At 33.9% G+C, this 72,089-nt stretch overlaps 6 protein-coding genes across 9 annotated transcripts; 2 read left to right on the forward strand and 4 right to left on the reverse strand.

The window, feature by feature from the left end:
* The first annotated feature begins 7,932 nt into the window (after positions 1–7,932).
* On the forward strand, positions 7,933–11,340 carry LOC109010976 (ACT domain-containing protein ACR8-like). The gene is made up of 7 exons (XM_018991967.2): positions 7,933–8,390; positions 9,042–9,087; positions 9,192–9,306; positions 9,458–9,525; positions 9,622–10,188; positions 10,317–10,421; positions 10,541–11,340. Exons 1-7 carry the CDS (start codon positions 8,329–8,331, stop codon positions 10,901–10,903), a joined length of 1,326 nt encoding a protein of 441 aa, XP_018847512.1. The 5' UTR covers positions 7,933–8,328; the 3' UTR covers positions 10,904–11,340.
* A 7,856-nt stretch (positions 11,341–19,196) lies between these two features.
* On the forward strand, positions 19,197–25,560 carry LOC109010984 (AT-hook motif nuclear-localized protein 1-like). The gene is made up of 5 exons (XM_018991979.2): positions 19,197–20,020; positions 22,021–22,088; positions 24,103–24,234; positions 24,753–24,914; positions 25,076–25,560. Exons 1-5 carry the CDS (start codon positions 19,660–19,662, stop codon positions 25,262–25,264), a joined length of 912 nt encoding a protein of 303 aa, XP_018847524.1. The 5' UTR covers positions 19,197–19,659; the 3' UTR covers positions 25,265–25,560.
* Positions 25,561–31,852: 6,292 nt separating this feature from the next.
* LOC109010990 (general transcription and DNA repair factor IIH subunit TFB5) lies at positions 31,853–35,001 on the reverse strand. Of its 4 annotated transcripts, none has more exons than XM_018992014.2 (4): positions 34,858–35,001; positions 33,900–33,988; positions 32,688–32,750; positions 31,853–32,247 (listed from the first exon to the last, which is right to left on the reverse strand). In XM_018992014.2, exons 3-4 carry the CDS (start codon positions 32,720–32,722, stop codon positions 32,070–32,072), a joined length of 213 nt encoding a protein of 70 aa, XP_018847559.1. In that variant the 5' UTR covers positions 32,723–32,750; positions 33,900–33,988; positions 34,858–35,001; the 3' UTR covers positions 31,853–32,069. The 4 variants fall into 4 exon arrangements, with proteins under 4 accessions (XP_018847559.1, XP_018847553.1, XP_018847547.1 ...); XM_018992008.2 differs by having other exon boundaries at positions 32,688–32,753; XM_018992002.2 differs by lacking the exon at positions 33,900–33,988.
* Positions 35,002–37,524: 2,523 nt separating this feature from the next.
* LOC109011014 (protein cornichon homolog 4-like) lies at positions 37,525–39,967 on the reverse strand. The gene is made up of 4 exons (XM_018992024.2): positions 39,650–39,967; positions 38,337–38,518; positions 37,840–37,962; positions 37,525–37,736 (listed from the first exon to the last, which is right to left on the reverse strand). Exons 1-4 carry the CDS (start codon positions 39,719–39,721, stop codon positions 37,703–37,705), a joined length of 411 nt encoding a protein of 136 aa, XP_018847569.1. The 5' UTR covers positions 39,722–39,967; the 3' UTR covers positions 37,525–37,702.
* Positions 39,968–43,017: 3,050 nt separating this feature from the next.
* On the reverse strand, positions 43,018–44,182 carry LOC109010625 (uncharacterized protein At4g22758-like). The gene is made up of 2 exons (XM_018991509.2): positions 43,681–44,182; positions 43,018–43,320 (listed from the first exon to the last, which is right to left on the reverse strand). Exons 1-2 carry the CDS (start codon positions 44,063–44,065, stop codon positions 43,163–43,165), a joined length of 543 nt encoding a protein of 180 aa, XP_018847054.1. The 5' UTR covers positions 44,066–44,182; the 3' UTR covers positions 43,018–43,162.
* A 3,060-nt stretch (positions 44,183–47,242) lies between these two features.
* Positions 47,243–50,069, reverse strand: LOC109011022 (uncharacterized protein At4g22758-like). Its single transcript, XM_018992036.2, has 3 exons — positions 49,536–50,069; positions 48,356–48,563; positions 47,243–47,770 (listed from the first exon to the last, which is right to left on the reverse strand). Exons 1-3 carry the CDS (start codon positions 49,866–49,868, stop codon positions 47,526–47,528), a joined length of 786 nt encoding a protein of 261 aa, XP_018847581.1. The 5' UTR covers positions 49,869–50,069; the 3' UTR covers positions 47,243–47,525.
* Positions 50,070–72,089: the final 22,020 nt, after the last annotated feature.

Here is a 72,089-nt window from a genome sequence, read left to right on the forward strand (position 1 = left end):
AGCTAATTTTGACCAGATTGCTGCAAATTTGTAAATCGTTTTCTGAATGATCTCAGCCATTACGTAAAACACATCTGGGTGGCGAGTCGGTGAAAAGGAAATCTCAGTCCAGATTTTGTTGCTTAGAAAAGAGAGTAGCTTTTAATAATGCAAATTAGTTGTATCCGTCTACCTGCATGCAGGTATTTGGGGTTTGACAAAAAGAAAAAAACACAGCATCATTAGGTCACAGATTCCATTTGTGTCAATGTCTCATTAAGTATTCAATTACGGATCTTATGGTAATTGAAGTTGACTTCGAGAACATATATAACAGAGAGGCAGCTTAAAACCTAATTAGAAGGGTACTTCTCATTGTGTTCTAAAAAGGTTTAATTAATTCCTTAAATTATATATAAGATGACAAATCACTTTTATGTTTGGTCAGTGTCGGCAAATCAGTATCTGATCTAAAGAAGTCGCGTGTTGGCAATCCATGATCGAGAAAACGTAGAAAATTAAGTTCTGATTGTTCCTCTTTTGTTCATCATTTTCCTTTTTAATCAAACTTTTTATTGCATCTAGTTCTTGGGATGAAACAAGAATACTGGTCATTGACATGTCTCAGCTCAAAAACTATCATGATATATAACTTCTATGAATATATAGAGGATATATATATATATATATAGATGGCTCAACCTTAATTTCCTAGCTAGCTCCTTTTCTACTTTCCATCATGTTCCTTTTATTCTCTTGTTATTATTATTATTTTTTTTTTTTTATCATGAATATAAAATGAGTCACATATATATATATATATATAATATAGGTAATTCTTCATAGTCGACCAGCTAGCTAGCTAAAACATCCAAATTCTAAAGAAGATGGATGGAGAACTTACCACACCCATATCATCTCCATACCTAGTAGATGAGGGCATTAATAAGAGGTTATACCTAGCTAGCTTGATATTGCTTTCATCGAGCTAACAAATAGTTGGGGGAAATTAAATAAATATATCAAATAAACCCTATAATTTGCTAATTGGGCAAATTATTTTAATACTAAAGGCAATTTTAATAACAAATAAATCAAGACTTTTTCGGAAAAAAAAAAAGAAAAAAGAAAAGCAGTGATCTGCCGGCCCTGTGGATCACACACACACATATATGTATATGTATATGTGTATATATATATATATATATATATATATATTCATTTTGTTTTTCTTTTTTTATTTCTATTCTTAATTGGTGGGTGTCGGCAAATCCCGGGATGGGTAAATTTAGAAGAAAGGCGATTTGGTGGAATGGAGCAAATCTTTTTTCTCCATCTTTGGGGCTAGCTGCTTGAAGGGTGACCCCAGATAGATATATCATGTGTCCTTTGAAAGGGAGCCAAAAAGGTCCCCCGAATGGCCACCTCTCACCTGTCAAAAACATGCACCGCCAAAAATCTACTCATCATGATCATCACCATCATTATCTTCTAAGTCACTTCAATCTAATTAAAAATGAATGAATTTTTTAGTTTTTGAGAAGGTGTTATCCAGCTGGGCGGGCGGATGAAACTGCTAGCATCTTTGTGATGGTTATGTGGAACCGAAACCCTAAAAGGTGATGGGAAACTGCTACTTATAATTGTCCCCAAACAATATAATTATCAGTTTTTAGCCTTCAAAAACTTGGAATTATTATCGGCATGCATGCATGACATCATTGATATGTATATACTCGATCAGCTGGTAGATGATCAGCTAGCTATATCTAGTTCCTACTTGCTCTTCGACTTTAAAATAGATCAGCATATAATATATCTTTAATTGTGCCTCACGTACGTACATGATGTCAAATTAACAAGCAGCAAGCTGCATATACAATCAATCTTATTCCAGACAGGAAATCTTACCTGCATCATCATTTAATATCTCAATTGATTGGATTTACGTGAGACTCATCACTCATGTCATGTACAATGAAAGGCTCAAATTTCTAAAGATAAAGTGTAACACAACCGATATTGGAATATGTTCAATCAGCATTAATTCCTATTCCATGTTATATATATGTTTAGTATTGCTTTTGACAAAAAGACTAACATAAAAAACAATAATATGATCATCAAATTGACAATTCCGTATTTGAAGTCGAAATTTCTTCCCCTTTGCAAGACAATTAGTACATGATGATCAGAAAATTAAGTAGAAATATATGTAATTATATATGTACGTTCACATTTAGGTGATCAAGCTAGCTAGGCTTGTGATCAGTAGTTTGTTCACCTTTCGATTTCGACATTTCCACATCTTGGACAGGTTGAAAACCTTTAATTAAGGCCTATATGTCCACGTCTTAAGCATTCATTCATGACAACAAATTTAAAGCGAAATGTTTTGAGAAAGATCATATTCACCAGCTGGCAGACTTGATTAGTAACCTGTTAATTGCGATTATATATTAATTGGATATTGGTGCCGATCGACGGTACGTGCAACCTTCAAATTAAGGATCAGAATTTCCTATTTCTATGAAATTATATATAGTTTTGTTTTGATTTGTATACATATATTATATATATATATATATAAGTATACAGATATATGCTCTGCACGATATATAGTTACATAGAGTACTGAAGCAACATGCTACCCATGAAGTAGACACCCATGCATGCATGATCATCTTCCAATACCGAGTTCAAGATTAAAGTCAAATTCCATGTTGACAAAAGCAAAAAACAAAAAACAAAAAATTAAAAAATCCATGTTGATAATCTTCGATCATGTACTATATATAAACATCAATCCATTGAGTTTGAAACAAATTAAAAAATTAACGTTGTTTAGGTCTGACTTTAAAATGTCAAAAGTGCTTTAAGTTATAAGTAGTTTACTTTGCATTCAGGTTATCATGATGTACGCAAGTATTGGCCGGCATTCAAATAATTTATTTTGTTTTGTGTACGCAATTTGTCTCCAATCATTTACTTGTTTTTATTGTGCATGCAATATATATTTATATATATATATATATATATATATATTCTGCTCAAATATATAAGAACACCGGTCGTTTGATTAATTTTCATAAATAAGAGCTCGAGAAGATGACCACAGTCGAGTTCTAAGATGTATCTTCCAACAACTAAATCAGAATATAGAGAGCACAAGATTAATGAAATCTCTATCAAAAAGCTAAAAGATATTTTTCTAAAATTGACATCATCATCGTGTACATGATAATTATTGCTATTCATATAAGCCACATACACCACACATTATAATTTTTTTTAATTTTTTACTTTTTTTTTTAAATTCTTTTTGATTTTATTCTTCTTAAAATAATTGAATTCTTTTACTCATCATCCATATAACATATATTTGGTAAGAGAAAAAAATTAAAAAAAATCACAAAAAAGATTATGTGCGGTGTATGAGGGTTAAGAATATATTTTTTCTATATATATATATATCTATATATATATATATAGATATATGTATATATATATGTTACCCGCTTCTATCAACTGGTTGGAGGATTTTGAAGATAGTGACCATCTTGCTTTCTATCCACCTTTAACTTAGACATATTTACCAAAACGCCTTGATTCTATTAATTTCAAAATGTTATCCCTTGCATTATGGTTTGGAATGATATAATGTCTAATATTCTTAAATGTTGTTTGGATAATAAATTGAAATGAGATTGATTAAAATAAAAGTTGAATAAAATATTATTATAATATTATTTTTTAATATTATTATTATTTTAAAATTTGAAACTTTTAAATTATTTATGATATTTTGTTTGAAAATTTAAAAAAATTATAATTATTAGATAAGATAAATTGAGATCAATTCTAAATCTAAAGGAGACTTAGGCCTCGTTTGTTTTGGAAAAACATCTCATCTCATCTCATCTAATCATTATAATTTTATCAATTTCTAATACAAAATAAAATAAACAATTAAATTTTTTAAAATTTTAAAATAAAAATAATATTAAAAAATATATTTTAATAATATTTTATTCAATTTTTTAACTTTAATTTCATTTCATCTCATCTCATCTTTAAAAATAAACGAGGTCTTAATTTATTATATTATGAGTCGAGTTTGAGTTGGATTGATTGACCAGTAATTAGTTAGTATCCCGAAACCACTCCTAACCAACTTTTTTTCTTTTATCAACAAATATAAGAAAAACATTTCCCTTGAGCCACACATAGTCAGTCAATTGTCACATGCATCTACTTTGACCCTAAAGCTTGGTTTCGAAGGTGCAAAACCCGCCAATGAAGCGGACACCCATCAAACCAAAAAAGGCACAAACCGTAGTAAGAAGTAAGAACCGCAACATATCCGAAATTATGGGTTTTGAAAAAAAAAAAACAGATAACATGTTTGATCACGTTGCACAGAAAACATGCCCGGGGTGTCTCACGGAGAGATATGCGGCGCCGCTGTACGCAATCCCAACCTACTCCCCCGCCAACAAAATCCCCGAGCCATGTGTGAGTCCGGTTTTCGAATTCCGCGCCATTGCACTAACGGTCAAAAAAGCAAAGCGAAGGATAGAGACCCGAGAATAAGGCGGGATTTTCAAAAAGAAAAAATATCGGAATTTCTTTTAATTATTATTACATTGAGGGCCCTGTAACCGACATCCGAGCTGTCACCCACGTGTCGCCACTCCTTTAACTCTCTGGGCCTCTCCTCGTACGCTACAACCTTCTTCTCCAATGTCAAATGCCACTGTTTTTCCCGGTCTCGAATATTTTGCCCCACCACCGCAACAAACTTTCCACGTCGAGCACATGGGCCCGCACCTTGCTTTTTAATTTTCCCTCCAGCAATATCGATCTTAATCTAATCCGTGATGACATGGACCCACCACCGCCCTATTTGGCGGGAAACCGTGATCTTCCCGCCAACACCGCTTGAATGAAGAAAAAAAATTGCCTCCCGAACACAACGGCAGTTTGAGTTTTGTTAATTAGAGCAAAGCCACGTGGCCAAAACAACGTAACGGAGAGAATTTTTGTTGGGGTGAGGGGAGGGGACCGTTACGGTTGAGACGGCAACGCGGTCGGAGGCGGAGACATCGGCTAACCAGAGAACGTGTTTTCTGACGGGATGGCACGTGATAGTCAGACAGAGAGGTCAGTTCATGGGACCCACGCGTTGCTGGTTCATGACAGCAATTGAGGGTTGACATTACTCCTTGTCCAACACGTTTCGGAGAGTTTTTAATATCCGCAATTAAAAACTGAAAAAAAAAAACAATTTGCGGGAAGACATAATAAGTCCGGAAGCGTGCCTCCACGACTACGTTACGAATGGTGCGCCTGCTTTGCACAAATCCAATTTTACCCCCCACTCTGACAAAAGCGTTACGTTTGGCCTTTGGGTGCCCCTTTCACCTATTTTGTCAGGTACCCTTTATATCAACAACCATTAGTTATTTCATAATCATTTTTCTTTTTGCTTTGCATATGAAATTTTCAATTTTCAAATTTTCACGTGACTAATAGCTTAGTTCCTCTAACGCACACAGTTGAGATGTCAAATTCATTCATATCATCTCAGTAGCGTAGAAAATAAAAGAAGTCAAGTTATAAGTTTATATAATATTTTCATTCCGTTTATTCAGGTAAAAAATCTCAATTGTTGAGTTAAAATAGTATTGAAAATGAATTATTCAAATATAAGTTAAACGTTAAGTCTCGATTTAGATTGTAAATTTATTTTAATATATTATTATAAATTTTTATATAAAATATAATAAATAATTATAATATTAAAAAATAACATATTAATAATATTTTATTCCACTTATTTTGAAATCTAAACATATCTAAATTGATAGACATACATATAGTGAGAGATAAATCGAGAAAATAAAAAGGATATGTGACGTGAATTACATGCACTGTACCATGTTAAAAATAAATAATAATAAATAAATCAAAATATCTTAGAGGTTCATATCAAGGTGGATGAGATGACTAATTTGTCCTCTAGGCGAGTAAACGTAGGGGGAATATGCTTTATACTCTTATGCCACTCATTAAGACGACTTGATTTCAACGTATAGGATTCGAATCTTCTTCTATACAGGTGCTCGTGCTAAACGGAATCTAGTGGTAAATTACTCCATGGCCCTCCATGGCGGTTACTTCAGTAAAGAAACGTGAGGGTACTGCGATGGGAATAAAACGGTTATAACTTATAAGCAACTAAGCAAGAGCAAATATCAGGGAGACGACGAGAAGTACCAAAACAAAAACCGGCCGATACAATGACAGAGGAAAAGCCGATATGAACGGTGTTGTCACGTGCGGATCCATAATTAATGACCGTCGGTAAAATCACAGCGTGATTACAAAGTCATCTCGAGGGGCTACGTGGGGTCCAGGAACGGCCACGTGGGACGATCCTTTACGTCCATCGAAGGACGCCCTCTTTCCTAACACGTATTTTAGGAAGGATGGTCCCAGCGGGCCGCCAGTTTACTGTTAACGTATCACTAATTATAAATTTATTGTAAAAATTATTTGGATCAATTTAAAACATTTTTATTTTTTACTAAAACAATTAAGGATGGAATCTTCCTTTTCAAGTATAAAAATATATATATAATTTTTTTATTTTTTTCTATTATTAAGGAAAAAATATAAATATAAATATAAATAATTTTATTAATAATTACTTTCATAATTGTTAAATAAAATATTAAAATGCATGAACGAGACTCAACTAACATTTTCTTTTTAAAAAAAATGCTTTATCTCCCGCTAAAGCATGTGTTTCGAAAAAAACTTATTTTATTTTTATATTTTTATGAAAAAATTAAAAAATATTTTAAAATGATGTGGTAAATTTTCTATTTTTTATAAAATATTAAAAGTAATTTAAAAAAATATATAAAAAAATATTTTATTACTTATCGTCCTACATATCATATATTATATATATTTTTTATTTTTATTAAAATTTTTTATTTATTATCTATATATTATATATTTTATAAAAATAAAAAAAAATGATGTGAAATATATAAAAATAATAAATAAAATTTTTCAAAAGAGAAAAACAACATTGCACTTGTCGGAGTATCTCTAGTAGCTGGAGTATTGCTATTCATAAGCTCATACACCACACACAAAAAAATTTTTATTTTTTTAAATTTTTTTTAAAGTTTTTTTTTATTTTATTATTCTTAAAATAATTAAATTATTCTACTCATAATTCATATACTACACATTTAATAAGAGAATAAAATTAAAGAAATCATAAAAAAGATGGTGTGTGGTGTATGAGGCTTAAGAATAGAATTTTTTCAGTAGCTGTAGTGCAGTCTAGCGCACGCAAACCGACGCTTGATATGCTCGTCTGGCATCCGAGCTGGACTTACTAACCACCACCCTAGGCCATCGGTCGACACGTGCCCCTTGGTTGGTTGGACGGTTTGCGGAGGGAGTGCCAGTGTAGTAACGAAACTATGTGGTTTTAAGGCTGGCGAAAAAATTAAGGGCCCTGCTACGAAAAAGTGGTCCGAATAAATTTATCGAATAATATATTTTATTTATTTATTTATTTATTTTAATATATGTTTTAAATTGTCATAAATATTTAAAAAAAATAAAAAATTCATAATATTATACAAAAATATTTTTGTAATCATTAAATAAATAAAAAATTTATTCAAAAAATTATTTGAATCCCGAATTCTGTACCAAAACATTTCTAAAAAAATAAAGGACTTGGGTGAGCGCGTGCAGGCTTCGGGCAGCGCGCCTACTGTGAGGTTGTGAGCTCTGTTTTTTTTTTTTTTTTTGGTGAAATAGACCGACCTTTTTCCTTTGCTTAGAGGCGTGAAAAGGATATTATTAAATAATATAAATAAATAAATATATATATATACACACATATACACCCCCATAGGCAGTGTTAAGAACAAGGCGTGCTTTGCGCTTTGAGAGTGTTGAGAGAGAGAGAGAGAGAGAGAGCAGTGACTTCCACCGAGAGAAGTTTTGTAAGGGTTGTTAACGGCGATTTGGTCGAAGTTTTGCGGGCAATAAAGTGAGAGTTTGAGGAAATCTGGCACCTCTGGGCTTTGTTTCGTTAATAGCCAAAGAGAGCGTTATTTTTGGGGGTCGAAGTTTCTTTGCTGCTTCTTCGAATATCTCGTCGTTTTTACAGAGAGAAGCTTCTGGTGCGCTGATATAAAAGGGGAGAAAATACACTGTTCAAGAGAGGCGGTGCTTTAGGGGCTTTTCATCTTCCAGTGTTTTGTTTTTTTTTCCTCTGTTTTCCCTTTGTAATTGAAGGAAACAAGGATAGAGATGGAGTGGCCCGCTTGTGTGGACGAATACGAGAAGCTTGTCATCCGGATGAACACTCCCAGGTCAGTTCCTTTCCCTTCTTCGAATTCCAGCCTCTGGGTCTGGATCTCGACCTCTTGTTCCCTCACGGAGACATACGTCAACACCCCCCCACACATACCCACACACCCACACACAAACTAACTAACAGTGGGAACAGTGGGTACCTTTTCTATCTGGGTTTGTTTCTGGTTTTGGCATTTAAAAAACCGGTTTAATTGTGCCTGATTTTGCCTTTTTCTTCTCGGTTTGGCCTTGATATTGAGATTTCCTAAGAGACAAGTTCTTTTGTTCTCTGCATATGTTTCCTTCCGGCTATAGACTCCTGAGCTTGCTTTTGATTTGCTTTGAACTATTTCTTACCGTTTCAAGGTGAATGTCGTAGGAATTCAGGCGATTTTATATTTGATTTGAACTTTGGACTCTCTGGTTTCCCATCTGGAAAAACCTTTCTTAAGAAACACGCCCGAGAGTTTTCTCCTTATCAGTTTTCTACCGACATTTAATTCGTTGATTTGATTGTTTTAAATTTTTCTGACTTTTCCACCACTGTCTTTCTCTCCGAAAATTCTTTAGTCTTGCAAAGACTTTTCAAAGACCCCTGTTTATCTGCAGTTCCAAAATTTTGGAAAACAAAAAAATTTGCCTGACTTGACCTTTCCACCATTGCGCAGGGTCGTGATCGACAATGCCGTCTGCCCAACTGCGACTTTGGTCACGGTGAGCCTTCCACGAAACCCTCAAAAATCATCTTCCAAAAGAACAAAGAAGCTTCCCAATAGAGTGACTAAAATCATTGTTTTTCGCTCGTGCTTGATTTACAGGTTGACAGCGCTAGAAGACACGGGATTTTACTAGAGGCCGTGCAGGTTCTCACCGATCTGAACCTTTCCATAAAGAAAGCTTACATATCTTCGGATGGAAGGTGGTTCATGGATGGTAAGAAAAAACTTCTTCAATGGTGTCCTTGCCAACTTTCTGGCACGCTTTAGCGTCTTCTTTTTATTTTTTTCGAGTTAAAAACATGTTCATGCTATTTCCACGAAGTTTCTGACACATGAATTGACGTATTTTTCATCTTTGGCCGCAGTTTTCCATGTGACTGATCAAGACGGAAACAAACTGACGGACGAGAGCGTTATCAGCTTCATTGAGCAGGTACTTTCAAATTCATTCAACAGTTAATTCAATCCCCCTTTTGTTTTTCTTCAATTCATGTGAACTGAAATTGATCGGTATTTTTCTTTTCTACAGTCCATGGGCACCATTCACTACGGTCGAACCAACGACTATAACGGCCTAACCGCTCTGGAGTTAACCGGAACCGACCGGGTCGGTCTTCTTTCCGAGGTATTTGCAGTGCTTGCCGACCTTCAATGCAACGTAGTGGAGGCCAAGGTTTGGACCCACAATGGCCGAATCGCATCACTGATATACGCAAAGGACTGCGACTCGGGGTGCCCGATCGAGGACTCGCAAAAGATAGACCGAATCGAAGCACGTTTAAGGAACGTGCTCAAAGGCGACAACGACATTCGGAGCGCCAGGACTTCTGTCTCTATGGCAGTCACACACACAGAGAGGAGGCTACATCAGATGATGTTCGCGGACCGTGATTACGAGAGGAAGCCGATTTTGAATCAGGGTTCTGATTCCACGGTTGTAACAGTTCAGAATTGGGCCGAGAGGGGTTATTCCGTGGTGAATGTTCAGTGCAAGGACCGGTCCAAGCTGCTGTTCGATATTGTTTGTACGCTCACAGACATGGAGTACGTTGTTTTTCATGCCACTGTCAACGCTGCTGGAGACGCAGCGTATCTGGTACGTACATAGTTATGTTTAATAGTAGCATTGGGGTTTCCAATTAATATCAGTCCCTGTTCAAAACCGTGAAAAGCTCTCAAGTTTCCTGATGATACTGTTTTCGTTGTGTTAATTTTTTGTTTCAGGAATTTTATATTAGGCACACAGATGGGACCCCGATTAGTTCTGAACCAGAAAGGCAACGTGTAATCCAGTGTCTAAAAGCTGCCGTTGAAAGAAGAGGTTCTCAGGTATTGTGTTGTTGTTCTGTTTCATTTCTGGATTAGTCGAGTTTTGGGTGTGCTTTTATGAGCGTGCAGAAGCAGAATGGTAATGAATGAGTCTGATTATACTTTGTTTTCGTTTACAGGGTTTGAGGCTAGAATTGTTTGCGGCGGACAGGCGGGGGCTGTTGGCCGATGTAACTAGAACGTTCCGAGAGAATGGGCTTAATGTGACAAGAGCCGAGATATCAACGCAGAGCGACATGGCTCTCAACTTCTTTTATGTAACGGATGCTATTGGGAACACTGCAGACCCAAAACTCATCGAAGCTGTGAGGCATAGAATCGGATTGAGTAACTTGAAAATCAAGGAATTGCCATTACTTTGTCACGAAAAGTTGGAGAGGGAAGAGCAAGCTGTTGGGGTCGGTGGGGCCGTGTTGTTGTCACTTGGGAGCTTAGTGAGAAGGAATCTGTACAACTTGGGATTAATCAGATCATATTCTTAATCTGGGATTGTAGTTTAATATTCTTTGCTTCAGGTTTGGGCTTTGTGTACATAAAATAGGGAGAGATAGAGAAGGTGGGGAATTTGGTAATGGAAGTTGCTATAGTTGGTTGGGTTTGGTTGGTTTAATAGATAGGAAGACACTTGGGGTGGGGGGCGGAGAGGGAGGGGTCCTCTCCCCCATTTTCAAATGCTTTGCTTTATTTGGAGGAGGGTTTTGAATTAAATGTGTAGGGGGGGAAGAGGTGGCAAAGTAAAAAGGGGTGCTTGGTGGGTGTTGGTGGTACCGCAGAAGGGATCGGATTGAAACAAAAAAGATTAGGTAGAAGAAAATAGGGCATTTGTTTCGTTACAAGCAGCACAAAATATGTACATAATGACTTTGTTTAAGTTCCTAGTTATAATGGTTGACTTCATTTTTTGTACGATGCTTTTATTTAATTAAACTCTCCTGCCTATATATATCCTAAAGAATATTCTCTGATTGAGGGGATTTTTTTTTTTTTAAATTTTATTTTGGGATGCCCTTCTCACCCTTTGCCCCCACCCTTTCCTTAAATTAAATAAACTGAATAATTCCGGGTGTTTAAGATCTTGCACGCTTCGGTCTACGTCACAATATAAACAAGTTTATCTGTCGGAAACAACGCTTGGGTCCACCTGTCGGGCTGGAGAATTTATATCAAATTCATGAACATTCTGATCAAATTTATTTTTAAAATTTAGTTAATATCGTATTTTTTTATATTTATCTATTTCATTTAAATTCAATCTCTATATTAGATTAGCAATTCACTATCTATATAATAATAAAATATTATTAAATTAATAATTTTTTTATTTAATTTATTTTATTACATTTTATAATTCTATCAATTTAATATTAATAATAATTATATTTTAATTAAATTAATATTAAAAAAATAATATTTTCTAATGTCATTTAATGCTAATAAAAAAAATTGAGATTAAATTTAATGAGAGTGAAAATTTATTATTTTAATGTTTGGTGAACTAATTGTGATTCTCTATATTTGATTAATTATTGTAGCAGAAATTCAAATTATTTTGAAGATAGCCAATCTAACATAGAGTCTTTTTGATACAAATTATCTAAATTTTAACTAATCTCTTCGTTTGGCTAAGCCAATAAAGATGCTATTAAGGGAAATGTTTGGATAGGGAATGAGTTGAATAGTTTAAACTCCACGTCGATTTAATATGGTATCTACTATCTATTTCTCTATACATTAGGTAATCAAATTAGACTGCCTTCGGTGCTTTTTTCTTTTAGGCACAGTAGGAAACTTCTAGAAGTTCATAGTTAATTTGATAGATTATGTAAAAAGATAAATTGGATGGAAATTTACCTTTTCCTCTTATTTTTTGTCACATTAAAAGGGCTTTGGAAGAGTAGGTGACCCGATTCATGGAGTACAACTGATTTTCATGAATGTTGTGGAGTTACTACGAGTAGTGACTCTACATAAATTTGAATCGACTGGCAGTTTTATTTTTTTATATATATGCCGAAGTTATATGGTTGGCACTTATAAATACCACCCGATAACATGTTATAACTGCGCCTACCACCGTCAGGTCCCCTCATGGTAAATGTTCACATGCAAAGGTCCACTTGTGTTAATACCATCCAAAATGTAAATATTAACACAAGTGGATGCTTTGTAATTTGTATTTTAATAAGTTCTGACAAATTAAGATTCGTGGCTAAGGACATATATCCTCTCAATTTGTTTGGCATGATATATAGTTTCTAATATATTATAACTTACAACAAATTAACTCCAAGCCCAAATTATTATAGCCTATGATTGAATAGATTAATAAAGCTCTGAATCATGCCAGCTGATTATTTACTGAAAATGGGGACCAAACTGCAGATGAAAGTAGTAGTCAAAAAGAACAAAACTGGCAAAGGAAAAAAAAAATATTGAGTGTGGAAGGAAGAGAGACGGCTAGCTGTCTTTACCACATTACGGTTGCCGGGACGTGGATTTAGGGATAGAGCTTTTATTCAAGCCCAGTGCTACGCTGTAGGAATCCATGTTACAAAGTAGTGTTGGCAAAGTGGTGCTGGATTATTCAAGGAGCTTAGGTTTTTGACTTTAGAGAAATGGACCGTACGTGACAGGTGAACGTGGCGCTAAGCGCGCCGGTTTAAGTGGGATGGCCGAAATGGCCAATTATATATTTATGTACCGATACAGACTACATAGTGAGTGACAGCATGAAAAATCACGTGCATAGTCGTGCATTATGACACACTTTGACTTGAACACCTCTGTGTTTTTTGGTTTTTTGTTTTGGTTTACATTGGCTCTGCTTTTCATAGACTTGCCTTCTCTCTCTAGTCTCTCTGCCTCGCTTGAGACGTTGAAATTAGGCTACATATCACATGCTCGGTCGATATCTTGAATGGTTTTGGGGCTCGAAAACCAACAAGGAAGATTATGCTCGAAAAAAATCACGGGCATTTCACTTTAATTTGTTATTGTTGTACATTACATATAGAAAATTGTTCACATACGATATTAATGAATTTGTTGCAAATAGCAAATATAAAATAATGAGAGCATTTAAATCCAATCTAACAACCTCAAAGAGTCAATCAAAGCATTGCTATATAATGCAGCTGCAAGCAGCAACTTGAGGTGTCTGGGCAGGCAATTTGTAGCACCAGTCGGCTCAGTAATAGCGCTGGCTGCCTACGATAGCCTAGTGATTCAATGCCAAACACCATCTACATAAGTTAATGTGGCCGAGGCACTCCTTCCCGAACTTGTTCCAAAGCATTTTTTTCCCCTACAATTAGTTTCAGAAGATATTTCATAAAGTACACCATGAGTCAGCTTCTGCTGGAATATTCATTTCCACCCTTTATTAAGCAAACCTAAAAGAAGGTGCCCCACGTAACTTTAAAGAGGCAGAGAATACCCTTCTAACCCATTATTATTAGGTTGATTCTTTGAGTCATGTAAACGGAAAACTGGCAGCATTGGATCTTCAAATTTTAAAGGAAATAGGTTTAAAAAAAAATGTCATGGACCATCCCATCACATTTATGTTATACAGTTGAAAGTTAGGCTTTTGATGCTTTATATATGCTTCCAGCTTGAGGCATAATTTTAGTGCATATATATATATAGTGCAAGTAGCACTTTGGGGGTAAGAGGTATTTAATTCACTTAAAAGCATACAGCTAAAATTTAGTGCATGCAGTATCTAATGGATGTGTCGTGCGTGCCTTCTGACAAGCAATTAGTCTGCAAAATAATTGAGCATGCAAAAGCGTGTTAGAATCATGAATTCCTTTAGCTACTTACCAAGAAAAAGATTCATTGATTGAGCACAAAGTCTTAAGAGGATTAATTGATCACATTAAACTTGTACCTAGCTAGCTAGCTAGCTCGAGAGTTGAGACAAAATGCATGCACGCATGAGCATGCACATTATCCCTACCATGCATACCTATCAAGAAAGAAAAGGAAATAAGACAACACATAAATTAGCCTAATACATTGTCGTGAGACTTGTCTCTTCTATTTTTGTAATTAATTGGAATCTCTTTTTATGCTTTTGCTTGTCCATCCTATATATGGAGAGTACTATTAATGATCTCCCGATCTTCGATTTGTTTTGTGTTCACGTAGCTTTGAAGTTTCTGGCAATTAAAAAAAAAAACATGTGGGAATGGTATCTCATTAATCTCATTTATGGCCCTTTTACGTACCTAGTAGTGCTGTTCTTTAAAGGATCAGAATCTTAGCTGTCTTTGGCGAGTTGTCATAGGATACTACATTAATAGACGAAACATTAAATGATATATAGTCTATATCTTAAATATATTATTGGCGGTCCTAAAAATAATGAGCTTCAGCTACCCACCCAACTTTATAAATAGGTGCATGAGCATGCTGTATTTAATTTTACCAAACAAATTTATAACCAATTAGGAGCTGTACGTACTGGTGTTCCTTGAAAATGGCAAAGTACCTCCATCTCCTGCATATAAGACAGACAAGATTCATGCATGGAATTTTGTTTCGACTCAAGCACATGACACATTTGGCCGAGCAAGGTAGCCGCCTTGGCCGGGGGGTTTTCATGTCATGTTAAAAGTAAATTTTCGTTAAAATCAAGCTACAGTTTACCCTTGGGATACCCATATTATATGAACAAACAATGAAGCCAAATTAGACGCCAACAACTTATTTTTGTGGGAGAAAATTACAATGTCTTCACACTCTGAAAAGACCATGTTCATGATCCTCTTTCTCATCATCTCTATATTATACATATATATATATATATATATATATATATATGTGAAGTACTTCAAAAAAAAAAAAAAAAAGACTGCACAAATTAAACAACTTCATATAATAGCACCAAAAAGCCGGCCAAATAACTTGAAAACTTTTTCAGCTCTCGAATAGCCAACCTTTTCAGTTTGACCAAAGAATACAACAAAATCATCTGCTTCTTGCTAAGAATCTTTGGCTGCTATCTTAAACTTCTTTTCTCTTTGTATGTGGAATCTGTCCGATTCCTGTACTTGGCCATTTCTACGTGGATTTCGTGAACTACTGTTGTGGTGTCGAGCTGACGTGAACTGTAGTAGTGGACATGGAAGATATATTAATTATAGAAAGAAGAGTCCCTCCCATGCATACAACTTTGTGGAAATATATCCTTGTATGATGCTACACGTTGGACGGGCACCCCTAGCTAGTTGTCATATTCATTTAGATGTTATTTATATTGTTGATACCATGCGACCGTACCTTCCATGGTGATAATGATGTGACTAAGCAAAGCTTCATATATATTCTCCAACTTGCCCAAAATAATATTCACATTCATCCTCATTTATAAACCATACATGATTTATTCTTCATGAGTACTATATACAAAGACAAAAGTAAACTTTTGAGTTGACTTCGGCCATGAATAGGTTCTAATTTGGATCATATATATATCTCTCTATTTTTTCCTTTCGATTTTATACGAGAAAATCATGATCATGCCCTGTTTCATATCGAAAATTTTTGACAGTTGATCATGAACAATGATACTGATACAAATATTATTTTAAGACGGACCATTTTACAACTGGCTAATGCTAAAATTAAAATACTAAATCGTCTCAATTATTAAATTTTTTAAAATTTTATGTTAATAAAAAAAATTATAAAAAGGTTTTGTCTATATATGATGATTCCTCAAAAATTAAAATAAGCATAAAATCTTCCCCATATTCTTATGTAAGTGTGAAAGTTAAATATTTATTTGACGAATTTCAAATTACATGCCAATTGTACACACTTGATGAATCGAAACGGGCTAAGGTTATTGAGGCGATACAATGAAACAATCCCAATTAATATGGACTTGGGCTTTTATGAGGCTGCAGAACTCCAAAAACCCAAACACACGTAGATAAAATCATAAGTGAAAACCCTAAAAGCCCATCAATATCCGAGTCCTTAGGGTTTGCTTTACTGGCCCAACGTTACATAAATGCATAGGCTTTGAAATACTACTACTGTAGAAGAATGAAAACAAGCCATATTTTCAATTCTTTGGAATCGTTTAATCCTCAGCTTAGGTTGTTGGAATGCTTGCCCTGATTCAGAATGGGCCTACATATAAACTTTAACTAAGGGCCTTTTGACCGGCTTCGTGGGCCAGTAAACCTTGCCTTTTCCCTATGACACTTCAGCAGAAGGTAGCTCAATCTGGTAGTGCTAAAAAGAGAGAATAAAAATAATTTTGAAAATTTATTTCCCTCCTTGTACTTGGTTCTTCTACAAGCAAATTTGTTTCTTCACAGGCCAAGTCATTAGATTCAATTAAAAATTAAATTAAATATGTAAATACTCTCTCTCTCTCTCTCTCTCTCTCTCTCTCTCTCTCTCTCTCTCCCTCTCTATGGGATTCCGGTCTGTGTCTTTTTTGACATGGACCTGAAACACCTATATAATGTACATTGGAGTGGTAATTTCCTTTGTGAACATGCCCTTTCGCTTTCCATAAGTTAGGTTAGACAGACAGACAGACAAAAAGATGGGGAAAAAAATTAAAAAAAAAAAAAAAACAATTTTTTAATGTTTTAAAATGAAATTATGCATATATGCAGGCGTATATGCCATATAAAATAAACCAAAAAAAAAAGCTGTGTGATGGTAATGTACATCGAGTTCGTCACCATAATTATTAATTGCTCAAATAATTAAATAGTTAGCTTGTGATTATCTAAGCATTATTTCTTTATTAAAATCCCTTTGTTTTGTTTTTTTTTTGGTAACTTAACTAAAAACGTTGTTTAGAAAAAGATAACTCCAATCTTGGGGAATATTTATTATACAATATGTTCTCTCTCTCTCAACTTGCATTTACTTAGTCAATGCTTGTGGTCCCATTTGAAAATTAATATAGTTGTCTATTTGAAGGCAGAGATCACTTTCCTCTCTCCCATTTTCTATACCACTTTCATTAAACATCCTTAGAAAAATAAGATCAGATAATTCAAAAGCTTTATTATTATTATTATTATTTATTTTAGAAAAAAATTAACTTTGGCCAATCAAAATGTACAAGTCAGTATCCAACTTTATAACTATGGTTAAGATCAATTTCCTTCAGTTTTGGCTTGGCCATGACATCTCCTGCAAACGTAATTTTTATTTTATTTTATTTTATTTTTGCATGCACCATTCATAATTTCCGATGAGAGAAGAGGCATTTATATATATATATCCACTATGTTTTAAATAACCATTCTTTTTTTTATTTTTTATTGTTTTCTGCAGAGGATAAGAAGGGTGAGAATGGGTTTAGCAGCAGGTGTTGAAAAGCTCCAGCATGTGCAGCAGCCACTAACATCCAGTGGCCATCTAACCCACATGACATATATATTCTAAAGCTCCCCTTTGGCACTTGGAAATGATACAAAATTGAGGAAAAGGGCCATATCCAGATAGGTTAAGTTAAGATGCTTGTAATTTCTTACAAAGTTCATAACTTTGTGATAAGAGTAATTAATAAAGTATATTATTCTCATCAATTACTATTTATTATTCTACATCTTATGAAAAATACTTTCACATTTTATAAAAAATATTCTCATACCCTATAAAGAAAATTATAAGTATGAAGTGCGAGAGTGAATAATAATTGATATATAGCATTCCTAGTAATTAATAAGACATATTATCAAAGTAGTGTTTTAGGTGGGTGCAATGTTCACAAGCTATATATAATAATGGCCAACTGTTGAGCAGAACTATCGATGTAGATAACTGTGTAGGAGGATTGTTACTTATTTTTCTGGTCATTTGCTTGTGAAAAGTGGTTTACCAAGTCAAGATTTGGGCACTAAAGGTTTACACAAGATAATAAATACATTATGGTTAAGCAAAAGAATGAAACACTGCTGTTCTTTTGTTTGTTTCTGTTTTTGTTTTATTTTTCTCTTTATTTATTTATTTATTTATTGTTTTTGGTTCCCCCTTCACTTCTCTCAGCCAAGGGAAACGGAAATATATCCATTATTTTTATCAAATAAATAAAATAAAATAAAATAAAATAAAATAGAAGAATATACTGTTTAAAGGTGAAAAAAGCAAGAGTGTTGAATAAAAATAAGATTATGCTTTTAAAAATTTATGATTTTTGCTTATGCTTTTATCACTCTTTGCTTGCACAAAGGTAATGCTTATGTCACCTAGAAAAAAGGGATGCTTGGCTTGGACAACCCCTCTCTCTCGTTTCCTTATCTAAACAATTTCTTCAATTCTTGGCAACCAAATTTTACTTTCCATTCACCTAAAAGATATATATATATATATATATATATATATATATAAATATATATTATAATATTGCGTAGAAAATAAAAGATATGATATGTTACAGTACAAAAAGACATATGATATAATAAAAAAATAAATATGATAATGTTGATAATAATTACTTATTATTTCGGTTTGTCCACTTTTACAAAAGCAGAGAATAATAGAAAAAGGAAAAAAATAATACTCCCCTACCCACTTTCAAATTTATTTTATATTTTATCTTCAACAGATTCCAACCAAAACTCAAAAATCAATGTTTTTTATCATAAAATATTAAATCATCACAGCAATATTCATTACTGTCCATTATTCTATATTTTCTTTTCCCACTTTTTTTTTTTTTTTAATCTCAATTCGGACAGTCTTTGGAAAGTTGGGCACCAATTAGCTAAAACAACAAAAACAAGGTTTCTTATTATCTCTGCATTTTTCATTCAAATCACAAAAACAAAAATCAGTCTTTTTTTCCTCTCAATCTCACCCAATTTCCTAAAAATAAAAATAATTTTTACAGCAAAAAAAAATAAAAAAATTTTATCACTCTCCGAGCTCTGTTTCAGCTTAGCTTTGCAACAGTAGTTTTGCAGAAGAAATCTTACTGTTAGTTTTGCAATAATATTTTCTTCAAGCTCTTCTGCTAGTTTAACACTCCAAAGAAGCTTTATAAGCTCTAAAATTTGAAGCTTTTGTTTTTCTTTATTTTTTATTTCTGGGTTTGGTTTCAAAGTTTAGTTATTTCTTATTTTGGATTTTCATATCTTTCAAAATCTCTTAGATTTTTTTTTTTTTTTCTGGTGATTTTTTTTTTTCTGGTGATTTAGATTAAGAGAAAAATGGGGCTTTGAATAGAAGTTTTAGAAAAATCTGTGAGAGTTTAACTATGGAGGCAAGTAGTGGGGTTACAGTGGTGGGATCAGATGCTCCGTCGGACTACCATGTAGCTCCAAGGACGGAAAATCCGGCTCAGACTGCTGGATCAGCTCCGCCGCCGAGTGCGGCGGCGAAAGTGAGTGCGCCGCCTTCAACGGTTGCGACTGTGGTGGCTCCAGCTATGCCGGCAAAAAAGAAGAGAGGTCGGCCTAGGAAGTACGGGCTTGACGGTAGCGTCACGATGGCACTGTCTCCGAAGCCGATATCGTCCTCCGCGCCGCCACCGGTGATCGACTTCTCGGCCCAGAAGCGTGGAAAAGTGAAGCCAGCCAGCTCGGTGAGCAAGACCAAGTTTGAGGTGGAGAATATAGGTATGGGGAAAATGTGTATCGCTCTACATACTCTTGAAATCTGCTCTACTGTGTTTGTTTTATGGTTAAGAATCGGATTGCTGGTTGTTTTTGCTTGTAGTTTGTGTTGTCTTGATGCAGTCCGGGCCCCAGGGTGGTTTTGGTTTGGTTTAGCGGGGAAGTGATCCTATTGGGATTGAGTTTTAAGATGGTTGGTTTGGGTTTAGGGGATGCTTGGGGGTAGGTGTGGGACCTCTGATTGGATGCCCTTAGTGAGATCTCGAGAATTGATGTTTCTGGTAGTTCTGAAAAGATGGCGAGTTTTTTGCATTTAGTGTGAGAATGATGGAATCTTCTTAATATGGCTTTCATTTGGTACTTTCACCTTTTTAGGAACAAAATCGTGCAAGGTGCCAATTTCGGGTACCTGCTAAAAGTTTGCTAGTGATGTGAACATACGTTGGACTCGAAACTTAACTTCAACGGCCGTCACTGCGAAGGGGGAAGAGGGAAGCTGTTTCCACGTTCTCTAGATATTTAGTTCTGAGTTGGTGTTTTGTTGTTGGTTTCTTGGGATATGGTTAGAAGTATCTAAGGGTCTTTCAATATTCTGACCTCTTACTATATATTTTGATTCGGTCTACCAAGTCAGTTGGAAATCTGAATATGCATCAGGACCTTTTGTTTTGACTTCTCTTATCCTCCTCTTATCTATGTGGTCTAGAGTGCCTGACTGCCTGCACTCCTTCAAGATATCTTCCACCATATGTATGTGAGAATATCTTTCTGGACAGACATCATTGCTTCTAAAGCTGTTGTAAGCTACTTACTTATTCCGATATTCTAATGCTGCTGACTTCTGCGTGCTGCATGGAAATTTAGGTTTCAAGCCATCCATCACTAAAAGAAAATGTAGCTCTCTGGATTTTAATTACTCTTTCGCCACATTAGTAATCAGTTGTAGGAAAGTTGTATACTACAGTTTCTGCAACATCAGCCAGTATTAAGTTGTTATGCATGGTTGTAATGTGAACTTGGGAATGAAAACATAGCATCTACATTTACAGATTGGCACTGCATTGGAATTTATATTGTTAGGTATTTAATATTATGCTGATAAAAAAAAAAGGATTACAATTTAGCCTTCCCTTCTCAGAGTTAGATTTTTTTTTTTAATAATTTTCTTCCCATTGCAGAAATCAGAAAAAAATTTATCTAGTTTTTCAGTCTGTCAGCAAAATCTTGCATCGTGTTCGTGTGTGCTTATTGAGCTTTCTTCACTTCAGCGCCATGCGCTTTGCTTCGCTTTATAGAAGAGAGAGATCGTTGTCTTGAGAGTGAAAAGCAAGCACAAGCGATAGGACTATCTGGTGTTTGGAAGTGAATAGGACAATGAAGAGGGAATGGAAGTATGGTGTGTTAAAATTACATTAATGAGGAAAAACTTGACTGACTCAATAATGTCCTATTCATTCATAAGTTTATCTGGAATATGTGAATTACTGGTATTCAACTCTCTGACATAAGTACTGTGGAATTGGATTGAGCCTTGGTGTGGAAACCTATTATGTGATAACTTTTAAATTCTGAGAAACCCTATTATGTAAAATGGGCATGTTGCCAGTACCAATATAAGATCTTCCTCTGGTGAGATGCAATATTCACAAATAATGGCTATTTTGTGGTTTTAATTTCTTTTATTGTGGTGCATATGTCATGAGTACTCATTGAGAAAGCCAATTTATTCATTTTTATACGATCGGTGATGAATTCATTTATTTTAAAGAATGATAGAGCCCTTAGTTGAACAAAGTCTCAGTATGTTCCAATAGATATGATACCTATGAGATTTCTATTTTCTTTAAATCTTCTGCTTTAAAGAAAACAAATTACGAGGCAATTTACATTGTTTATTCGGTGGTAAACATGCTATATGTTGGTATGGCTAGTGAATTTTTCAAATTTACTGCAGAGAGGAGGTTCCTTATTGTGTTTACTGATATATTAAGAATCTTCTGTAGGTGAATGGGTTGCATGCTCTGTTGGTGCCAATTTTACACCCCATATCATCACTGTTAATACCGGCGAGGTAATTGTTGAAAATAAAGGTGTCTTTTGAATTTATTGAAAGAAATTCTGCTGTGTTATGGTTGGGCTTATATGAAGATAATATCTGGACTTCATGGTCAGAGAAGAATGACAATCTTTGAATACAAGAAATTTGGCCCTTAACTGATTTCCCATAGATTTACTTGGTAAATGATCAGAGTACTTTAGCCTATGGATGAAGAAAGAACTGGACTAAAACCATTGCTTTGGTGATCCATTTTTCTGCATTGCATTGGGGTATCCTTTTTTCCCTAGGATAGTTGAATGTCTTACAAAAAGTGAACTACTAATGTAAATTGGTTTCAGTTTATTTTAATAGCGTATCTGTGGTTTCTTCTTCTGAGCAGATTGGAGGTTTTATATAGGAAATCTAACTAGTTATAATGACAGCATTAATTTATTTGTACCGCCAGTAGGGCTGTAAGCCGGTTGGTCCGGACCGGAGAAATCGACCGGCCCGAAGTTGGGACTGGTCAGTCTCGATCCAAAAAATTCTATTTTTTCGGTCCGGTCCCGGGGTGGGGTTTCCCGGACCGGACAGACCGAATAGGAAAATATATATTTTTAATTTTTAAATATATATTTTTATATAATAATTGTATAATTAATTATGTAATTTTCATTTAACCTATTACCATTAACAATATAAAATTTCAAATATGTAATTACAAATTAATATTCTATTAATTAACTAATGTATATTATCAATTAACCTATCACCAACTTACCATTAACTAATTACTAACATCTACATCTATGATCTAATTAAAGTTATTAGATAAATTTTTTGTAAAATACCTAGGTTGTAAGTAAATATAAAGCAATTACAAATATTATTGTAAATTGTAATTAACTAATGTATGATATCAATTAACTAACCTATTACCAATTCATCATTAACTAATTACTAACATCTACATCTATGATCTAATTAAAGTTATTAGATAAAATTTTTGTAAAATACCTAAGTTGCAAGAAAATATAAAGCATGTATTGACGGGGACCTATGGATAATTCAATTATTTATGCTTTATATACAAAATGTAAAAAGTTTAATATAGCTCATTATGTATTAACTATCATAATACATTGACATACTCTAAGTTAGTAAAAAATTAGCAATTAACATCATCAATATAATTATAATTAATTATTTTTTTAATCAGTTAGTTACATAATCAACATTAATAATTCATTTAATTTTAATTTGGCAATTTAAATATTTTTTTATTAATTTATTTGAAAAAAAAAAAGAATTGGGCTGGACCAAATAGACCAGACCGGACCAATAGCTACCGGTCTGGTCTGGGGAAAATGATGCCCCAAACCAGACCGGACTAACCGATTTACACCCCTAACCGCCAGTTCACATACCCATTGCATGTCTTGGCTATAAACATTACCTACTGCATAATTGATTGCAATGGCAAGAGTGGATGTTAGTACCCCTCAACCTCTTTGTTCATTCTCTATCATACAAGTTTACGGTACATTGACCTGTAATTGATTGAATAAGGACATCATCCCATGCAAATTCTTTTAAATTCTCACGTCAACAAATCAAAACCAAAAGCACATAAAAACAAGGTTTTTGTAATTGGGAAACTTCCTAATTCTGAAGGGTAAAAACCTATTTGCTTTCCTAATTTGGGCCTAATGTGGATACTGATTACTTGTGCCTATATATATATATATATATGTTGCTAACTTCTGAAACTCTAAAAATCAATGAGAATTAGATGGTCAATGTTGCATCAATGTTGATTTTTTTATTTGACCGCAATTTTTTTTGTATTGCCCCCGGGGCGGGGGAATGGTCACCAAACTTTGTAGTTATGCTTTAGACTCTGCACCCCTTGGGGTTGTAGGGGTAATGGCTCAAGGACATTCCGAGCTGATTTGGTAGTACTTCCTATCTGTATGCTTTTAATGTCTAATTCAAGCAATTAAATTGAATTTTATCATAAAGGTGATGTTCCTCTTGATTGTTGCAGGATGTTACAATGAAGGTCATATCATTTTCTCAGCAAGGGCCTCGAGCTATATGCATTCTCTCTGCAAATGGCGTGATATCAAGCGTTACACTTCGCCAGCCTGATTCTTCTGGGGGTACATTGACATATGAGGTGATGCAATTTATCCCCCTTTAAAAAGCTGGTGGACCTTTATATTGGAGGATCAAATTCAATAAATGAGTTTCATTCTAAGTTAGTAATTCCTGCCATGTTGGCCTTGCTGGAATCTGCATTGAGAAAGGTGATAGCTTTCTAGTTATAGTAATTGATTTATGTTCAGTCATGTGAACCACCATCTAGTCTGTTCATCCGTATTCATCATTGGGTCAGCTGGTCCTGTCTGGTAGCCAGTGCCATTGGTCCCAAACTTGGGAGTACAAGTTTTTGTATGTATTTATTTTGTCATTATTTTTTATAAAAGTGATGACTGCTACTATTAGTTGTCAAATTCCGATCCAATATCTGCCACTGTGCCAAACCTTCCGACCAAACCGTTAGCCATTTTCTCATCATTTCACCTTCTATTATATGTATGATTTTCTGATCCTATCAATTCTATCAAGTCATTAAATTATCTGCTGCTAAAAAGCTAGCATATACCCAATATCTTTATGCTGTTGTTCTCACAGGGTCGTTTTGAGATATTGTCGTTATCTGGATCATTCATGCCAAATGAAAGTGGCGGAACGAGGAGCAGATCTGGTGGGATGAGTGTTTCATTGGCAAGTCCAGATGGGCGTGTGGTAGGTGGTGGTGTTGCTGGTCTATTAGTAGCTGCAAGTCCCGTGCAGGCATGGCTCTTACTTTTACAAATTGGTGCAGAAGAGAAACGAGAAACTAGTCTCCAATCCAAATATTTTTTCCTCACCTTCTTAGAAATGATGATCTGTATAGACAGTTCCATAGCATGAGGGTCAAATTCTGATATTACCTTCTTGTTGGTATGTTACAGGTCGTAGTTGGGAGTTTTCTGACAGGGAATCAGCATGAACAAAAGCCCAAAAAACTGAAACACGAGTACGTATCAATTGCCACGCCGACTGCAGCTGTTCCTATATCTAGTGCAGATCCTTGGTCTTCGCTGCCACCAGATTCCAGGAATAAGCCTACTGACATTAACGTATCTCTGCCTGGAGGGTAATATAAAGGGCCTCACATTGTTGTGCAGTACGGGATTTGTTACTGACCACATTGGCAATGGAACTCGATTAGTTGAAGCTCACTTTCGCTGCGTTTGTTTGGTCTGTTGTTGTAGTGCAGGGGTTTCCCCTTCCCTTCATAGGTAGAATTTTATCTTAGTTTAGCCGAGTGTAGACCACCTATGTTGCTGCTGTTGTCGAGTAGAATAGTTTGATGTAACATCATCTACACTTGAACCTTCCTTCTTGAATTGATGTGATTGTGATTTGAAAGTTGTTTTGGACATTCTGAATTGAACTCAGTGTCCCCAGTGGCTTCTTTATGTTAAGTTATTCCGCAATGGTTCTCCAAAAATGGAGGAATCTGCAGCGTATATACAACAGTTTTCTGTTATCCATAATTCAAGGGGACCAAATCCTAGCACAAGGGCCAAGAGCCCATAAGTCATTTCTCTGCTGCCTGCAGTAATTATGTTCATCGAGTGATCTAATTATGAATATTGCCTAACACTGTCAAAGGAAATCGATCAGAAGGAAAAAACAAAAAAAAACAAAAAAAGCAATCTTGTTTCTCCGAATCCCTCCCTCTCCGATGCTTCAATGCTCTCTTTTCTTTTATTTTGACTAGGCTTGTGTTTTCTACCTGGGTATTTTTCTCACTCTCTCCTTCATCGATACACATTCGGTTCATGATTAATCCACCTCTTTTGGGAGTTCCGCGGTGAGGGAGTAGCCCTCCATCTCCCCTACCAAGGCCCGTTTCCTCATTGCCCTCCCTCTCGGCTCTTTTCCTCCATTTTTCCTTCTCTTTTCTTCTTGGTTTTTCTTATTGCTTTTACAAATTAGGACTTTCTCACTTACCAACACCAACCACGCATTCTGGATACATCGTGTCCATGGCCTGCTCGTCTTCAAGTAATGCTAAATACAATTATAAGTTATGCAAATGCTATACATTTATTTTTAAAAAATGTGAGGTCTACTATTAAAAAATTAATTTTTTTCTTGTGAATCTTTTATTTACTCATTTTTTTAAAAAGAGTGCACAACACTTACATAATCAATAACTGCAAATATCATTTCTACTCTATGATTTATTATCATTTTGTCCAATTTTTGTCTAGAATATATCATCAATATGAATTGATGCTTAAGAATCACTCTGTTTGTTCCTTAATCTATATATCGCCTCTTATACACATCATTCTTATTTATATATGAGAATCATTTGCATTGAGCATTTGGCTCATTTTGGATCATCCTAGATTATGACAATCTGTTGTATTGTTTGTATCTAACATTCACTCTCACCCCTTTTAACTAACTCTCTCTCTCTCTCTCTCTCTCTCTCTCTCTCTCTCAAGTAGAGAACGATACCTCAATTATTGATAGTCCTCACTTTTAGTGGAGGAAAAACTATGGTTACAGACGAATATCTAGGTGTTACATATACTAAAAAAACCCCAAAACCTAGACATTTAAAAAAAAAAAAAAAACAAACGAACAAACGAACGAACCCAACCACAATACAAAATGTCAATAATGTTCAAAGAAAATTACAAGACCAAGACAAAGGAAAATAAGATAAAACAATAATCACCTGCAAAAAGAACACGCGGGCAAAAAGATCAACTCAATTAAAGCAAATACAACTTATCAATTGAAACCTACGAGAGACGCAAATAGGGAAGACCAATTATGTATATACAAAGAAAACCTTTGAGATGATCGGTCAAGTTTTCACTATTAATAGACCAATCCATATTTAAACTCTCAGCTCCCTGCTTGGCTAGAAAATCAGCCACAATATTATCTTCACGAAAAATATGGGTCAAACGATACTCCATACAGCCCAAGAGACCCTATAATTCAATCCCAGAAATCCTCTAAATACCAAATATTACAATCTCCCTTTGTAATCTAGTTAACAAGAAGTTAAGAGTCAATCTCAATCTCAACCCTGCCAAAACCAAACTGATAGCAACTCTGAACCCCTTCCAACAAGTTTCTCAATTTAGCAAAATTATTAGACCCCTGGCCTAAGAACACAGAGTAAGCTATATGCAACCTACCACGATTGTCACGAATCACCCCAGCACTAGCCGGCCCAGGATTCTCTAAACTACTACCATCAGAGTTAAGGTTCATCCAACCCCGTGGAGGCTGAGTCCACCTAACCACGTGAACTTGCCTAGGTTTAGGAGATAAAACCGAAATTTTCAATCTATGTAAAATAGCAACATCATGAAAAGAGATCTTAGAAACTTTCATGAATAAAGAAATAATCTTGCGAATCCACAGCTTAATAACATGCCAAACCGATTGAGCTAAATCCACATTTTTCCTCAAACCGGGCTTTACAACGCATGTTCCAAAGCTTCTAAGAGACAATAGACGGGAGAAGACAAAAAATAATCTATAACTGAGAAGACTTATTAGCACGACTGAACAAGAAATTAATTTGTTCCTGCCACGTTTGGAAAACACCCATATGAATACCTAATTGAGTTGCAGCCAGACGTCAAATTTGTCTAGCAAAATCACTAATACAAAGCACATGGTTTAAATCCTCCCTATGGCCCCTGGCACAACAATTGCATTTAGAAACCATAGGGATGCCTATTTTCTTGATCTTATCATCAACATTCAAACAATTATGAGAAGCCTTGCATATCATGATAGAAATTTTCTTAGAAAGATTGGTATGCCAAATCCAATGGGCCTAAGGTAAAGAAAGCGCTTTAACACGGATAAAATCCTAAGCACTATTTTTAGTAAATTTTCCATTAGTATCCTTCATCCAAATAAGAACATCCATCCTTCCTCCTAGCAAAAAACTGATACAACTCGAAAGCTTTTTGTTGACCCACTAGCATTTCCAAGAGAGATATATCTCATCCATTTTCAAGCCGACACTCTTTGATTTTAACTAATTCTCTTGTAATGATATAATGTTTAGGGGTGGCAATTTGTTTTCGTATCGTATCAAGTCATTTATATTCGACTATATGGATCAACCCGAACACGATTGTTAAACTAAACTGGTCAAGACATTCAAATCCTAATACGACTCATTTAAATAACGGGTAACATAACACGACCTGTTTAATAATTAATTAGAAATTGATCGACACGACACGATCAATTTCAACCCGTTTAAATCTGTTTTATGTAAATGAATTGAACTCACCTGTATAACCCATTTGACTTGATTAACTTAATCCCACATAAAAAAATAAAACATATATTTATTAATAGCCACAATATTTAAAAAAAAAAAATACTATCTACTAATAAAAAATATTTTTTCATATTTTAACATATAATAAAACCAATATTACAAATCCAATAATCACAAATATGAGTATGGGTTCAAAATTAATATCCCAACAATAAAATATAAGCATATTGAGAAATATCGATATTACAATCCAACAATAATAAAATTGTGATTTTGAAGTAAATTTTAAATAAATTGATTCCAGGTTAAACGGGTAGACTTATTATTGACTCATTTATTAATCGCGTCTTAAGATCAATCTGTTTTGACCCGAACCTATTTATAAAAAATTAAAATCCGCTATTTTTGTATCATGTTCGTGTTGAGTTTACAGATTGTATCACGTATTATCACTTCTAATAATATTAGCATTAAGGAAAAAAAAAATGTTGGTCAAAGAGAAAATGTTCCGAGTGCCTTCAATAGTTATGATCATATTTCTTGAACTATTCGTTTTATTGATCTACAAGTTAAGCCACTCAAGTTCTTGCCATCACCAGTACCAGAATGCTTAAAAAGAAACAACTTTGGGACAGACTTGTTTCATCAATAAAACAAACAACAATAATAATAATAATAATAAAGTAGCTTGTTAATTTTCAGGATGGCCGAACGGAACGTAGTCCAGATGGTGAGAACACGGACTACAATACGGCCAGGTCAACAACATTAACACATGATACGCGTGTTTAAGGTATATACGCAACTTCATTCATCCTATCATCCACAAGTGACGGGTCTTATGTCATCAACTATATTTTTGGTACGAAAAGTTCTTGATGTGGAAAAGTAAACTAAGCTAGAAGCTCTGAATGAAGCTCGACTTTTTGAAGAAGCTGCCACTCCACTTCCAAGTTCCACGTTTTGCATTGAATTCTAAACTTAAAACTATCATGACGTCAACAATTTGTACCGTCAAATGTTTGGATAACCTATCTATCGCATTCAAACCTTTCCCAATTAATGAAAGCACTTTAATTTATGCTATAGAATTTTAAATATTCCGTCAGAAAGATCCCACTTTACAGATTCTAATTAAATGAGAATTTATGCACCAAATGGGGTGCGTGAGGAAATTTCCCAGGAAAAAAAAAATGGAACTCAGCCCCTTATAATAAGGTGTAATGAAAATGAAAAAAGTCATACCAATTAATTAGATGCATATATATATATATGCTACAAGTCTCGAGATCAGGAAATTGTTAGATATTTTACCTTCATGATCGAAGGTAAAAATATCAAAGGATCATGTCACTTAATTATATTTTCATTCTAAGAAAATAATAATTTATTAAACGGTTGATATGTATGCAGATATCATCTTGCGATATATTCTTTCGGAAAATCTTAAAAATTAAAAAAAAAAACATGCTTGGAATTCAAGAATTGAAATTTGTGTTGGCCATTGCCGACATATGGATACTTCCCACGAATCCACGACGATTAACATAAAAGACAATATATAGGAAGTTTCAGGGTTTATATCATTCATGCTTAGAAAGTTCTTATTCCTTGACGAGGTCATGTACTTCATGAATTTCCACGTAAAATAATAATGATATATTATTCCCACAATCTATTTCTCTTTCGAAGAAAACCACTTTTGAGTGCTCAGCCATATAAATTCTCTCTTCGACATTAGTACGATAGCACATTTTTTTTCACAAAGCAGCTCGTACGTACGTACAACACCTTTTACCCATTTTTTATTATATTGGTTTAGGGTATCATGAGATTTGTCGAGATAATGACACCTCTAGTACTTGATCTGTGTTTGGCTGCCATTCTATTCCTGAAGTTGTGGCCATCAAACCGTCAACAAGACAAGCTTCATGGATTCTCATCTAGCCCGCTTCTCCTGTTTTCAGTTTTTAACATGATAATCATAGCCATCCTTGTTGGAAACTACAGACCTTCACAAGAAGTTGATGGGGCTTGGCCTCCCTTCCTTCCTTTGAATGTAGGCCTACGGGAGGAAGATATGAAATACAAGACTTGGGATCGCATTCATGAGGAGGACAACGACAACGATGAAGAATGTTTTGGTGGTTCAGATGGTTATGTTGAAGATGATGACGACAATGATACTAGTGATGACGATATATTTTGGCAAGATGAAGAAGAAGATGACGATTGTCTGAATAGAAGAATCGAAAGCTTTATTGCCAAGGTCAATGAACAATGGAGGAAAGAGAGATCAAGGGACTTATGTACATATTAATTAACCAGCTCGATCGATCTGATTTAGCTAAATGGCTATGAAGCATAAATATAATACATCAAGTCATTGTATGTAAATATGTTCCAACATCATAACATATTTTTATTTCTAGATTCCTCCCAACTTCTTATTGTCAGGGATATTATTCCTTAGTTTGTCTATTTTTCTCATTTCCAGATGCATCCACTTTTAGGGACAAAAACAATACATTATAAATTCTAGCAATAGATATGATGTAACTTTCTTTATTAGTTATAATTTGTTGAGTATATATTATTATCTCAGCAAAGTTTGTTAAAAAATAAATCTAATGCAAGTCATTTTGGACTGAACCGAAATAGTACCCAGGTTGAAGTACTTCAACATGGTTCTCAATCCAGGCGGTGTTTGTAACACCTGATCTATGTATATGAAGGACAGTGTTGTTAATGTCAAAAATTGTACAATAGACCGAAAATGAAAAAAAAGTCATCGCCGACCCATGTTGGTGATTTAGATTTCGATACGGTGCTCTTCACGTTCATCTATAAAATAAATAACAAATAACAAATAAAAGTAAATAAAATGAGACACAAGAATTTACGTAGTTCGACATAAAAGCTTACGTACACAGGTTGTTGGGAGCAAAATCCACTATATCAAGTGATGATTTTACAATGTCTTATAGCCTCACATATTATTCAATACAATGAAAAAATTTAATTTCAGGAGAGTCGCTCTAAAGAATTGGTAGAGAGTGCATGGAATGAGTCTGCCAGATTTTGTGGGAGAGCTACTCCTTATATAGACGTTATTTTTTTAGAGTAATAAAATTCAACTTATTTGCCTTATCTCTTTAGGCCCAAGCTGCCCCAGACCACAACTTATGATTTTTTGTGCTTTCCTCCCCTCGGGCATTTAAAGAGCTTGGGCAGTACACCTGGCCACATCTTGCCAAGCCGAAACCCAACAAGGGATCATGCTCTGGTCATAAAATGGCTATGGGACTTGGAAAAGAGTAGTAGTTTTCCCCATCTTTTTCTTCTAGCTTTACTGCTAGTTCAAGAACTCTGCCAAAACATAGTTGAACTACAAATGAACTCCACCAAGTGGAATCCAACCAGATGTTTGGGGCTAGCATTATTAAGCAAAATGTACATCGAAATTCATTATCATCTACCATAAGGTAACAGAGATGAAGGAAGCAGTAACTCGTGTAATTCATACGCAACGGATAAAATTACGAAATGACTAGTACTTAAAAAAATTGCAAAATGACAAGTGAGACATATTAGTTATATGAACATCATTTAGGAATGGATTTGAATCAAGTAGGCTTCTCATAGGAATTCTGATCCCTAAAATCTGCCATGGCGCTTCGTATCATTTCAGCCACATGGGTTTGCACAAAAAGATGAGTGTTATCCAAGACATATATAATGAACTTCTGTGATGCAGGCAACGAGGCATTCAAATTGATGATGAATTGTGCCATAGGAATGTCACTGCAAGAGAGAAACTCGATGAGTCTTTCAGCAACAACGAAACTTTGCACGAGGGAAGAACAACATGAAGCAAAACACTTGAAGGGCTTGAAAACTCTGTCCTCTCTGGTCACCAATTAGATTAATGGATTAAGAAGAAAGGGATATCTTCAGACGATCACCAAAATGATGATCAGAACCCAATGCATAGATTAACAGAGATGATTGGATAGCTTAACAGTGATCAAATAAAAAATACATTGCACAAAACTCAAAGCTGAAAACATGTTTTGAGCAACATGACCTGTCACACACCTGATGTTTTACATTTCGGTCAAGGGTTTTTATGCCCTACCTAACTTCCCAATAAAAGAAGACTTGATATTTAAAAACAGACACACAGACAGTGCACACGCCCTCCACATAATTGGAAAGCTTCAGGCCAAAGAAACGTATCTCACCAGGAAATGAACAGTCCTTTAGTTGCATTAACCATTATGTATCAGCACCCTTAGGCCTCTTAACTGCTACAGAACAAATACCAAGAAATGAGAGCAACAAAATCATGATTGCAACAGCATAATATTCAAACGTGTGGCTGCATTATAAAATTCGAAAGAAAATCTTGAAGCAATGAAAAAGGTTCCATTGAACGCCCAGGAGCAGTCTACTTAGAATGAAATGAATTATAAACAAAGCATTGCTAGCTTTCAAAAGGATTTCAAGCATATGGAGCCTCATCATATAAGTAAAATTTTCCAAAATAGTATTTCTAAGTGGATAAATATACAATATGTAATTACATGCATATATGTATGGATATAACACGCACGCACATATATACAGGTCCAAGGTAGAACCGGTCTAATTATAACAAAATTTTCACCACTTATAACAAAAGAATTTCTCAACCATCACATCCTCCAAGTCAAGACGCAAGTAGGCAATGCGGGTTACTAGTTAGCACAACTAGGAAAATCGAAAGCAAAATGAGGTTGATAAAAGCTCGAGTTTCAAATATAGGGTTTCTGGAGAGTTTCGGAATCCAGAGATTGAGAAGACAACTCTAGTCCAAAAAAAATAAAAGAACAAGCAGCAGAAGAACTTTTGGGGATTTGAAATCAAATCACTGGGCGATGGAAATGAATCAAGTTTTCACTGATAAAAAAGAAAAAAATGTACAAGGATTTTCAGGAGGATTCAAAAGAACTTGATCAAAAAACACATACAGAAAGAGAGGAAGTGGGAAACACATGGGAAATAGGGTTTTAAGGGGTCACCGAAGAGAACGAAATCTCCCATCAGTGTGCAAGAGACAGCTATGAGGCGATTTGCACGAGGGGACTGGTTTCTGCTTGTGTTTTCTTACTTCCAAGTAACCCAGTGGTTGAATAGGTCATGAAAACCACACACGCAAAAACAGCAAAGCGGCCCGAGACGAGAGTGGATGGAAGATAAAGTCGTGGCATCATAAAAATCAACAATATATTCTCCCAGTTCGTAGAACTTAATCTGGAACAACTGGTATAAAAATCAACTCTCATACTCCAACTCCAACAATTACTACACGCATACACAAGAGAAAAAGAAGGCGATGGTGATGATAAAATTAAATCGAAAGGAATAAGCATATTACTTACCTACTTATAAAAAAAAATAAGCATATTACTTACCTGAGGAGAGGTGTTTCAAATGGGTCAAGAATGGAGAGATGAGTTTGCTTCTGGAATTCAAAACAGGGGATGATGCGAGTTCTACAAATCTGATCAGTAATATATTACCCAAATCAAATTAAGACCTTCGTCATCCTTCCCCTCCCCCTTTTGCTGGCTTTAGAGCATTGGCAATGTCCAAATTTTGACTAAAATTTCAAGTTTTGGTTATAGCCAAGACTTTTGGATGAGTTAATCCACATTGGACTAGCTATGTTAAAGTCAAAATAATAATATAATATTATATATTTTATATATATTTTATATATATTTTTTAATATTTTGCAAATACACTTCATATATTAATTAATTATATTAATTTTTTTTCAGTTTTATTTTATAGGAAACATTGAAGTTCATGAATAAATAATTTAAGAATATACGATAGCAAATCTGAGACAAGCCTAATGTCGAAACCTAAACCCTCAATTTATCGAAATCCCCACACTCCAAATAAACAGCCAGAATTTTCCCAACCACCGATTACAACAGCCCACACAAATCAACAATTTCAACCCAAAGTTCATATATTCCCAAAATCAAGACAAACATAACTATCTAGAACACATGAATTTGTTTTCTAAAAAAAAACACATGAATTTGTGGTGGTTTTGACTAACGAGAGCAACCGCCAGTTGCGATGAGACAGTGGCCAGTAGGGGGCTGGGTCCTCTGTGAGTGGTGGTGCACTGGCGCTTGGGAGCCAAAGGCGACGAGTTGGGCTATGGCAAATAACGCAGGAGAGAGAGAGAGGGAAACGGAAGGAATCGCGAAACGGAAGGAAGAGGGAAGAGAAATGCGAGGGAAAGAGAGAGCGGCGGTTGCACGGAAACAATAAAATAAACATTTGGTCGTACCTCTCCAAACATCGCTAGGACCCTAAATCACTGTAATGGGGCTTCGGGGATGCAGAGTTTACCTTCGGTCGGCTTTGAAGACGAGTGCAGGTGGGGCTTCGGTCGGCGTCGCGTCGAGTGGGCTTCCGTCGGGGAGAGGAAGGGAGAGGGAGAGAACGGAAGGGAGAGAGGGAATGGAAGAAAATAGATGAGAGGGGGATCGAGTGTTGCCGGTCAAGTTTCCATTTTTTGCCTACGTGTCACAATTTTATTAGTTGGTGCGAAAATGGTTTTAAACCCATGAGCACTGCAAGCTTTTTTCCTACAAACTATCATTAACTACTGGCCACGTTTATATTTAAAATCTACTTCAATTTATCTTATTATTATAATTTTTTACATAAAATATAATAAATAATTTAATTTTTTTAAATTTTAAATAACTTTTTAAATTCTTACATAAAATATAATAAATAATTTAACTTTTATTATATTATTCATAAATAAACTATCTCAACTCATCTCTAAATTCAAATAATTCTTTCACATGACATTTGGCTATGACTGTGATCTTGGGTAAGAAAACCTTACATCACATATTATATATATATATATATTTATTTATTTATTTATTTTCTCTTACTAAATATATGATGTATGAATGATGAGTATAAGAATTTAATTAGTTTAGAAATAATAAAACTAAAAAAAAGATAAAAATAAATATAATGTGTGGTGTATAGGGATAGAGAGTAAGAGTACTAGCAATGGCTTATTCATCTTTATCTTTATCTTCATCTTTATCTTTGTATAATATGTATTTAAATTCATCTACATTAATCTATGCATCTCTAAATATTTACATAGCTATGAATAGTAGTTCTTCAGGTTTGAAGAAGCACTATTCATCTCCAAACATTATTTTTAATGTTTTTTTCTCTCTCCTACCCATTAAAATCAATTTTATAAAATTTGTATTAAGATAATTTTGATATATGAAATTTGTATTAAGTTAATGATACAAAGTATTTTTTTGTACATATTAATATTTATTGATAAAATTGATCATTTAAATTCAACCATCAAATTCAAGCCCCAATACCAAAGGCCCAACATAAATAATACCAAAATCTCCATTGTTACTTTAAGGCCCAGTTTGATACAAAAGTCTCTAAATTTATCTCATCTAATTATTACAATTTTTTTAAAATTTTACATAAAATATAATAAATAATTTAATTTTTATCTTATTTCATCTCATCTCAACTCATTATCCAAACCTCTCATAAGTTTGTTATTACACAAGTATTACTTCTCTCGACTATTGAGTTTAAAAAAAAAAAAAAATGAAACAAAGTCATTCAGCATCGATTGAGATGTTTCTTCTTACAAGGATAATGGACTCTCTGAAATCATTTTGCAAGGATATGAATTTTCAAGCAGTTGATGGTTCATAGAATTCTTAATAATCTCAATAGCAATACCACATACTATACTTTTATCACACTACATAAATGTGACACTTTTCTTACCCTCAGATCCTCCATCCCTCCATCTCATCATGGCTAAATGAAAGTCGAACAAAAATATGAGATGTAATACTTTCGTTTTATTATAAGATATCATGTCATTAAAAGATATTATTTAAGAGTTGTGTTACACTCACTGAGGGTGTAGCACGAGAATGGCTCTCAACAAAATCAATTGGCCTTTTTTGTTTTTATTTTATGTTTTCTTATTCATTTTTTTCATATCTTTAAACATTTTTGAAAAAAAAAATACACCATTATTAAAAAATATTTTCTTAATCACTAAATAAAAAAAAAAAATTATCGAGATCTATCTTCAGTATGATCCTCAGTAGGATTAGTTTTTCTCTATTATTTATACAAATTTCCATAACACAAAATTCAATAATAAAATAAGAATACTATTTTATCCATTCTGTAAGAGTACCTAGGCCATAGGCCCATAGGAATGCCAAAGAAATATTAAACTCAGGCCACCACGTCTTCCTTTACACCTTGAACCAAGTTTATGGAAAAAACCTCCAAGATGAATATATTGTATGAATTTACGAAGTAATGCTATACAAAGTAATACCCCTGTCCCTGCTGTCCTGCCCCCCTCCTCCCCACTCCTGTGTGGCGGAATAGATCCCCCCGTTCGCAAGATGCATGGGGACAATAGCCCCACCCGCATCTGGCACCCACAGCGACGTAAACAGATGGAGGTTCACTCCCGCATCCCGTGCAGCGGATGGGGTACCCCACCCCCGCATGGACGGGGGCAGAGTGCAGGGAAAAAATTCTCACCCCCCGCCCATGCTGGGGCGGGGGGCGGATAACACCCCTAATACACCACACTTTTTATTTTATAGACCCCTGTACCAAACAAAATGGGTAAGGCTAGAAGAATTCACATAATCAAAATGGAGAGTTCAGTTACTTCTTGCTCTCTAGAGTTCAAATAATACTAGATACAATTATAGATTATGCAAGCATCACGCACTTTTTTAAAAAAATGTAAAATTCAACACTAAAAAATTAGTTTTTTTTATCTATATCTCATATTTATTCACTTTTTTTTTAAAAAAATAAGCGACGCTTGGACATTCTATAACTGTAAATATAATTTCAAGTGATCGTTGCCAATATCCCGATGGCACCACCTTTTCGCAGATTGGCAAAAGTACGTGGAAAGAGAGAGATGCGTGAACCTGTTTTCCATGACAAGTAACAATAAAGAAATTCCTGAAAACTGAGCCTGAAGAGATTAACTTATATTTCAAATAAATACAAACCCTGAAATTAATACAGTTACAACATGTTTGAAATTAATCGCCCATCCAGCAGATACTTCCACAAAATAGTTTGCGCACTGAATACCTCAAGCAGATGCTCCATGAAATAAGCAATTAGTCACCAACTATTCGTTCTCATCCAAGGCAGTTAGAATCATCCTGCAACACAAATAGAGAGAGTCAAACAATCTCTTCAGAGAGTATCAAAATTAAAATAATTCATTTTCTGAGAAAAAGTGAGCACATTCTCTAATGGAAGTACCAGAATATGGAGAGAAAGAGTAGAAATATGAGATAGAAGAGTTTGAAAAGCCGCAGCTTCTTTTCCCAATGGAGCAAGTTAAATATCTCGGTGACATCTACCAGGTGCTGCCTTCGCAAGTACCTAATCACATGCAGGAAAGATATTTAGCAGGATCACGGGACTTGGCACATTCTAGCATCTCAGGACACCAAGAAATGACCCCCACAATAAACCAGCAACTATGGCATGCATCATGGCAGTAGTATACATGCTATGCACGTCATTCATACAAATATTATTGGAATATAACCAGTAACATCCTTTCATCCCATGGTATTCCAACAAACAATTGTACTAGTCAATTACACTGTCAGAAATCTAAAAGGCTTTGAAGCTGTCATCTAAAAAGTGCTACACGGATCACTAGTACTAGGAACAAACTACAGATTACAAGTATTCAGTCACAGAAAAATGTCATTTTTGGTGAACGGGAGAGAAAAACAAAGAACACTTACAGTCTCACATTGTAGTATAGGTATGGGACACAAAACAGTGACATAAACCAATGCCCTGTTGCAAGATAGAACAAGCATAACACTCCTTGGGCAATGAATTCGGGCAAAATCACTCGGTTGATTCGTGACGAAGAGTCATAGGGGTTGATATAATCAAACTCAAGATCAGCCAGGCACATAAGCTGCAAGAAATGTTTGACCGTTAAGCAATGTATTTCATTTAACTTAAGTAACAATAGAGAAACAGTGAAAGAATTGCAATCCAGTGCGTATATGTCATACACAAACAACTCTTCTACATAATTCCAACCAAGAGAGCTTCTCAAACTATATAAAGTCAATGTGATTGAAACAAGCTCAAATCCAGCTAAACGTAGCACTTCTTTCATTTTTTTAACAAGCAATTGAAGAACCAAACTCCTGATATAGATGAGCACCATAATCATTCAAGAATTATGGTCTCTTGATGCTTACCAATATAACAGGCAAAGAGGCCTACTACTGTTTCAGTATTTTGAAACTTGAAGAGACCTCTATTACCATTATCAGTACTATCATTACCCCCACGCTAAAATGTGGGCTTCAGGATCTAAACGTTTTGACAAGTTACAATATTTTTTAACATAATGGCTCATGGAGGTCAGGGTCACCAAACAGGCCAACGAATTCTGTCCAACATAAAAAAATAAAACTGATGCATATTGTGGTTTTATATGGATGCTAAAAGAGGTACAAGTTTAAAACTTCAAAACTTTCACTTCAGTTTAAGGTTGAGGTAAGACTTATGAAACTAACCAATAGACTACACACATCTTTTTTTTTAATCGGTAACCAATAGACTACACAGATCACGGTGGGTTCTAAAATCATTGTTAATCCTATGAGCCATATTTCACATACCGACACCCATAACTAATCATAAATAAATGAAAAAAGATAGATGAATATAAAACGGAACAAGTTAAATTAAAATAAGAAATTCAACTGACTATCAAAATTACGAGAACACCCACAAACATGGATGTTTGGCTGAGGAGGAAAAACAATTCACAGAGACTGAATTCATAGCAAATGCAACATACCAGATACTTTCTGCCAAGAAGCCCTTTGGCCCCTTTAATTTGACAAAACAAGCCCCAGTCACAAACATTTAGAACTAGACCAGCTGACATTCGCAAGAGCATAATTTTAACCACTATTTCAAGCTAAATTTGAGCTAAAAAATCGAAACTTCTAATATGCACTCTCAAATAAAGCATATCGAAGGGGGGTGGAGAGATCGTACGATAGAAATTTAGGGTTTTGTGATTCACCTGGTAAACGACGACGACGAGTAGGGCTATGAGGAAGAAGAAGGAGATGAGCCACGAATACAGATCACCCATGCTCCTCCACCTTCACCTCTATCTATCTCTGTCCTATCCGATTTCTCTTCGAGCTCAATGCGTCAATAGCAATCCGAGAAGGTAGTGTGCAGACGATAACAGGGAGTTCCAATAGATGCGCCAGGCGCGGAGAGAGGCTAAAGGAAGAAGATCGAAGGAGGAGAGGTTGGATGGTCAAGACTCAAGATTGTGGAGTCGGGGACGCTGAATAACGCGGAGCGCCGAGGGGTCCGAGTGAGAAGTGAGGACTGTGATGTGATTTTATAATTCACGTTTTTTTTCCCTTCATCATTTTGGGGTCAATAGTCGTGACTCGTCATCAGACGTTAGTCGATCAATACTCTTTACTCGGTGCAAAAGATAGATGAGTTATTTTTGTGTATATATATAAATATATATATTTTTATACAAAGATTGTATGTAAATACAACTTTTGTGTATTATTTGTATACTATATTAATGTGATTAATTGCATCATTTAATATAAAATAACTATTTTGACTAACCACATTAATGAAATGCTCAATAAATATATAAAATTGATTGTATATAGCATAACTCTATTTTATATTAAAAAAAGTGATGTAATAATCATATTAATAAAATGCATAAAAAGTATATAAAATCATTTTTATAAATAAAAACACTTCCATCTTCTAGAAGGAAAAAAGAAAAAGAAAAATTGACTTAATTTTAAGTCTCTCGACACGTTTCAAAATTTATAAATTATAATGTTGAATATGTCAAAACATGTTCTTCTAGAGACGTCAAAGTTTATAGAGAAATAATACTTGTAATTGTGAGTGTGCAAGCACCGTGCAGTCATTTTAAAAAAAAATGAATAAATATAAGATCCACATAAAAAAAAATTAATTTTTTAATAGTAGACTTAACTTTTTTTTAAAGCGACTATACAACACTTGTGTACTTTACAACTGTATATAGTATTACTCAAATTTATAAATTAATAATCCACGTTTCTTGATTTATTGGAAACCGGAACTTTTCTCGTGTTATCCATTTCAAATGAAGACAATCTATATCCATTTTGATTGTATATTTTTTTTAAAAATAAAATAAATGGATAATGATATTTAAAAAGAAAACATTTTATTTCTCAAAAGGAAAAATGGTCCTTTTTGGATTTGATCATATGAGATTCAATAAAGAAAATGAATTCCATTGAGCTAGAAATATTCTATCAATCCTTGGTGTAAGGCGGTTTTTTCCCTATTGGCTGGCCCACATGGCAAGCCCGTGAGGGCCTACTATGAAAGTCAAAGAGTCCGATTGGGACCAATGACCTTCATCTAAAAGAAGGTCGTGGACTTTTACAAAGTACTTGATCCATGAGCAAAATTCACTCAGAAAGCAATTCATGCTTGGGAAAAGCAGATGGTAGAGGAAGATGAAACTCGCTGTCCTGACACCTCCTCGATAATGCCCTACCCTCGTAAATCTGCGCAGGTAGGTAGACATAAAATATGAAGAACCCTTGATCTCTTGACAGTAAGCATGAATGGGCTTAACAGAGAATGTCCGTAAGGTAAAGTGAATCAGAGAGTCACACCGCATTAATAGCGCCACTCTTTGGACTCTACGCTGCATTAATAACGCCGTCCTAGAAGCCACGCAACATTAATGGATTCCAACCAAATAAATAGTAGACAGGACATGGATCCCTCAAAATCAATGATGAGCTGTCCCAACCAAAAACTTAATATAAAAGTCGATCTTCAAGTACGAAAAAACTTTATCTGATTCCTCTAAGTTTACACTCAAACTACTAAAAATATATACTGACTTTAGTATCGAAGACTCTCCGGCCACCACCAAAGTCTCCATTCTCCATGTTTGCTTAAAGTGCGCATGTGACTGCCCGAAGACTCGACTTTCTGAAACCCAGTCCAACTGTGTGTGAAACACGACATTAACACCGGGTATCATTTCCAATAGGCAATAACCCATGCTCGTTGCATTCCATCCTAAAAAAATTCATGAACTAATATGAACAGATTTAGAAGATTCACATATGGATTACAACAACAGGATAACATAAAATCAAAATAATAACTTATACATTCTTGTCTACAACTAATTTTTAGATAGATCTTGGACTATGGGTAAGGGCTTGTTTGGAAGATGGCATGGTTTCATCTCATTACATTTCATTTTCAAACATCATTTAAATACAAATATTTTTCAATTTTAAATATTTAACTTTTTTCATCTAATAATTACATAATCATTACAAAATTTTCAAACTTCTAAACAAAACATAAAAATTAAAAAAAATCAAAATTTTCAAATTCCAAAAAAAAGGTTATATTAAAAATTATATTCTAATAACATTTAATTTTATAATATTTTTACTCAAACTTCTCTCTCATTTTTTAAAATCTCATAAAATATCATAACTCAAACATGTTCATTACTATTCACAAATTTATCATCTCATTTCATTCTTCAAGCATCTCTAATTGTTACTCGCATCTAAAAACATATTATTACAATTGTTTACGTGATCATTAGTTTTAATAAATAAATCCCATTTATATTATTATTTAATCATACACGTACAAAAAAACAACTTCAATATGAAACCCTACCATATATCTTATCATTAAAAAAAATTTAGCATTCTGATTTTTTCTATAACGATAATGGATCCAAAGTAAAATATCGACCTATATATAACTTCTTTTTTGTATTCATGTGATATAATATAATAAAATTAGGGTATTATATTTTCCTATTCTAAAACTACTTAATAATTATTTTTTTTTCGCATGAATAAAAATAGATGTACATGAGCACATCAAATTGCTGGGATTAGACATTTTAGGGCATTTATTGTAAATCTTAAAACTGAAGAATCAAATTGTCAATTATCTTATAATGGCGTGAGGGTAGTTTGCACCCATCCCAAGTAAGAAACGATGTCTCAAGACTCGAGTTCGAATCCTAGACATCCTCGGAATGTCTAGAATGGATGGAAACAAAAAGAAATACTTTAATTATAAATAAATAGATTATGTAAAAATAATTTACAAAATAATTTAATTTGATGTTGTATGAAAAATTATAAAATTATTTTTATCGTAAAATAGATCTAATAAATTATATAAAATCATATTATTTTATAAATTTATTTTTATATAATATTTTGTGCGTCTACACTTCTCGAAAAAAAAAAAAAAAAAAAAAAAAAAGACTATTCTAAGGATAAAATAGAACGTCTTGCAATTGGAAGCCATGGGAATTGAGAGACAAGAGAGCGCTCTCCTTTTTTTTTTTTTTTTTTTTTAAACAATTTACAAACTACCATGCTACGTAATATACAAACTAAAATATAATTATTCTTAATAACAAGCACCGAAGCAGGTGTTGTCATTAGTTTTGTTCAAAAAAGAGGGAGGTAAAATAACACTAAACTAAGATCTATAACAAGAAATCCATCAACTTTGTTAATGGAAAAGCAATGTCGGTTGCCTTCTTTGCTTCCTCGGAGCAAGAAGAACCGGCAGACGTGGATGGCTTTGAGCACAAAAAGAAATTACGAGATCCCAAGTTCATCAGCTTTTCCTCTGGCCTCAAACCTGCACCCACCATCCACACAACGTTGGTTAATGTTTTGTAATTGGAAACAAAAACTAGAGTATCAGAGGAGAAAAAACATGAACATCACTGCCATGCCGATGTCTTTGTTTTTTTTTTTTTTTTTCTTTTATGTTTTTTCTTCCGAGTTCCTAGAAAACATGCTTTTGGGCTAATTAATTATTAACAACTCAACAGGACAGGTAAATATAGAAAAACAGAGTTGTTGCCAAAATTACGGTTTCCTAGACCAAATTCAATCACAAAGTTCAAAAGGAAAGGACGACGTTTTCATGCAAATTCGAACATCTTTTCAAAATCTCCAATATTCCATGACCGGGAGAGGGTACTAGGACGCCTACTCTCCAAGCTGAATTGCGAGTAGTGGAGTTCGAAACGGTGAGGATCAGTCGCCGGCAGCAACGGCCTCCTCTTCTCCCTACCGTAGATCTCCAGCGCTGCCTTTATCAAGTCCCGGATCGTGTTCTCCTGCGGCATGACCAACTGTACAGGCCCCAAGCTCCTCTCGATCGTCACGTTGAGCAGCAACTTCGTCAGCCCGGAGGTGGAACCGCCGATGGACGGTGCAGAATTAAGCCTTCTAGGGGCGTTGATGAAACCTCCGGGCCGTCGAACGATGTCAGAGTGTCGGTCCGGCGGTAAGGTCTTGAGGGACCTGATGGAGGCCGTCGGAGGAAGCCTAAACTCGTCACGTCGCCGGTTATGCGTCAAAGACCGGGAACTCATGAAGCGGAGGATAGGATTAATGATTTTTGAGTTCGAGAATGTGTGCTTGTTTTCATGCGATGCTTGTCGTTTGAATTAAGTTTACTTTGTAAGAAAGACAGTAGTGGTACTAGTGATGGAGATCGAAATGGCGGAGGGTTTTGATCAGTATTTAAAAGAGGAAGCGCGAAGCTTCCCAGAAAGTGGCAAACTTTGAAAGTGCCCCTGGCTGCTTTGCTTATTTACAGATCGAGAAAGGAACATGCTTAATAGTAATTAATAAGAGATTTTTATAATATTTTTTACAGTTTCGTTGGTATTAATAGATCATTGAAATGGTAACGAGAAATGCCAAAAAAAATGTAGGAGAATAATATAAGGCAACTTCTCGAGGGAAAAGTACACTGCATCAGGATGGTAATAATGCAAGAAAGTAAAACAAACAAACAAAAAGAAGAAGGCACGCTCACAAATGGACACGATCGAATACGATTGAGAATCCGTCTCTGGCAAATGCAGAAGGGAGATCAGGAGGGTGGGATTTGAAGAGATGAGCAGATCGAGCATGCATGCAGACACACCGCTGCTTGGCTTATCTATCTATCTATCTATCCTGTGCCGCCAGTAGAAACGGATACATGGCCTCTCAAGGACAATTATTGCCTCCTACCTCCTGTTGATGATATTGCCTATCCACGAAACACTCGCATGCGGTCATGTTTTATTTATGTATATTGCACACGATGATGTGTATGTATGGATCAGAGATGTTATATTCAGAGTAGATTTTGAAGGACAAAGCCTTCTAGAACCAGAATTAATTGCTATTCCAAACATAATGATGATCAGTCTTTAGCTAATTTAAATCTTCGCAACATAAAGTGCATATTGATTCATTGGGGGCATTAAAACGGCCGCAATTAGTAGTACTGCAAGTCTGAAAGAGACGATGTTCTTCCCAAATCCAAATTCTGGGTATGTGATCATTAATGCATGCACAACTCTTCAGACATCCAAACAAAAAGTTTGCTCAAGGATAAATTATATTTGTAATCGTCAAGTCGCCAGTGCACACATTTTCGTTAAAAAAATTGATTAAATATGAAATTCATGTAAAAAGAAAAAAATCTTTTAATAATAAACCTATTTTGTTAAAAAAAACGATTACGCCAATGTTTTAAATACTATATTCATGACCATTTCGGTCAAGGCATTGAAATGAGATATTTTAATACTGGTACCATTTCGGATCAAATAATCTGAATAAATTATATATATAAATATATATAAATTATATTTTAAAATAATAGTCTATATATAAATAAATTATATATAAATATTTATAAATTATAAATTAGTCTGATCTAAATTAGAGGGTTAAAAAATAAGCTTGCAATTTGAAGAAATAAAAAAAATAAAAATAAAGGCTGAAATATAAGTCGGTACGGGCCGAAAATGCTAAAATTCCAATATGTACGAAACTATACATTTCTCTGTATCAACTAAACCACAGAAATGGTATATTTTGACCGTATCGGTCAGTACAGTACGAAATTCAAAATTTTAAATTACGTAGCACTTACATACTGTACGATTGGATGTAGCTTAACATCATCAAAGTCGATTATCACATTGAGTAATACTACACCTACCGAAGATTTGTTCGGAATTGGTATTCCGAAATGTACATTTCATCTTTTTCTTTTTATTTTTTTATTTTTTATATATTTTTTTAATCATCATAAATATTTATTAAAAAAAAATAAAAAAAAATCACAATATTATTAAAAAATATTTTCTTAATTAAAAAAAAAGTTTTCGAAATATACTTTCGGAACAAACTTTGGAGACCTTTAGCATTTCTGTTATCACAATTAATGTTAGGTCGTGATTGATTAGTCGACAATTGTTGCTTTTATAGTTGACAGAAGTTAGAACACCCCAGCCCAAATTGACACGGCACCCTCTTAACAACCTAATGGAAAAGCGGACTGATTTTCATTCAAAACTTGGACAGCATGCATAGGAATAGGATACAAGTTGTTCTATACTTCGCTCCATACTCAATAGATAGCATTGACCAAAGCTTTAGTGTTTCAAGTTTCCACTTCTTAAATATTGCCTGCCTTACACCCAACTTTAACGTGGCATCAAAACACTTGCACAAGTCATGTATACAACTTGCTTAATTTATTGAGTAATATTAGATATAAGTTTCAAATAGACAAATTTTATACAAATTTTTTATAATAAAAATGAGTCTCACTAATAAAAAATAATTTTTTTATATTTTTTTAAGATAAAATCTACTTTTTTACAAAAACTTATATAAAAATTATATATTTGAGATTTCTACAAATCATTCCTTTAATTTATTAGCTTTATTGCAAACCCCCAGCACAGTATTTGAGATGGGTCTTTAGTGACGGTAATATCCAACCGACCATTTTGTACATTTTGCCGACCAAGACGACAAAAGCTAAAAAAGAATGCTCTCCTTCCTCCTTTATTTCAATGCTTGAAGCCTCCCCCCACTTTCTAGGGGTCATGGACAAGGAAATAATATTCGGTTGCACATTGTCTGTTTCATTCGACCTTTTTCCTGGTTGGGGAACATCTGGTTAGGTGAACATTAGTGAATGGTGACAACTCCAACCAATATTATTCAATATAATATTGGATGGATTTAGTAATTTACTATGTTTTTTTCTTTAACGCCTAAAGTGCCAATAAAAAGGGTCCAAAACCAGAGTACCGCTACAATGGGTCCAGAAAAAAGATACATCACATTTTATTTTATTTTATTTTCAAATAAAAAAATGACCTTGCTAATTTCTCGACTATAGTACTTGTCGCATTTTAATTTTGTTTCTCGATTATCCATTACTATTTAATTCTCAAATTTTAGGATTTACTATCACTGATCAATAGAAGCATATGGCCCGTTTGAATTTAGAAATGAGTTAAGATGATTTGTAAATAATAAAATAAAATATTATTAAAATATTATTTTTTAATATTAATATTATTTTAATATTTTAAAAAATTAAATTATTTATTATATTTTATATAGAAGATGAGTTTCTAATTCAAACGAGGTCAATTTTTTAAAGACTTCAATTTAAGACAGGATAAAGAAGAACATGACAAGCTCATATGTAGCGGACGTCAAAAGAAATAGAAAGCGACTTGAATATATTTTTGTAATGCTTCACAGTTGGATATTCATTTTGTGATTTGAACCAGCACTATGGCTGCAGTATATCTTTACATGAGCAATCTACACATCAAATAGTGGAGAAAGGAAATGAGAGTTCAATTCCCTATTACGTACATAACGTACGTACGTATGATCAAAGAAAATGGGAATTTGTATTAAAGGGCGAAAGGGAAACCAATTCAGCTGCTATTGTTATGAGTAACATAAATTATATGTTGTTACTCAAATCAATAGAAATAAATATATGGTGTCTGGCCATCCTCATTGTAGGCAGACCAAGAGTTTCCAAAGCCTGCGTGTTCTTCTAACAATTTTGCTGATCTTTCGGGCAATGAAAGAGGGTAGCAAAAATGCAGGGGGTGGAATGGGTGGAGGAGAGCATTCTCTTGCCGGAACAATTTCAGTAGTGCAAGGAGATGCTGCATTACTACTGTGCTGACTGCTACTCTTTCGAAGATAGAAGCTTCTGCTGCCAGCATCCCCAATCATTTCTGATTTATCCAAACCTACTCAACCGAAGTAAGGAAAACATTTCAGCAGAAGATATTGATTTCTCTTTTTAATCCTATCGACATATATCCTCATGGAGGCTGATTAGGATGGGAATCAAATGTTGATTGAACAAGAAGCTACTGCCAATGCATTGAAAATTTACATATCCAGTCTTAGGCAATACTCTCTCGATAGCCATTCATAATTTCTAAAAAAGGCTTTATATTTTTGTTGCAGATATTTTAAATCACTTTCTATATTATAATTATTACCAGAAACAGTCTTCAGATTATGCTATGTTGAATCATTTTAAGAATGCTAAAAATACAGGTAATCCTCTATTCATGATCAATGTTTGAAAGTCTACCGTCATTAGGATTTGGCAACCATATGATTAAGAAAGAAAGTATTGTTTTGGACAAACCATACTTTGAAGGAAAAACTTCAGACTATCTAAGGACTATTGTCTTTATATGAGAAACCAGGGTCGACAAATTGGTCAAAACTCTAAACAAACACACACCCATTTAAGCAGATGTAGATTTGTTTGGTGGTTCTATCTATGGAGAAAAGGCAAAGAAATCTTAACATTTGCTTACATTTAAGACTGAAATAGGACTGATGCAATTCGAATGAGGATGCTGCATCCCGGTGCAGCTTAGGAGTTCGCCCTTCTTCGCTATATTTGTCTACAACAAGCTTAATGGTGTCCTCCACACTGGCCCCTAGTTTAACCAAGGTCCGGACCGGTCCTGGACTTCCTTCAACTGTTACATTAACCACCACCTTTGCATCTTTCCTATATCCCTGCAGCATTCCATAACCTTCACAACGTTTGGATATGCACAATGGTTGGAGCCCTAGAATCTCGTGATCAAAGTGCCAAAATAAGAACTGGCAAAGCTTAAATTTAGAAAGCATGGGAAACACCTAATCACTGGATTTGACATTGCCGAAAGCAACATCGTTTTGGATTATTTTCAACAACCAACCCACTGGGGCCAGTAGTAAATGAAAAGTGAAAACCAACAGAAAAGAGAAAAAATAAATCAACTCTGGGGTTTTCCAAGTTTATAGGGTACAATTTGTTAATGGTTTATACAACCCAATGAACGGGGAGGAAAAAATTCTTGAGGCAATCAATTTTTCAAATGGATATAGCATACTTCTAGTTTTTTCTTTGTTCTTTTCTTTTTGGCATGGAGATTGTTGAATTAAAATGGGTGTCTTATTTTTTTTTTCTTTTAAGGTCTTGTTTGAATAGTAAAAGTATTTAATCTCATCTCATCACATCATTACAACTTTATTAAATTTTCACACAAAATATAATAAACAATTCAAATTTTTTAAATCACAAAACAATAATAATATTAAAAAATAATATTCTAACAATATTTATTCACCTTTCATCTAAAATCATCCGATCTATCTCAATATCCAAACGGGTATTACTCTTTTTTGGGTGGCTGAAGAGGTTTTCATATTTTTTCACCTTTCATCTAAAAACATCCATTCTCATCTCAATATCCATACGGGTATTACTTTTTTTTTGGGTGGCTGAATAGGTTTTCACAACTCAATGAACAAACGCAGGGTCGAGATTGATGTCATCGAGCATAAAGAAACTGTTTTTTTCTTTTTTAAATCCCAAAACTTTCAACTAATATTTTGAGTGTGAAGGTAAAAGATTGCTACCAAATATGAAATCTCATTCCCATATACAATACAGGTGAAAAATGAAAAAGAAACAAAGCAAAAAATATCAAATTTGACTCTTACCTCGTACCTCTGAGGTGAGAGACGGAGACCCAACAACGAAGGCGAGGACGCAAAGACGTCCGTGAATGTGTGAGGCCCAAAAAGAACACCGCCACCCTCAGATCTCAAACTCTGATCATCGTCGCTGATGCTACTGCCGCTAACACCAGAGCTCGAACTCCAAAGCATCGGGTCCGAAGAGCACCGATTCAAAATCTTAACGGGTTTCGAAGCATGCTTCGCCGATCTCCGGGGCGGCGGGCTCCTCCCCCGAGGCGAAGGAGACGGATTCGGCGGCTTGCTACACCGGGCACTGGTGGCCGGAGCTCTCCGCCTCAGACTTCTCTCGGGCATATATGGAATAGTAGGAGCACTGGTTTTATTGGTTTAGGAACTGAAAAGGGAGAGGGAGGTTGACTGGGAATTTTTCTCGTTCTTGTTTCGTGTGATTTGGAAGAGTAACCAGAAAGGAAGGAACGGCCGACCAGGAGAAGTTGGAGTGGTAGTTGGTGGTTTTGCGAAGTTAACAACGGTGCTTTTATTTCATTGGCCAGACTGTACTATATTATTTCTTTTCCGAGCGCTGAAGTTTGAGTTTATTTCATTAGTTTATTTCCAACACGCTAACTTTTTTGTGGGGACCTGTACAATTACAAATCTACCCCAAGAAATGCTTAGCATAATAATAATAACAATAATAATAATAACAATATTTATTATTATAATGACTATTAATATTAACGCTGAAACCAATAAGTTTGTGACTCGACAGAAAAAATAAGTTCATATCAATTTTTTTTTGTAATTTATATTTATTTATTTTATATCGTAATAAGACATAAATTTAATTATTTAGATTTATGTGTTTATCTCTCTTGTTTTCAGTTTACCCATTTAGTTAATTTCACTCTAATGAATGTTTTTCTTTTTAAGCGCACTGTTAATTGTTATCGACCTTCAAAACCCAATCTCTGAAGTCTCCAAGATGCTTGAAAGTATATATATTAATTAATTAATACTAATGATAATAGTAGAAACAATTACGGATCTTGTCTCTCTTTCCGACCAGAAGCTCCTAGCTGTCCGATCGAATTGCTTGTACGTACACATCAAAACTTATTTCATTTTTTTATTCTTATATTTCTAAATCACAATTATTGATGGGCAGATGATCTAAATTGTTTTTTTTTTTTTTTTTATGACCACTGGAAATTAAAGTATATTATTCGACATCTTTTTATTTTTATTTTTATATTTATACTAAACATTTTTCTTATTTTCTTAGATGATGATTGAAGTGTCGTTTAGATAGTGAACTGATATGAGATTAATTGAGATAAAAGTTAAAAGTTGAATAAAATATTATTATAATATTATTTTTTAATTTGAATTGTTTATTATATTTTTTGTTGAAATTTAAAAAAACTGTAATGATGAGATGAAATTAGTTGAAATCGCTTCTCAATCCAAACGGGAGCTGAGAGCATCATTAATGTATTAGCTACAAGCTAAATTCATCACATATTTAACTATTAGATCCCAAAATATCATCACAATGGATTAGTTAAAATCTAAATATTTAGCTACAATGAACACCAAAATCATTTTCAAATTTGCTAGTTACTATAGATACACCAAATATATATTTTATCATTTATTTCTCTGTCTACTTTCAAATTAAACGAAAGTAATATTACCAAGTGATATTTGGGGGGCACGGCTTCAAGTAAATTAATTATTTGAGAGGCACGGTTTGAAGTAAATTAACTACTTTCAAGTAAATGTCTATATTTTTTAAGTAACTATTAATACACGGGTTCAGTTTACTCATTAAAAAAAAAACCATTAACGCATGGCTCATGTGCAAGGAGGCCTCAGTGCCTCACATGGTACCAGACTTTCTTTTTTTTTTTTTTGTTTAGAATAGGATTACTAATTAACATAATTTAATTAGAATATAATTATTAATTAATATATAATAGGTTAAATGGTAAAATATAATAAAATAATAATTAAATATATTTTTTAATTATTACTTACTCATTACTATATAATAAATAAATAGATAATTCAATGTGAGGATTTGATATGAATACATAAGTCAAATTCATTGTATATTATTTTATTGTTATATAAAAAAAATAGTTATTCTAATATAAAGACATACGTAAATAGAATAGTTAAAAGTCAAATTTATTTCATATTCATTAAAAATGTCCTTTAACCTTAACTAATCTATTGAGGATGCTCTAAGTCCCAACTGGCCAGTTGGCTGCGGCCACCAAAGACCAGTAGGAAGAATTAAAATATTTTGTTCAGGGAAATATTTTACAAGGTGTAAGATTAAGGCAAAATAGTACCTAATTATTTTGTTAGCGTGGTGATCTCGTCTTCTCCCGGTTTTGCCTTTGCATTAATTTCTAAATGTCGAACTAATATATTTATCTAAAACTAATTAGCATTTTTTTTTCTTATGGAAAAAGCAAAAGATTGTTCATCAATCAAATAGAGAGGAGTTTTGAAAGGGTTTTGATGTAAAGTTTTCTATTTGGGCGAGAGAGAGACCTCAGTTTTTTCGATCATCTTTTGTAAGATGGCAATTTCGATAAACCTTGTTTCTAAGCCTCGTGATTAAAGTAATAATAAGCTCTGACCTTGCCGTTTCAATCACCTTTTGTACCTTTGCATGTGATCCCTTTCTTGACATTTGAAACATGGAATCTGTGCATTTGGTTCCAAAAGAAAATCCTCCATGTATGGCAGTGTTTGGTGTGTTAGAGCGATCGCACATTACTCTGTACTCTCTCGTGCGCGTGAATATCTTCAATGGTGATGGGCTTTTCATGAAAGACGTCCCTTGACATAGGACAAGAACAGCCCTTCGGAGTGTTGTGTCTCTGTAAAGTTGCAGTCTCGTGAAGTGGTGTCAAACACCTTGTTTGCTCACTGACAGATGAATCGACGAAAAACCAAGTAGCGAAAATGCCACAACATCAACTTAAATCATAATTGAATTTATATCACATCATCTGCAGACATGTTTGCATTACAGCACTTATATTCTTGAACTTGGTTAAGGACAGGAGTGTGAAATTCACAAGACATGGATAAGGTTTGAAGGAAGATATACATATGTAACTTATACACATCAAAGGATAAAACTAACAGTAGAAAACTTCTTCAGAAAACCAGGGGAGTTGATAACATCAGAAATTGTGTGCGTGGATCTTTAATTGGCAAAAGAATTAAAGAATGAGCAGTCTGTCTTTTTGTTGTTTAATTTTGTTATTTGCAGACCTTCCATACCTCAAACTAAGATGGATTGTTTGATCAAAAGCCAGAATTATACCATGGTCTCTGAGTGTTATTCTAAGGGGTGTGATCACCAAACGGTGTACCCCTTGGGATAATATTCTCTAACATGGTGATGGTTCCCATGAGGGGTGATGTTAAGGGAAGTGTCAAGAGACACAACCTTTTGATTTAGTCAAAAGGTTGTGTCACTTCTTAAGGATGTAACTTTTGGATTACTATTGGTTTACCAATAGTTGTGCCTTTTCACTATAGGATGTGTCACTCCTTAAGGTTGTGACCTTTGGGCTACCATTGGTTAACCAATGGATGTGCCATTTACCAACCGGTGCATGATGGCCTATAAATAGGGGTCATTGGTGCACAAACAAATGCACTCAATTCCCTTTGTTCATCACCAACTTGTGGGACAAATACCCTCACGGGAGTGTCACCATATTGTCGTAATTCCGCTTCTATTTGTTATTTAATTTCTCTACAGTGGTATCAAGAGCCTGGTTATGTCAGAGGGAATTTTATCTCGCATTACAAAGACGATAAATAGGCAAGTGCTTGGTTTGGCAACCACACTTGCATATTTTAATCATCTTCGTTTGCTTGAAAATCCGAGAGAGAAACTTTTTCAGATCACGGTGGGGGGTTTAGAGTATACTGGTAATCTTCAAAATTTAGTAAATTGTTACTATTTTGAAGAAAATTATTGGTATTATTTTACACAAAGGAATAGTGATTTAAATACCCCATTTGTCCACCAAGTTACTGTTTCGGCCGGTCGCCGGAGTCTCTCACCACCGCCGGACGTCGTCGACCTCGGGAGCACGTCGGAGTCGTCGTCGCCGGCCACCATTTGGTCGGACGGGGCTGAGGAAACCGCACGCAGGGACACTGCAGTGCGCCTGCGCGAGGTTGAAGACAACCCAGGACGAAACGGTGCCGTTTCGTCCAACGGTCATCTCGTTCAAACCAATCCAAGGCTAAACGACAGTGTCGTTCAGCCAACGGAGGTTAATAACGGTAAAAACGACATTGTCGTTTTGCCCGTTTCTGAGCCTCTTGAGCCGAGCCGCCAAGCCGAGCCTCCAAGCCGAGCCGACAACCGAGCCGTTGACCAAGCCGAGTACCGAGCCGTTGACCGAGCCGCCTCCAGAAGCCGATCTCCAGAACACGGCTTGAACCGGCTGAACCGGTTCACCCGGTTTCCTGAACCGGTTCAGGGCAGAAAATTTCAATCGGGCCGTTCGAGATCATTTCAAGCCCGATTTGGTCCGTTCAAAAGCCGTTGTGCTCCAAATTTCAAGCCAAATTATTATAAAGCACCTGTTGATCGAAATTACCGCCAGAAATTCTTTGAAAGAGGTGAAACATCAAGGAAAGGTCGTGGATATCCTCGATCGGGGCGTCGCTTTTATTATTCTCCTTATATAAAATATAATAGGAGAATTTCTAGGCTGCCACCTTGGATTAAACCCAAGGGTTATTATTATTACTAATTAAGTTTGTAATAATTTTAATTTTTCACAGTTGAACTATTATATTTAAATAGTACACATTTATTATTTCTACATTCTTCTTGTTGATTAATTTTTTTAAGGTTTATTATTCATGGCACCGAAGAAAAGTATTGATCCTTCGGGGATAGAAAAATTGAATGGAAGAAATTTCCGGGCCTGGAAAAGGCATATAACTTTTCTTCTAACCCATGAAAAAACCTTATATACATTAACAACACCAAAGCCATGGGAAGGAAATGTAGAAGATGATGAAAGTGTAAACAGCATTTTAAATGTAGATAAATGGATAGAACACAATGCATGGGCAAAAGCTTTAATTTTGCATTGCATGAGTGATCACATTATTCCTTTATTTGAAGACTATGAAACTGCTAAAGAAATAATGGATGCAGTTGAAGCAAAGTATGGTTTAAGGTCGGATACTTATATACAGTTATTGTTGGATAAGTATAACCGGACTTGTATGAAAGAGAATGATGATATTGGCGATCATGTACTTCAAATGGAGTTGATGGCAAAAGAATTAAATGATGCCGGTCATCCTCTCAGTGATAAAATGCAAGTTACAACCATACTAAATAGTCTTCCTTCATCTTGGGAACACATTATTACTTCTTTAACACACAGTGGAAATGAAGTAACAATGATATCGCTTCCAGTACTTTTAGTACTTGAAGGAGAAAGGATGAAAAGAAGGAATAAAGATGGTGAGTCATCCAATTTATTAATGGCTCAAGATAAGCGTTCTACACAGAATAAGATGAAGCCAAAACAGTTCAAGAAAAAGAAATGGTTAAAAAGAAAACAAAATAAACCATTTTCTGGAAACTGTTTTAAGTGTGGAAAGAAGGGTCATTACAAATCACAATGTCCTAACAAAGGAAAAGCACAAGAAAGTAAGGAAATTGTGATGACAATCTCAGAAGTAATGCTAGTGGAACCAGTGACAGATTCATGGTGGGCTGACTCTGCAGCGACAAGACATATATGTAGGAACAGAGATATGTTTGTCAAACTTGAAGATAAACAAATTGGAGAGCACAAAGTATATATGGGCAACAATACATATTGCGATGTCTTGGGGCAAGGTACATGTAAATTCAAAATAAATGGTTCCATTATTTTACTTAGTGATGTTCTATATGTACCTAGTATTCGTAGAAATTTAGTATCTGTGCCTGTACTAGATCAGAAAGGCTACACAGTTGAGTTTAAGTCCGGAACCGTTGTAATTAGTAAGGGAAATGTGTCAGTGAAAGGCATGAAAGATCACAATATGTATGTACTGAATGTTGATATTAATAAAGTACCTATTTTTGAGTATTTGAATGTGTCTACTGATTGTACATATTTATGGCACTTAAGATTAGGCCATATAAATAAAAATAAAATGATCAGAATGTATAAAAGTGGATTAATACCACAAATAAACTCAGATAATTTTGATATATGTGAACCATGTATCAAAGGAAAAATGAGTAGTAAATCTTTTTCAAAAAGTTGGAAATCTACGGATTTACTAGAAATTATACATTCTGATGTGTGTGGACCTTTTAAAACAAAAACTCATAGAGGAATGGAGTACTTTATTACTTTCACTGATGATTATTCAAGATATGGACAAATCTACTTACTCAAGCATAAATCTGATGCAATTGAGAAATTTAAAGAATTTAAATTAGAAGTAGAAACCCAGTTGGGTAGACCCATTAAAAGTTTGAATAGTGATAGAGGAGGAGAATTTGAAGCTTTAGATAATTTCTGCAAATTGAATGGTATAAGACATATTTATACTATGCCATATAAACCTCAACAAAATGGCATTGCAGAAAGAAGAAATAGAACTCTATTGGATATGGTGCGATCGATGATGGCATATGCTGATCTACCAATACATTTTTGGGGTGAAGCATTATCGACTGCAGCATATATATTAAATAGAGTTGAAACTAAAGCGAAACCTCTTACACCTTACGAATTATGGACGGGACATAAACCAGACTTAAGTAAACTCAAAGTGTGGGGTTGTAAGGCACAAGTGCTTATCCCAAGGCCACTAAGGGATAAATTAAAAAGTAAAACCTGGGAATGCAGGTTTATTGGGTATGTAGAAAACGGAAGTGGCTACAGATTTTATCATTCTGAAAAAGGATTGATAGAAAGTAGGGATGCCGTTTTCTTGGAAAACACGAACCTTGTTACTCCTGTTGATCAAATAGATTTATTAAATGATTTAGAGAATCAACGGATCTCCACAGAATCTGACAATGAAAATAATGATATTATTCAAATCCAGAATAATAAAAGAAAGTCAGATGAAAATCAATTTTCAGGCATTGATGTTGGAGACAGTGGGAGTAAAAGATCCAGAAGACCATCAATATTATTTCAAGATCATTATGCACTAAATACCAGTTTGGAAAATTTAGATAATGATCCTGAAAATTTTTCTGAGGCAGTCAATAGTATTGATTCAGATAAATGGCTTGAGGCCATGAAAGATGAAATAGAATCAATAAACAAAAATAATGTTTGGGAGTTAACAGATCTTCCAAAAGATAGAAAAGCTATTGGCTGTAAATGGGTTCTCAGAAGAAAATTTAAAGTTGATGGCAGTTTGGAAAGGTACAAAGCAAGGTTAGTGGCCAAGGGATATACTCAACAACCAGGTGTAGACTTTGTGGATACATATTCGCCTGTGGCGAAGTTCACATCCGTAAGGATCATCATGTCCATTGTTGCCAGGATGAATTTGGAATTACATCAGTTAGATGTAAAAACAGCTTTTCTCAATGGTGAATTAAAAGAGGATATCTTTATGATTCAACCAGAAGGATTCCAAATTAAAGGACATAAAGAGAAAGTCTACAGGTTGAGAAAGTCACTGTATGGACTTAAGCAATCTTCAAGACAGTGGTACTTGAAATTTCACCAAGCCATTTTGGAAATGGGATATGAAATGAGTCCACTAGATCACTGTGTATACATATGGAAAAATGATAATCAATTAACATTATTATCATTGTATGTTGATGATATATTACTGGCAAGTAATTGTCTAGATATGATGCATGCAACAAAGGAATTCTTGAAATCTAAATTTGAAATGAAAGACATGGGTGAAGCCGCTTATGTTCTTGGAATAAGAATTTCTAGAGATAGAAATTCAAATCTATTGTATTTAGATCAAGAGAAATATCTAGAAAAAGTACTTAAAAGATTTGGTATGGAAAATTGTAAATTTTTAAGTACGCCTGTTTGCAAAGCTCATACTTTAAATAAAGGTATGTGCCCAAAAGATGAGGATGAAATAAGTGAAATGCTTAAAGTTCCCTATGCTCAAGCTGTGGGAAGCCTCATGTATGCAATGACAAGTACCAGACCAGATATTTGTCATGCAGTTGGATTGGTAAGTAGATTTCAATCCAATCCAGGTAAAGAACATTGGCAAGCAGTTAAGCGTATATTGAGATATTTACAAGGTACCAAAAATTTGAAATTATGCTTTGGAAACAATGATCTAGAATTAATCGGCTATAGTGATGCTGATTTTGGAAGTGATGTAGATGATAGAAAATCTATAACTGGATATATATTTCTATTTGGTGGAACAGCAGTTTCTTGGTTAAGTAAGAAACAGGGCTGTGTTGCTAAGTCTACTATGGAAGCAGAATATATTGCTTGTAGTACTGCAGTGAGTAATGCGGTGTGGATAAAACGCTTTATTGAAAGCTTAAATTTGGGTACATCCACAGAACCAATCAATGTGTTTTGCGATAATCAGTCTGCCATTTCTTTGATAAAAAGTGGAACACAGAGTTCCAAGGGAAAACACATTGATGTGCATTATCACTATATTTTAGATATAGTGGAAAGAGGTGAGGTCAAGGTTAATTTCGTTTCCTCGACCGAAATGGTAGCAGATCCAATGACCAAAGGTTTATCTCTGGAGAAATTCAGAGAACATGTGACTAGAATGGGATTGAGAGAAACCTAGGTGAAGCAATTTCATGGTCAGCATGTATAACTCAGCAAATTCTGGGGACGCCTAGAAAATTGGAGTTATAGAGATACCCAAATGAAAATTTTGGTCATTTGTAAAGCCACTGATAAGGTGATCAAGGAAAACCTCAGGAATGGCCTCAGGGTGAGTATTTGATAAAAATTCAGTGCAGATTGATTAATCAAGTAAAAGGTTGATCATGGTAAAGTCGCTGATAAGGTGATTAAGGAAAGACTCAGGTGAGTAAGTACTTAACGAAAATTCAGTGCCGTTCACTAAAGTTTTAGTGAAATGTGATTTGATTACCCAAGTAAATGGTTAATCATTTGCAAAGTCGTTGATAAGGTGATTAGGGAAAAACCTCAGGAATAGCCTCTAGAGGAAGTACTTAACGAAAATTCAGCGCAGGTCGATACATGTGTTATGTATTCGGCTGAAGTCGTCAATTGTGACAGAGGATGGATTGTTGATCCAGTCACGGAGAATTGATGCCATTCACTAAAAATTTTTTTTAGTGAAATGTAGTCACCCCTAATATGTGATCAGTGGGAGCACATATGGTAAAGGGTGCGGTCAGATAAGGTAATGACAAAAACGTGTGCACGTAGAGGCTTGTCATGCTCTGACGCCGATCTGCAAGAGTTGCAGATGAGAGTTGAGTAGTGGAAAGCTCATATTGGTACCAAGGTAAAATACTCAACTGGATCATCACCGTTTTGTGTGATCAAGTGGGAGATGTTATTCTAAGGGGTGTGATCACCAAACGGTGTACCCCTTGGGATAATATTCTCTAACATGGTGATGGTTCCCATGAGGGGTGATGTTAAGGGAAGTGTCAAGAGACACAACCTTTTGATTTAGTCAAAAGGTTGTGTCACTTCTTAAGGATGTAACTTTTGGATTACTATTGGTTTACCAATAGTTGTGCCTTTTCACTATAGGATGTGTCACTCCTTAAGGTTGTGACCTTTGGGCTACCATTGGTTAACCAATGGATGTGCCATTTACCAACCGGTGCATGATGGCCTATAAATAGGGGTCATTGGTGCACAAACAAATGCACTCAATTCCCTTTGTTCATCACCAACTTGTGGGACAAATACCCTCACGGGAGTGTCACCATATTGTCGTAATTCCGCTTCTATTTGTTATTTAATTTCTCTACACTGAGCAGGTGCATTGTATGCCTGATCTCCCAATTATATGAAGTCACATAGATTCCACCCAACTACACCCAGGTATCTTAGTGAATCCCTTCTCCCCCACAGCCTTCCTTAGTCACTTCACACCATCCAACCTCTCGACAGAAGCATAAATGTTGGCAAGAAGCAAACAATAAGCAGCTGGATCAGGCACCAGCTCAATGTCAAGCAGTTATCTCCCCAAGCTCAACATTGTGATGTAGCCCGCAATCAAGAAGCAAAGCTCCCCAGACCTCAGAATGAGGCTGCATTGGCATGCTTTTTACGAGCTCATGAAACAGCCCACATGCCTTATCAATGGATTCCACACATGTCAACTCAAGCAGTCACCAAAGGATCTTCCACTTCAATGCCTAACTTGTACATATATTGCTCAATCCAAAACCCACATTTATAGAATCTCAAAGTTGTGAACAAGCGAAAGTCAGTAGGCCATCTGGCTCAACCATCTGGTTGAACAGCTCAATGGCCTCCTTAGGTTGACTATTTTGAGCATAGCAAGCCATTATAGCATTAAATGAGAGCAGTTATTTCTCATCGATCTGATCGAAGATTTTTCGAGCAGACACAACATTATGGCACACGCAACATTAACTCTTCGAGGCATTGAATCAATTCAATCAAACATGCTTCTAGCCGATTCTATACTCCCACAATCAACGTATCCATGACTGATCATTGATTTCCAAGAAGCCTGGTCTTTTCCCGGCATCTGTTGAAACAAAGAGCCTGCCAGGTCCATATTTCCAACTCTCGCATACCCCAAAACCATTGAAGTCCAAGACACAGTAACAACTTTCCTTGTAATCTCATCAAACACCCTCTGAGTCTACGCCAAATTCGCAGATTTCAAATACACAGACAAGATGGAATTTGGCGATTGTTCAACAAGATTGTTAGTTTCATTAGTTACCACCAGCATTCAGAATTGCAGATTACAAGGTATTTTGATCCTGTTCGATTAAACGCTTCTGTCTGTCGTTCTGGCTTGTTCTAAGAAAGGGAAGAGAAGTATTAGGACGATGGGCTTGGACCTAGAGCACCTAAACGAAGTGTGATGTTGTGTAGTGGGTCTAGTGGCAATTGGCTGAGCCAGCCCAACCTTGATTACGAGTTTCTTTGTTCTCCTTTGATTATTATTATTATTATTATTATTATTATTATTATTATTTTGCAAAGGGAGTTTTTTTAGCAAATATCATTTCTTTTATTATTATTATTATTATCATTGATAAGTCCTCACTTGTATGCTCATACAGAGCAATAAATTGTAGTGTTTACAACAAATTCAAAAACCAGAGAGTATTGTAAAATTATTTTTCTATTAAAAACCAAAAACCATATACTAAAGTATAGCAACTTCATTTGTGAGGTCATCTGCAACTTCATTTGCTTTTTTATTAATTTATTTTAAATTGAGGGTCGCCATTGAAAATTTAAAATTATTTTTAATAAGAAAAATGATAGATACACAATTTTTATTTTTTTGACAATCTTTTACACAATCATATTTTAAATGATAAATATTTTGATAAAATAACTTATAAAAGTAACATCATTTTATAAAAATATCCTTATTTTAAAATATAGTTAGTAAAAAAATAACTATTCTTGTTAGGGATAAAGTTTACACCACCCAGCCCATCAAAGATTTATCAATAATAAAAAGGAAATAGATAAAGTCAAGAGAAAATGCAAGTTGACTTAGACTCTTAAAATAAAATAACTTCGTAAGACAAGTAAGACTCAATCGCTCTAAGGAATGAAATAAATATCTATAAAAGGATGAGATCTCTACGCATAATCATACGGACAGGCTAGGCTCTCTACGACTTCTCTATGCATAAACTCCACCACGCACAATGACTTCAAAGGTTCTACACTCAATGGAGGCATAATCTTAAACCTTCCGAAACCCTAAATTACTTCACTGTATTGAAAGATACGTGGGGCCATGAGAGATTGTAAAATTTTCTATTAGTGGATTTCGCTCCTAAACAACTCATGGACGTAGGCTTTTACGCTGAACCATATAAATTTCTGTCTTATTCTATATATTTTTATTTTCTTATTTATTATTTATTATTTATTTTATAGATGAACGTGAAGAGTACCGTATCGACTCTCAAATCATCATCATGAGTCAAAAATAATTCCTTCCTCCATTCACATGTTGTGCAATTTTTTACATCAACAATTATAATAAAATAAAACGGTGGTATAAAGTCTTTTTTCATTTATCTCTCTAATCTTTTTTCTTTTTACTCACAGCCAACTATCACTGCTGCTTACCGAATGGTAGGAGAAAACTGACCAAACGAGTGGCGCGTGTGTCTCGCGCGCAGCTTAGAGTGTGTGTGAGCCTCACACGCCGTCCTACCTGGAGGAGTCCTCCGCCGCCACATGCGGCATCGTTGAGGTCAGCGACTTCGGATCTCTCAGATCCGAGTGTTCTCTTCTTCCTTAGCGTGGCGCGTGACTCACACGCGCCACAATCGTCGGTGGCAATCCTACGTCAGTGTATCGAGTCATTTACACATTATTATTCTCCTATATTTCTACTTTCCCTAATCAACAATCAATATGAAGTGGTCGTAATAGTCTCCTTCAATGGGACCAGATCAGCAAAACGCAGCACACCTCATCACCTACGACTTTTAGTGTAGGATTATAGTCTGTTTATCAAACTATGTTAAAACTGCTTTAAAACGGCTTCTCCTCGTGTGAATGGGTTGAAGTCAATCGTTTAGCTTAAAATTTTGTTTTTTTTTTTTATTTTTTTTATTTCTTTGTTTTTATTTTGGTGTTGTTATTTTTGCTTGATTTGGAACGATTGTTAAGGATTCTGACTCTTATATCTTTATAACTGCTTAATTTTAATCTATACTATGCTTATCTCGTTGAGAAAAATATATAGACAAATCAGGCCAAGCCAATCAAATTTAATCCAAACTGGAGCGGCATATATAAAAGAACAGGTAGCCTCGTTGAAACATAGACAAGATGACAAGATTAGTAATTATTATCCTATATTAATTAACTAGATTGTCCAAGCATATGTCACGAAAACCTACGTGCTAGCGAGCCCCTACTATCTTCTATTATAAAAAGTTGGGCCCCTGATTATAAGGATCATCACTATGTCTGGCTGTCAATTTCGGAAATTCTGTTCCTCATCAGAATGGTTTTGTGTTTTTGGACAGGTTAATCATTCACACGCAATATATTTTACAATGAGCATTGTTATTTATAAGCCCATACACCAACACTAAGATTTTTTTATTTTTTAAAAATTTTTTAAAAATTTTTTTTAGTTTTATTATTCTTAAAATAATTAAATTATTCTATTCATAATTCATATATCACATATTTGATAAGAGAATAAAATTAAAGAAATCATAAAAATGTTGGTGTGTGGTGTATGAGGATTAGGAATAAAATTTTTCTTTTACAATACATTTTATAACACGAGCATTGCTATTCATAAGCCCATACACCACACACCAAAAAGTTTTTAATTTTTTAAAATTTTTTTAAAGTTTTTTTTGGTTTTATTATTCTTAAAATAATTGAATTATTCTACTCATAATCCATATACCACACATTTGATAAGAGAATAAAATTAAAGAAATCCTAAAAATGATGGTGTGTGGTGTATGAGGTTTAGGAATAGAATTTTTCTTATAACACATATTTTAAAATAAAAATATTATTTTAAAACATAATTATGTAATATGTTATAAAAAAATAATGTATATTTATCATTTTTCTTTTCTTTACAACTGACGATTGTTATTCTGAATACGGATCCATATCCATGATATAACAGAGAAGAGAGTTTATTTTTATTTTTCCTAAAAACAAAAAGAGGTAATAACCCAATTTTAATATATATGTAATATATCATTTGAGTTCTTCTGTTTAATAGCCCTACACTACATACATGTCGAGAAAAAAAATAAAAAATAAAAAATAAAAATAAGTGTGTGATATAGAATAACTGAATATAACTTTTCTATATCATGATATATAATTGTTGAGGATAATGATATAATTTGGTCGTGAGTTTTACATGAATAAATCTTTTTATAAATAAAAATTATATTGATAAGTCAATATGAATAAGATACATAATAAAGTGTCTATATGATATAATTTGATTTGAAAAAAAAAAATTTACAATTTAAATATTATAATTCAAATCTTATCACTTAAATAATGTGGATATATGTGTGCGAAATAATAGAATAACTAAATGTTTACAACATTTTTTTGGATGTGGAGTATTTTTGGATGTGGATACTCCTCCACCTGGCTTGGATCTTTGTTATTTTATCCTCTCTTCCATAATCATACAATAGAGAGACACGTAGAGAGACTAGGGCTACTACCCGCATGGTGCGGGGCGGGAGGACCCTTACCTACACCTCACCCCGCACCATGTAGAGGGTGGGATTTTTTCCCTCACCCCCGCCTTTTGTGGGGTTTTTTCCCCTGCCCCTGCCTCGAAAGGTGGGGGCGAGAGAAAAAATCCATCCGCCCTGCCTTCCGCCTAGATCAACACATTGGGTCTAAAAAAAATTTAGACTCAAATTATAATATAATTTAAATTAGAGTTCTTCTATATATCATTCACTGTAGTAGTGCACACAATGCACACGTTAAGTGGATGCTTATGGTCTCTCTTTTTTTTTTTTCCTCACACCAGATGGCTTCTCCCATCGTCTCTCTCTCTCTCTCTCATCTCGACTCTCTCTCTCATCGTCTCTCTCTCCTTGACTCTCTATCTCATCTCAGGCTTTCTCTCTCATCGTCTCTCTCTCCTCGACTCTCTCTTTCACATCTCCGCTCTCTTTCACCTCGAGCTCTCTCACTCATCTTGGTCTCTCTCATCTTCACTCTCTCTCTCTCATCGTCGGTCTCTCTCTCTCTCATCGTCACTATCTCACATCTCGATCTCTCTCTCTCATATCTCTTTTTTCTCTCTCATCAGCTCTCAATCTATAGTAATTTCGAATTTGGGAGATGAATGTTGTAGGGTGTTTTTCATTATTTTACTTATGCCATGTATGGCGTGCAATGGCTGCTCCCACTATAGGAGAAAAAGTTTTTCTTTAAATTATAAATTAAAATTTATAAATACAAAAAGAATTTAAACTTATTAGAGTTAGATTTTGGATTGTCTTGACCTCATAAGCTAATATTTATATAGGAGGTTTACGCAATACAATAGTCATACTTAAGTAATGTGAGACTTAGTAGGTTGGGTCCCACTAGGGTCATCCTGCTCCCTGCCCCCATTAGGCCTTCTCCATGCAGGGTTGGGCAGACTGGGCCTGGGTAGCAGGGTACGAGGCCCTACTGCCCACCCCTAAGAGAGACTACTTTATATTAAAAATTATTCCTTAAAACCTAAATTCTGTTGTTGTAGTTTATAAGCTTTTATATCTCTGTTAATATATATTTTATTATTTTCTTTTATTTTTTATAGAGAAATACGATAAGAAAATCTTATACCACACATTTCTATCTAATCAATATGTGATTTATAGCTAAGAGTCTGATAGTTTGATAGCATATGACCTGATTTTTTAAATGGAAAATCTGGGTTTGAAACCCCTCACTTCTTGTATAAAAAAATATGTGATTTGTTATTGTTCTCATTTTATTTAAACACATATTTAAGTATCAAGATAGAATGATAAAAATAATAATCACATATTAATTAGGATTTGTGTGGTGTAAGATTTTTGAAAAAAAATTATCTTTTTTATGTTTATAACCGCCGGACTTTTATCTATATTATTCCTCAATCATCTGACTAACCGTTGATCATTGTGTCCAAATTCTAAGATCAACAATATTTATATAATTTGGGATGGATCCCCGGAAATATAACTTGAAGGATAAGATCAAATTAAAAAAAATAAAAAACTTAAAATACCACAACTGATTGTATCAGAAAATTGGAATTCCCATCAACAAAAACCAGTGAGATTTTCTGAAGCGACTGCCCAGCAATAGCATTTTGAATTGTCAAAACAACTAGAAAAATTTTCCAAGGAAATGATTATTCAAACCCTTGAAAGAAGAGTACACTGTAGAAGATTGAACATGCAAAATGAGCAAAAATGGCCAGCTTTCAGACCGAGTAGACCCACTAATTATCCTCTGGTTTTAAAGCCCCTTTCAACGAGGCATGAATATCAACAGTTACTACATAAAAAAACCCATCATTTTGGTGTTGATGATGCATCTTCAGGCAGGCCGCATGCAAATCAGTTTTTACACACATTGATCATCAAGTAATCCTAATATTCACAGACACGACAAAAGGGCATCATAAATAATAAAAGAGATTGGTCTTGTTTTCAAAAAATAAAAAATAAATAAATTCTTACAGCAAGTGTACTGCCACAGTCCACGCCCCAAATCATTTTCTCAAATCAAATCATCATCGTCCCCACACACAAGTCACCGATCAAACGGTGGGGGCCAATCATGGGGCTCCGAGTAGATAGCTCGATCTAGTAATCTACCCCACCACATTCATCACATTTTGCTACGTATTTTGTAGTCTCTCTCTACCACTTTTGGTTTTTATTCCCTGCAGCAGACCTAATGAAAGAGAACAATGGGAAAGAAATTGAGTTGGGTTTTAATGGAAAAACCCATAAAATAAAAAGGGTAAAAACAACGAATGTCAAGAAAATGATGGGTTTGATGTGCTTTTTGGAGTCAAGCTGAAATATTACTGATTAAGTTGCATGTCAAATCCATCTTAATTTATTTAAATTAATCAGTAATTGACGTACTATTTTTTTTTTAATTTTTTATAAAAATTTAAATATATCTCGATTTATTTCATATATTCAAATTTATATATTAATATATATTATAAATTAAAACACATCTTAATAAAATTTATAAAATATTATTATTTACATATCAATTCAAATCATTTGAGATCAACTCATCACTAAGACACGACTAATACTCTCATTTGAGAAATCTAGAGAAAATGATAGGTACTTATAATTAGTGTAAACATATATACATGTAGCATATTTATGAGAATGTAGCTTTTTATTGTCAATCTGAGAAGTATAATACGGCTCATAATCTTGGAGAGTGGAGGTGCGCAGTGGGAAAAAACTATAATTGCTTAATAGGTGTGCAGTGGTAAGCTTTTAGCAGCGTGAGAGGACAAATGATGAAAAAAAGGAGTTGCAAACACTCCAACCCATCCCATTACTCATGCTTCTTGATTTATCTTTGATTTTTTTTTTAATCTTAGCTCTATTCTTTCCTTCTTTTCCATCTCAATCTCAAGCAGATAGATGTTCAAAGAGCCTTTTCATAACCCACTGGTGGATTCATGGGGGGGAAGATCCTGGTTGTCAAGAGATTTGACACAGGTTGTTTGACATATATATATATATATATATATATATATAGGTTGTGTACTTCCCTATTAGCCTGTTTCCCCCTTTTTTGTCATCGTCTTTTTTTAAAGATTCATGATTCGGATATCTTTATATTTTATCAACAACACCGTTATAATTTTAGTAATGCTGTGAAGAGTTGTGTAATGTATAAGTGTGATATAATCATTTAAAAAAATTAATTATTATTAAAAAATTAATTAATTTTCATATAAATATCGTATTTATTCATTTTTTTAAAGTGATTGTATAATATATATATATATACTCACAACTGTAATTATCATTCTCTTTCAAAGTCAATATGCTAGAAATTTCTCTATACCCTTTACGCCTAGTGTTCTAAAAAAATTTCTCTCTCCTCTTCGTAGCCAGGCACAACCCTCTTCCATTCACTCTCACCAGTCGAATTTAAATAGTTTCAAAATTTGAGATTATGATGATTTTTTTAAAAATGAGGTAATCAAAGTTATTGCATGAAATTAACAACATAAATAAACAAGAATCATGTAAAAATTTGGCCAAAATCGAAATTAAAATTATTTCAAAAACTTCAAATCAAATATTTACAAACAAGGAAAAATGAAAGTAAATAGATTATTTAGGGAGAAAATAATTGATATTGTCCCAGCCTAAGGAAAGTATTTAGCTTTTCTTTTCATATTTGAGCAGACTCACCTTTTTAAGGCAGTTTAACACAATCAACATAGAATCTAGACTAAGATATCTCATATCAATTTTAGTTTGTATCATTTTCATCCGATTGGAGAGAATTTATCTTAGAATTCTAAATTTTATTACCTCGATCTTTTAGATGTCCAGTTAAACCATCTTTTTTTTTTTTTTGTATAAATAGATTTGACTAACTTGAAAGAAAATAATATTGAGTATTTCTAAAATCAAATTCCATTCCCACATATCAAATCCAAAAGCAATATTTTGCTTGGGAGAATTTGAGCTTAAGTTTTTTCTTTCCATATTTACACATATTCATCCTTAAGATCAAGGTAAAATCTAGATCGGAATACAGTTTGGGTTTGCTTCAAGTGAGTTTTTTTTTTTTTCCCTTTTTTTTTTTTTTTCCCATAATATCCTTGGTGGATTTGTTGTAAGTGGGTTTCTTTTGATGAATTTGATGGTGGGTTTGAGTTAACCCTGCGATGGGCTTGAGAGAGAGTGTTCAAGCACAGAAATGATATATGAAATTCTTAAAATTTTTTATAATTTCATTTTTAAATATCATTTAAACACAAGACATGTAACACGACACGAGTCATACGACTCATTTAAACTCGTTTGTTTTGTGTAAATGAGTTGAACTAAAATGCATAACTCATTTGATCCGATTATCATAATTTTACATAAAAATTAAAATATATATTCATTAATAACCGCAATATCATAAAAAATATATATCAATATTTTTCAAATTTTAATATATAATAAAAGCCAATATTATAAACCATACAATAAAAAATATGAATATAAGTCTAAAATTACAATCCGAACAATAAAAATAATAAAAATATAAGCATACTGAAAAATAATAATATTACATATTAAGAATAATAAATTTTTAATTTTGAAATAAATTATAAACGGGTCAAAATAGGTTAATTTCGTGTTAAGCATGTTTGACCCGCTTTATAAAATTGTGTCTTAATAGGTCAACTTATTTTGATCCGAATATGTTAACATCAAATCCAAACCTACTAATTTCGTAGTGTTCGTATTAGATTACGGATCGTGCCACATATTGTCACTGAAAAAAAGAAAAGAATAAAATCCATGTGGATCGGAGTTGTAGACGACCGTTGATAAAATGTAACGGTATCTTTTTAAAAACAAATTTTGAATAAATTCTTAAGGGCAGTGATAAGGTTACTACTCATTTACTACTATAATGTATTTATTTTTTATCATTTTATTTTAAATATTTTGTTAACATTCTTAATTATTAAGAAAAAATTAAAAAAAATATCTATAATTTTACTAATAGTTTTTTTAATCATTAAGTAAAATAAAAAAAATATAAAAAGAATAATAAATAAGGAGTGGTTTGGATTCAGAAATAGTTAAAATGGATTGAGATGATTTGTGAATAGTAAAATAAAAGTTAAATTATTTATTATATTTTGTATAAAAAAATTGAAAAAGTTGTTTGGGAATTTGAAAAAGTTAAATTATTTATTATATTTTGTGTTAGAATTTAGAAAAATTGTTTGAGATTTGAAAAAGTTGAATTGTTTATTATATTTTGTGTGAAAATTTAAAAATTTTGTAATGATAAGATGAGATGAGTTTAGATAAATTAAAGTGAATTTTAAATGCAAACGAGGCCTAAATAATAAGAGAATAATAATCCTATCATTTTCTAATTCTTCAATTTGATCTTGCAGAGTTAAATCAATTAAAATACCATATAATCCTATTCATTCTCAGTATTCTTAAAAAAAGAAAAAATAAATATATTAACTGTTTTTTTTTTAATGATAAGAATAATGGGTGGTCTTGCTTGGTTGGTCCAACTCCGATACGTCCATATAATTTCACGAGCTTTGTTTCTGACGTGGAGAATAGAACAAGATCACACTGGGTATCCTTTTTTCTTTTTCTTTTTATTTTTATTTTTTCCTCTTTCGTGCTTGACAAAACCGTGGGTGTCACTGTCGATTGTCGTCCTATGCTTACACAGTTACACACGTCTCCCCGGTTTAACCGTTGCGGAATGCCACGTGCCTTTTCATCAACGAGTGGCAGCGGGGATTCCGCGTTCCTTCTTGTCAGAGTTAAACAAGTCTTGGTCAGATCCGTCTGATCTCTGATCCATTATTGGCTTTAAAACTTAGGAGAATTACCATTAGCCTATACATAAGGCAATGTAGAGAAATTTAAGTTTATATTATATAAATATGACTTTAAATATAAATTTGACTTTGCATATATAGATTTATAGACTAATATAAATGCTCTTAAAAAATGAACGACTAATGATCATTCTTTTTTATGTAATTATATTTTAAAACGAGAATATTTATATAAAATGATATTATTTTTATAAATTATTAAGGAAAATGATTGTATGAATATTAAATATGTTTATTCATATATTCTTATTTTTTATTTTTTTAATAGTTAAATAAGTGATTATTAATGAATTTATATATATTTTGTATTTTTTTCTTAATGGTTGAGGATGTTTAAAAAATGCTTAAAAAAAAAAGAAAAGGAAAAAAAACTCATTTGTACTAGTGTACAAATTTAGTGGACACATTTAGTAGTCACTCTAGCATTATCCAAAAAAAAAAAAAGATAAATAAGATAATGAGAAGTATTACGATCATAAAAAGATCTCAAAATAAATTTATAAATTGACAGAATTTTATATAATATATTAGATCTATTTTATAATTTAAAGTATTATATCAAATCATATTAATATATATAATTTATTTTTATAAAATTTTATCGTGGTTAAAGTATTTCTCGAATTGACTGCTTCTCGATCTCAACCTCCCCTGACTCGTGAGCCGGAGTCCACCCTATCATCGGAACTTTCCGATGAGGAACGACTCAACCTGTCGAATAGGATCATTGTGATCATCTTGTACTAACGTAAGTTTTTGTTCTGAAATCTGAAAACGATGGCTGGAGATTCATGTTTTGAAATAAGGACAATTACGGTGATACCGTGTCTTGAATTTACTTAGATCTTTGAATATCGTTCACAGAATCACAAGTAGGAAGATACAAGGTTATTCGAAAAATAACAGTTTAGGTAAGGTTTGGATAATGAGTTGAAATGAGATGAGTTGAAATTAAGATTAAAAGTTGAATAAAATATTATTAGAATATTATTTTTTAAATTATTATTATTTTTAAAATTTGAAAAGTTGAATTATTTATTATATTTTAGGTGAAAAATTGTGAAAATTATAATAATAAGATGAAATAAGATGAATTGAAAATATTTCTTAACCCAAACCGTACCTATTATTTTTTAGATTTAAATAGAATGACTGTCTATTTTATTATAAGTTTTATATTATTACTACAGTTGATATAATTACTAATTTTTATTAAATTTTAAAACTTAAAATATAAAGAAAAAATACATTTTCAATTATAAATTATGAAATTTGAATTTTAAAAATTAAAATTTATAATTTAAATAATATAGATGGTGTGCTTTAGGTGGTAATTAAGAATAAAAAAATTCAAATACAGAAGAGATGATAATCTCACGGGTAGCATTAAGTAGTCTTTAAAGAGTACGAATTCTACTTGCATCATTTTGAAGGCGTAAACAATAGAGATATGAATGGGATGCTAGAATTCCATTAAAAATAACATTTATAAGAGTATTTTTATTAGATTAATTAAAAGTTAAATTTAATGAATATTTTATCTATTAAAGAGTAAAATATGTTCATATTAGATTAGTCAAATTCTAAATATTTAGAATTTAGGTACAATGACTTTCAAAAATTTTTTCAAATTTAAAGGTTACTGTACATACATCAAATATATATTTTATTAATTATTTCTCTCTCACTTTCTTTCTATCACATATTTTATCACAATTAATATATTAATTTGACTTAGTGATATATTAATTTAATAAGAACATGATTATTAATTAAGATATAATAAGTAGAATAGTAAAATATGATAAAATTAAAAAAATTAAATATTTTTAAAATTATTAGTTATTCATTACTATATAATGAATAAATATATAATCTAATGTGAAAATTTAATATGAATAATCAAAATTAAATTTAACTTATATTATTTTATTATTATATAATAAAAAAATAGGTATTCCAATATAGAGATTTATATGAATGAAATAGTTAAAAATTAAATTTCTCTTATATTTATTAAAACTATCTTTTAACTTTGATTAATCAAATAAGAGTGTTTTAAGATACTGCGAAGCGTTCAAATATTAAGTTTCAGAATACAATTAATTATTTTTAGATTATTTTATTATTATTTTTGTATAGATCATCTGAAATACGGTGACAAAGGGATTATAAATAAAACTGTGGGGGAAATGAATGCAGATTAGGGGGAGGCATTAGGACGGCAGGCAGTGA

Source organism: Juglans regia, chromosome 2, assembly GCF_001411555.2.
Source record: "Juglans regia cultivar Chandler chromosome 2, Walnut 2.0, whole genome shotgun sequence".
Classification (NCBI taxonomy): domain Eukaryota; kingdom Viridiplantae; phylum Streptophyta; class Magnoliopsida; order Fagales; family Juglandaceae; genus Juglans; species Juglans regia.

Excerpts from the sequence above, each read along its gene's own strand:
- LOC109010976 (XM_018991967.2), top strand. The coding sequence starts at position 8,329 with ATGGAGTGGCCCGCTTGTGTGGACGAATACGAGAAGCTTGTCATCCGG. Across the intron at positions 8,391-9,041 it reads ATCCGGATGAACACTCCCAG|GGTCGTGATCGACAATGCCG; the intron begins GTCAGTTCCTTT and ends ACCATTGCGCAG. Across the intron at positions 9,526-9,621 it reads TTATCAGCTTCATTGAGCAG|TCCATGGGCACCATTCACTA; the intron begins GTACTTTCAAAT and ends TCTTTTCTACAG.
- LOC109010984 (XM_018991979.2), top strand. The coding sequence starts at position 19,660 with ATGGAGGCAAGTAGTGGGGTTACAGTGGTGGGATCAGATGCTCCGTCG. Across the intron at positions 20,021-22,020 it reads GTTTGAGGTGGAGAATATAG|GTGAATGGGTTGCATGCTCT; the intron begins GTATGGGGAAAA and ends AATCTTCTGTAG. Across the intron at positions 22,089-24,102 it reads TCACTGTTAATACCGGCGAG|GATGTTACAATGAAGGTCAT; the intron begins GTAATTGTTGAA and ends TGATTGTTGCAG.
- LOC109010990 (XM_018992002.2), bottom strand. The coding sequence starts at position 32,722 with ATGGTTAATGCAACTAAAGGACTGTTCATTTCCTG. Across the intron at positions 32,248-32,687 it reads AAAGGACTGTTCATTTCCTG|TGACATTCCTATGGCACAAT; the intron begins GTGAGATACGTT and ends TCTCTCTTGCAG.
- LOC109011014 (XM_018992024.2), bottom strand. The coding sequence starts at position 39,721 with ATGGGTGATCTGTATTCGTGGCTCATCTCCTTCTTCTTCCTCATAGCC. Across the intron at positions 37,963-38,336 it reads CTATACTACAATGTGAGACT|GTACTTGCGAAGGCAGCACC; the intron begins GTAAGTGTTCTT and ends GCATGTGATTAG. Across the intron at positions 37,737-37,839 it reads CTCTTTCTCTCCATATTCTG|GATGATTCTAACTGCCTTGG; the intron begins GTACTTCCATTA and ends TTTGTGTTGCAG.
- LOC109010625 (XM_018991509.2), bottom strand. The coding sequence starts at position 44,065 with ATGAGTTCCCGGTCTTTGACGCATAACCGGCGACGTGACGAGTTTAGG. Across the intron at positions 43,321-43,680 it reads CTCGCAATTCAGCTTGGAGA|GTTTGAGGCCAGAGGAAAAG; the intron begins GTAGGCGTCCTA and ends TGGTGGGTGCAG.
- LOC109011022 (XM_018992036.2), bottom strand. The coding sequence starts at position 49,868 with ATGCCCGAGAGAAGTCTGAGGCGGAGAGCTCCGGCCACCAGTGCCCGG. Across the intron at positions 48,564-49,535 it reads TCTCACCTCAGAGGTACGAG|GGATATAGGAAAGATGCAAA; the intron begins GTAAGAGTCAAA and ends GGAATGCTGCAG. Across the intron at positions 47,771-48,355 it reads GTCCTATTTCAGTCTTAAAT|GTTTGGATAAATCAGAAATG; the intron begins GTAAGCAAATGT and ends TCGGTTGAGTAG.